This window comes from Phalacrocorax carbo, unplaced genomic scaffold (genome assembly GCF_963921805.1).
Source record: "Phalacrocorax carbo unplaced genomic scaffold, bPhaCar2.1 SCAFFOLD_54, whole genome shotgun sequence".
Classification (NCBI taxonomy): Eukaryota; Metazoa; Chordata; class Aves; order Suliformes; family Phalacrocoracidae; genus Phalacrocorax; species Phalacrocorax carbo.
In genome coordinates, this window is record NW_026990395.1 from 57,729 (window position 1) to 127,396 (window position 69,668).

General features: G+C 49.5%; 3 protein-coding genes, 1 long non-coding RNA gene and 1 pseudogene across 4 annotated transcripts; 3 read left to right on the top strand and 2 right to left on the bottom strand.

Annotated features, from left to right (window-relative positions):
• Positions 1–6,924: 6,924 nt before the first annotated feature.
• LOC135311140 (protein ELYS-like) lies at positions 6,925–16,571 on the top strand. The gene is made up of 11 exons (XM_064440281.1): positions 6,925–7,059; positions 9,518–9,650; positions 9,738–9,919; positions 10,394–10,455; positions 13,116–13,206; positions 13,294–13,383; positions 13,546–13,656; positions 14,413–14,508; positions 15,277–15,370; positions 15,931–16,054; positions 16,557–16,571. The coding sequence occupies exons 2-11, from the start codon at positions 9,634–9,636 to the stop codon at positions 16,569–16,571; spliced, it is 882 nt and encodes a 293-aa protein (XP_064296351.1). The 5' UTR covers positions 6,925–7,059; positions 9,518–9,633.
• Positions 16,572–28,849: 12,278 nt separating this feature from the next.
• On the top strand, positions 28,850–29,815 carry LOC135311141 (olfactory receptor 14J1-like). The gene has a single exon (XM_064440282.1). The coding sequence runs from the start codon at positions 28,850–28,852 to the stop codon at positions 29,813–29,815; it is 966 nt and encodes a 321-aa protein (XP_064296352.1).
• Positions 29,816–34,248: 4,433 nt separating this feature from the next.
• On the bottom strand, positions 34,249–36,311 carry LOC135311168 (uncharacterized). Its single transcript, XR_010370984.1, has 4 exons — positions 36,199–36,311; positions 35,296–35,443; positions 35,101–35,210; positions 34,249–34,319 (listed from the first exon to the last, which is right to left on the bottom strand). It is a non-coding gene; the product is annotated as an uncharacterized LOC135311168 (long non-coding RNA).
• Positions 36,312–36,484: 173 nt separating this feature from the next.
• LOC135311142 (protein ELYS-like) lies at positions 36,485–39,838 on the bottom strand. Its single transcript, XM_064440283.1, has 6 exons — positions 39,749–39,838; positions 39,065–39,188; positions 38,881–38,937; positions 37,663–37,809; positions 36,724–36,911; positions 36,485–36,551 (listed from the first exon to the last, which is right to left on the bottom strand). The coding sequence occupies exons 1-6, from the start codon at positions 39,832–39,834 to the stop codon at positions 36,485–36,487; spliced, it is 669 nt and encodes a 222-aa protein (XP_064296353.1). The 5' UTR covers positions 39,835–39,838.
• An 18,747-nt stretch (positions 39,839–58,585) lies between these two features.
• LOC135311143 (ubiquitin carboxyl-terminal hydrolase 42-like) lies at positions 58,586–61,262 on the top strand (annotated as a pseudogene).
• The last annotated feature ends 8,406 nt before the right edge of the window (positions 61,263–69,668 follow it).

A 69,668-nucleotide genomic window follows, 5' to 3' on the forward strand; every position in this document is an offset into this window, starting at 1 on the left:
TCCATTTCTTTCTCCCATTGCAGAATACTTGAGGAACGAGATGGCCTTTCTGGAAGAGCTGGTGTTTGGGAGTGGAGATACCGTTGACCTTTCCTGTGACAGCCACGGCTCTTCTGTGTCTGTTTTCTGGTTTAAAGGTGGTATCGGGATTGCACCTCCCAACAGAGCTCGTGCTGGGCAGAAGCTGTTGAAGACAATCAGTATGTCATACGATGGCTCGGGGCTGTACAGCTGCAAGCCAAGGCATTCCGACGATGTCCTGGGAATCTTTACAGCCAGAGTTAGAGGTGCGTACAGAAATACAGCTGTCTCGGGGATCTTTTCTTTATTGTATTTTTACATTTTTGCCCCTTCACATGTTCAGTACCGCCAGTGCTTTGCGGTGTTCATCGGTACTGGGCAGGCCTCTGCCTCCCTGGTGACTCCTGGCAGTGATGAGACTGACAGCACAAACCGGTCGAAGCTTGCTTGCGTGTCCATACCCAATGTTAAAGCTTGACGGTAATGCTGAGAGAGGCTTAGTCACGGTGCTGGTCAGATTAAACCCCAAATCCCCCTTAAACCTCAACCAGATGCAGTGCGACATGTGCCTTTGGAGTCTTTTGTGAGTGAGTGAACTGTGGCTCAGGGAGGTTGAGTGAGTGACTTTGTCTACTTCATGTGACAAATCAGTGGCAAAATTGCATGTAAAAGCTGGAGGTTCCTGAAAACTGTTTCGCTGTTGTGGCCGATAAATGTCTTCCCTCCATCCTGGTTATCACAAACTACTAGTTTGTTTTGGCAGCAGCTACTCTGTAAGCTGTGTATATCTCAAATATGCGCTTCACCAAAGGTGCTTACTGAGATTCACACGTAGCAAAGAAGCGCTGTGTCAGCAAAGCACGTGCTGTCATTTGCTTGGCCACATTGTCCATGACGAGGCCAGTGGGAGAGAGCAGCTCCGAGCTGTCCAAGCCCGGATCAGTAACCAGGGAGTGTCAGAAGGGTCTGTTGTCCCCAGGTAGCTGAGCACTGCCACTGAGCTCATCTCCCTGATTTCAGGCTGCGGCATGGGTAGAAGGGTACTCATGGCTGTGAGCAGATAGAAAGCCTCCTGATCACACAGATGAAAAGCCTGATTTTTCAGAAGAATTAAGCCACTGTGCATCCAAACTTTTGAAAACTTTCCTTGCCCTTGCGCTGTTGGAGATTTTTCAGGCATCCCGGAACAGCAGGTCCTTGTCTCCACAAGTTGAGTTCCCTGGAAGATTAAGGGGCTCTGTCTGAAAACCTAACACAGAGATGTTTGGGATTGTAAATCCCATCCACTCCATAAAGGGCTTTCCCTTTTGTGCCAGAAATTTTGTGTAAGGGAGAGACTCAAACCATTGTGAGAATAAAAGCTTGTTTCAGCAAGAATTTTGGAGAGAGAGAGTTTTGGAGACAGAATGGTGAGAAGCCTCTGCTGGTGGGGTGTTGTTTTACTGGTGTGGAGGAGAGAAGACTTGAGTTGGTGGGAGCGAGTCCCCAAAAGCCTGGGCCTGTCGCGTGGGCTGCCAACGTTTCCGCAGCTCCCCTCGTCGGGCGGCTGTTTGCAAGGGGTGTGTTTGAGCACTGGGGGTTCAGCAGCCGCCGGGCCCTGGCCCTGGGCAGCCTGCTCTGGGGGACCCTGCCTGCGCAGGGGCTGGACCAGCTGCCCCCAGGGATTCCGGAAGGCCTTTCTCTCCCTTGTGACTCCGTGACTCTGGAACTGGTGCTGCGAGGGGCCGGCGCTGTGGGAGCGCTGGGAACGTTGTCTTCCCTGGGCTCTGCCTCTGTCGGGACGGCTGCGTGTGCGCTCTGCCCTGAGACACTCGGCGCCTGCGCCCGCCTGTCCAGGTACGCCAAGCAGTGTGCAACAGAGCACACTTTCAGGAGTGACCTGAGGAGCTTTTGCTAGCTTGGCCGCGTTGGAGAGGGACTGCAGCTCCTGCATGCAGGAATAGTCGTGTTGGAGAATAACTCGGTTTTTCTCCATTTCTTCTTCTTTGGCTTCTTCCCTCTCTTTGTCCTGTTTCCTTAGACAATGTGACCCGAGCAGTGTCAGGCAATGCTGTCCGTTCTCTGGTCACCAAGTAACGCTCCCCTGAGATCACTTTAGCTTCCACATCTGGCTGAGTGAAAGAATGGCACGCGTCAGCCTCAGCCTTTCTCAGGGAGAGAGTGAGCCCCTACGAGCAGGAGGGAGTTCAAAGGTGACTGAGTGTGCCTTGGGTGCTGCCCTTTCTAAAAGCGAAGGGGTTTCTTGCAGCTCTCCTTGCAAAGCGAGTGTGTGGTTTCACACGTGCATGAGCTAGCAGGACGGCTTACGGCCACAGAATGGAGATGGGCAAATCCCCTCTCCTGCTCCCCGGTGCAGTGTCCTGCCTCCTTCCTTGTGCCCGCTTTTATGCTTGCTGGCTCTCTCTGCAACCCCGTTTCACTCCCTAACCTGGTGGGAAACTCCCTGCTCTTGTGGGAGCGTTCCCTGTCTGCCTGGGCAGTTAATGTGGCTCCTGAGGAGCTCTAACACGTGTGCAGGTCAGGGCAAGGGAAGGCACAGGAATGCAGGAGTAGAAGTAAGGAGCAGAAGGAGAGATGGGGCGGCAGCAAGGCCTCTCTTTTGGTGGCACTGAAGTCAGCCTGGTTTGTGACATCACATCTTCAGCTGGGACTGACCGTATCTTTAGCTTTTTCTTCAGTACGCCTGTAACATTGTTGGCCTTTGATCTGACTTTCACGTACTGCACGTCAGTCAAAAGTGACATCCCAGAACTGTGACGTGGCTGTATGTGATTCTGCTCAAACATGTAATTTCTCAAGTTATTTTTTTAAATTTTCTGGAGATTTTTAGTCCAAAAATCAGTCTGTGACTCGTGCCGCGTTGCTTTCTTTGGAAATAGTTCATGAAGTTTGGAAGTCCTTAGTACCCAGGGTGGAGAAGAATGGTAATTTTGGCCGCTTGTGCCCAGCCCACGTTGGTACAGGATCCATCTGGGAGGCTGGATTCTGGTTTACTCCTGACCATGGAGTAAGCCTGTGGCGATTTACGCTAAGCTGATTTCTGACAGAAATAGGGATGTGGTTGTAGTCAGTGTTTCAAAAGAGAGCAGAAATGCAGTTCCTGTTGGACATGTCTCTGAAAGGAGAGGCTTCATGCCTTTAACTGATCTCTGTCTCACTATTTTCCCGCTGCTTTGATTTCCCGGTCATCCTTGGTTTAACTTAGCAGGATGATGCAAGTACCACACCCTCATAACCAGGTCAGTATATATAGTGTTCAAAATTCATTATAGATTCTATCTCCCTGCTTCCATACTGCCAAGCACATGCCTAGAATAAAATGTTTACAATGCCCGTGGGCTCACTCGGGGGAACCTGGGCACGCCTGATGCGCCAGCAGTTTCACCTGCTTTTATACGCAGTTAATGATGTCAGCATGATGTACTGCTGTACTGCAGTACTTGATGTGCTGCAACGGGAACTGGTTGTGGAGCACCTCCAGAAGTGTGGGGAGTGTCTGACAGGCCTAGAAATGGCTGTGAAATATGGCAGAGGTGTGGTAAGGACAGGCAATGGGAAGGAAAGGACTGGAATAGGGATTATGAGGCTTTAAGTGTAGAAAAAATGCAGTGTTTCAAAGTGCTCTGTTATGTTTCCATCATAAGTGTTTGGACAACTACTATGTGATTCATGAGCTATGAAAGTCTGTATTGCTTGTAAGGCGAAAATATCAAGAGCACATTTTGTGGAAGAGTTTGAGAATGAAGGTCGTTAAGAACATCATATTCCTTCATGCTCAAAATAAACATGCCAAAAGTGAACAAGGCATAAACAATGTGTGAAATCTACTAGAAGACAAGGGACCATAAGGAATAAAGTATGAGATCAAGGGAAGGGGCAAATGGAAAGTTCTCCCTATCACTGAGAAGCTTTTGAAAAGATGATTTTTCTCAGATCGCATCGTACTAACCTGCGTGAGTAGACTTGACCTCAGCGTCTTGGGCTTTTTTCCCTGTTATTTCTCTTGTCAATACCTCTGCGTCACTTTTTGTTGGTGATCTCGTAGGCATCAGAAAAGCCAAGGATTCTCCTTTTGCTCTGCTGTGAGATGCAAACCTGTCCCAGGTGCCATTTTGTTAAGAGGAAGAGCTACAGGAGGTGGATCGGAGATTATTCATGGCAAACTGATGAAAGTTCTGTCAATCCCAAAAATGTTTATGGCTGTCAGGAGTCTCTTTCTGCATTTTTGTCTTTATTTGCAGTGAAGAATGCGAGACCTCGCGGCTCAGGTAACGAGCAGCCTGCTGCAGTTTCCCGAGGTGGCTGTTCAGGCTCTTGGGGAAGATGAGACCACCCGAGGGTCTGTGCTGCGCGGGCAGTTCTGCAGAGGTGAGCATTTCCCTTGAAATTGGGCCTTGCTGTGAAGTTGCTGTTGCCTGGAGGTGGCCTGAAGCACAGGGTCACAGTATCAGCTGTGTCAGGTCGGTGCTGCTCAGATGCGTCAGGTTTTGAGAGAACAGAAAGGATGAACTATGACAAAACTATGAAAAAAATGCTAATATTAAAATATTTGTGTAGTTAAACTTGGAAATGGCAACAGCCTGCACCGATCTTGAGCTATTAAAATAACGCGCGCAAGTCAGTGAGCCCTCCTCAATTTCTAGTTGAATGAAAGGCAGTTTTCAAAAAAGTGCTGGCGTGGTTTTGGGCCGTATTTATTTGTACCATCATAACATCCCATGCAGAAATAGTTCTCCCACAGTGGTAAAGAGGCAACCCCGCCCCGCTTTTTCTTTTCTAGCCTGAATAAAAACAGGAGGAAGAGGAAAGCCCTGTTGGGCGCTGCAGCCAGGTTTGCCAAGTATTTAATGGGATGCGGAGGAGTGTCCCGTGAGAGGTGCTGAGAGCGGCTGAGCAGATGAGGTAGCTGACTTTGTAGGTGATCTGAAGGCAGCGCTGGGTGCCCGTCTGGGTGTCCGGGCTTCTGTGAAGACCGTGTAGAATCTCTCTACGCGACTGTAAGTGCAGTAATTGAGTTAATGCTTCCTTTGGGTTGGAAGTAGTTCAGTGAAACTAAATGTGCTAAATTCTCTCTGAGATCACCATGTGTAAAAGTTGAAACTGACTCCCGCAGTGCCCAATTTAAGGTAATTTCTTGCTGAAGTCCAAATCCCTGCCCAAAGCAGGCTTGTGTCAAGTACAGTTAGTAAACTAGAAAAGCTCCGGCTTAGATTTGCTCTATTTGAAGTATGCTTTAGGAGTTGTATTGCGGTATGTGTTTAGATGATTTCTAGCAAAACCAAGCTGAATATGGTATAAAGTCTATAGATCAAGATATTGTAATCTTTATGCCAAACAACCAGAATTCTTCAGTGTAGGAATGACAAGTCCAAATGCAAAATAATAAGGTGGTTCATTTGGAGATGTATTGGAGGTCATGGACGCTGTGACGGGAGAGGGGCTCTCTGCACACCGTTTCAGCGGAGCCCATGAGCAGCCTCCCACCATCCGCGTGGTGAAGGAGGTTTCCTGGCAGACGGGAGCGGGACTGCTGGTTGCCTTGAGAGAAGCAGAGGGAAGTGTTCTCTGCCTGTACGACCCCGGAACATCGAGCGTGGTTACAGCAGTTGTTCTGCCAGGAAGGGTAGGTCCTTTTTAATGGGGGGAACGCTGTCAGGTGCTGCATAACGCTGTTTCAGGAGCAGCTTTGGAGCGTCTCTTTGTTAGGAAGTCTATTTTCTGTATGGCTTCACCATACTGTCACTGCAGAGGATCCAGTCGAGAGCACCTTGATGTGAAATCGTGGGGTTAACGGTACCGTTACCCTCTGAGTTTGCTGAGAGTAAAACAAGATTTCTAGTTTCACGGTAGAGCATGTAGTTACCTAATTCTCCACTTTGACAAAAAGGCCTGGAAAACTACCTTTTGTTGGCCAGCTCATGCCAGGTCCTTTTAGAGCTCTGAAACTTTAGGAAACTTGGGCAGAACGAGGTACGATCGATTTTTTTTTTTTTTTTTTTGTGGTGGTGTATTTGGGGAATTTTACTTGCTTAGTGGTTTGGTTGGTTGGTTGGTTTTGTTTAGTTGGTTTTTAATCATAGAGCTGCTATTTGTCCACAATCCACACATCCAACTGCTGCGTTTGGAAAGACAGGATTTCGGTTAATCTTTGCTTTGAAAATGGGGGTCTCAGAGGTTCAACGCAATCCTGCTGGAGTTTCTGTAGATCTCAAAGTAGTTGGCTGACTCTGCAGGAATCTGTGATGCTAAACGCCTTGCCCACGTGCATGCCATGTCCGCCGTGTGGTTTTGCTGTTGGCTGCACTTGGTGAAGGAATGGAGGGATGTTTCACCCATTAGACTCTGACGAGGCGAGAGGAGGAGCTGGCAGGAGCTGACGTGGTTTGAGAGAAGATTGTGACTCAGTAAGAAGTTCTCATGGCTACTCCCGAGGGATGTGCTTTCACTCTAGTGGTGTGTGCCTATAGATAACACCTCTCAAGAGAGCTTTAGCTGCTGCAATGCCATGACTTCTCTAACTTCATTGGTTCTGTAATCAAGCCATGGAGCACAGAGCTTTGCATGCCTATGTATCGCATTATTTCAGATCTCTCTTTGTAGACAACTGTGTAGGTTTGTGAAGAAACCTTGATGTTGCAAGGAATTATGCAAAACACAGAACCAATAATGTGAGGGAAATGCTCAATTTTGAGAATGTGCAAAGCTTTTAAGGCCAAACTTACCTACTATGGTTTGACACTTAGTTCTCTTTGCCATCAGATTAAGCGCCTGGGAGAGATAGAGTACAATATGCATGTTCTAGTAGACATATACTTCTTTCATCGTTAGATATAATGTCTGCTTCTATCTCAAAATTACCTTTCTCTCTCCTGTTATTTTTTCTGCAGCGTTTGGCATCCTGTGTTGAAAAGTACAGTTTAGACCTCACGGGCAGAGCCTTTCCCTTGAGAGGGCAGAGCAGCAAGACCAAACTACTCAGCTGCCAGGCTGTAGAAATCTTTCCCAACCACGTTGGCAGAGAAGATAGTGTTGATGAAGGTTTGTTCCTGATGTCCGTGTTTGGTGATTCTAAACGAAATGGTTGTGTAATCTAAGCAATGAATGCTGTTCTATACCCACAGTCTGAAAGTCTTCAATATCTGTGTAGACTAACTTGTTGGGCTTATTTCAAAGGAAAAATTGGGTGCTTATGTTCTGTGGGACTTGTTAAAATAAACCCTCTTTTTTCCTTCAATGCTTGCTGACATGCTGTAGCGATGTATGGTGGGGTCACCTCTGTAATGCTTGTCAGTCATTTTATTCCTCCAGCTCTCATCTTTGAACAGTAAGACCATCCCCTCCATTGCTTAGGAATGTTCCCTGAACTTTCTTTTTTCCCCTCTTCAAACCTATGCCTGCACCTGCATCCAGCTGGCGGCCGGTCACGAGTGCTGTTCCCCAGGGCTTGGTGTTGGGGCCAGATCTGTTTGATACCTTCCCCAAGCACCTGGATGAGCCAGCAGTGTGCCCGCGTGGCCAGGAAGGGCACCAGCATCCTGGCTTGTATGAGAAGGAGAGTGGCCAGTAGGAGTAGGGCAGTCATCGTCCCCCCCTACTCGGCGGTGGTGAGGCTGCACCTCGAATCCTGTGTTCAGTTTTGGGCCCCTCACTACGAGAAAGACACTGAGGTGCTGAGTGTGTCCAAAGCAGGGCAGCGAAGCTGGTGAAGGGTCTAGAGCACAAGGTTTAGTAGGGATCTTAGGAAAAATTTATTCACGGAAAGGGTTATGAAGCATTGGAACAGGCTGCCCAGGGAAGTGGTGGCGTCACCATCCCTGGAGGTATTTAAAAGGTGTGCAGACGTGGCGCTTTGGGACATGGTTTAGTTGTGGGGTTGGCAGTATCAGGTTTACAGTTGGGCTCGATGATCTTAAGGGTCTTTTCCAACCTAAATGATTCCATGAGTCTGTGATCTGCCTGTGCACTTTGCCCTCTCTATGTCTAATAGGTTCCTACACCTACAAGTTCTTACAGCAATAGCTTTTGGCTTCCCTTGTCCGTATAGACAGATGAACCTCCTCTGGTGTCTTTCATTACCTTGCAATAATGAGATGTGCATCTCTGGGTTTGCACATCCAGTGATGCTCTGAGCACATCTTTGAGCCGGCTGCAGTGATAACTTTCACAGCCTTTTGTTTGCGTGTGTGAATCCCCTTCCCTCTCTTCTTACTGGCCTTAACTTATGCCTGATGGGACAAAGAAGACACTGGCATGACTTTCGAGGCTATTTGTGTTTATTAGCTTTGACTTAGTCCTGAAGAGGCACCTTCCACCTCTTTTGTGGTGCCACCCTCTAACAACAGCGTGTTTAAATCTAATGAAAACCCTTTTGGATTTTCTCCACTTGTGTCATGATTCTGAGGAGAGTGCCTTCTAAAAACTTGTCAAAAACAAAAAACACACGTACACTGAAAAGGAAAAAAAAGAAAATAAAACAAAACCAAAATGGCCAAAACAAAAACAAAAAGGCCCTTTCAGTCTCCTTTTTATGACGTGTGAGGCATGGAGAAATACTTGTAATTTTTCTGATGGCTCCTAATGAGCTTTTATCCAGAAACTATTCAAGTTGTAGGCACACAGGAGCTTCTGTTGGATGTGGACTGAAGTTAGAAATGAAGCTGGCTTCTGATTTATGAAACTACTTGATACCTTCAAGGGCAGTTTCAGCAGCTCACACAAGTGAAAGGGCCCAGGAGTTCATGATGAAACCCAGTAAAGCGTGGGAGGCTCCCTAAGCAGCACTGATGAATTCAACCGAGAACAGAGACCCATTTTGCCAAATGACCTGTCTCCTGGTTCCCTGCTCTGTCAGGGTAAAGGATGCACCACCTGCTTTGCTCACATCTAGAGCATGCCTTCCCCAGAGGGGACAGACCAGCCCACTTCTTGAGAGAACCCGAGTGTAACATGGTCAATGTTTGATGTTCAACTCTTTGTTCCAATGTCCTGTTTGTTGGGTTTGGGCTTTGGTGTTTGTTTTGTCTGATAATTGTGTTCTTTCATTCTGACTATGCCGGAAAGGAGCTATTTGAAAAACTTGTAATTGAGTCAAATCTGGAAATCAATAATGCCAGCTGCGTGATCAAGTGTATACGACAATTATTTGTATACTTTCTAAAAGAAGCAATGTATGTTTTCCTAAGGGTTTTTTGTTGTTTTGTGTTTCTTGCGGGTTTTTTTGCTAAATGTCTTGATCCACTCTTCCTGTATGGAAAACCTGATTAGCTGATAATTGTGTATTTTGTTTGGCTTAGGACGGATACAATTTGAACTTGAAAAGGGGGCCAGTATGACTGAAACCTCTCACAGAGGTGTAAATTTTCTATATTATTCTTAGTCAAGTGTTGCGTTTCACGAGTGATGTAACAGAATGAAGCCAAAATAGAAAGTGATGTTTTGAAAATATCAGAGATATTGTATTTTCTCCCAATAAGAAACAATGTCTTGTCTTTCACAGTCATATCTCCTGTCACCAGTGTATCAGTCTTCAGCCGGCAAGTGAATACACGCGGTCAGGGAAAGCCATCTACTTATGTGGGTGTATTTGACTTTGACTGCTGGTATCATGCTCAAATGCCAGGCTCACTAAGGTAGATTTTGACAAAGTTGTTTTCAATATCCCTACCCATAATTCATTGGAGAGTCGGCGTTTAGCTTCTGCACTTGTTTTCTTTCAGGCCAGAAGAATCCCTTCAGGACTGCCCCTATTTTGCACTGTGGTCACTGGACACCGTCACAAGCATGACTTCTCCCAACCACATTTTGGATATTGTGGTGCAGGAGCGCAGCCTAAATTGGACAGTTCCTCCTTCTTATCCACTACCTGAGCAGTGTTTTCATCCAAGCACCTATAAATTTGGTAGGTATTTCACTGCTTTGAATAGCGATAAGCTTAAACCGAGCTCAAATGCCATTTATTGGTTCTCTTGTTCATTGGTTGTCACGCAAAAACCCAGTGAAACCAAAAACCCCCAACCCCCCACCAACCCACCTCTGATGACATTGTGGTGACAAAGCGTGTGCTGTTGTGACACCTGTCTGACAGTCGGCTGAGCCTGGGGGTTGGGTGCTTCTGTAACGCAGCCCGTGAAGTGATGCTGGCTATCAAATGAAACGACTCTGGGCTGAAGCTCAAAGCACAGCACCTCGATAGCCCCCGAGATAAAATTTCTACACTCAGCCATTATTTTTCTGAAAAAGGCTGTAAGTGATGTGATGAGGAGAACGGGTACTCAGTTGTACCTTTCCAGATGTTGCTGTGACAAAGCTGTAAACTGGTGCTACCATCACTGTGAGAGTGTGGAATGTTGTCCAACGTTCGTTGTCTCTGCAGATGGCACGTGCTTGCTGAGCTCTGGAGTTGTTCATATGACTTGCAGCGGGTTCCGGAAGGAGGTGAGCTTTTACTCTCTCTTTATTGAGAATGTCAAGAGATGGACCTTTCCTAAGCTTTCCCTGGCGCTGCTTTCAGTGTCAGAGACCATTTCATGCTCCTCCTGCCCATCCACACGCGTAACTGCAATTGTACCCTGCCAGTTGTAGGCAAATGGTGATGTTTGCGGTCCCCTCTTGGGAGTGTAAACCCACCGTTGTCTCCTGTTGCAGCACGATCAGGGCCTGAATGTCTAGAAAGGAGCTCAGCGCTGCTCTAGGAGCAGGAAGAGAAAGTCGGGGAAAGCTGTTCCTTCTCTCTCATCAATGAGTGCAACTGCCTGCGTGGTCCTGAGTTCGGGTTCTGATCCCTGATTGACTTGGCAAAGGAGGGCAGACTGGAGAAAAGGAAGCATCGTTCCCTCAGAACAACCTTCCCCCCGTCAGTTTCTCAGAGCATTAGGTTCAGTGCAGGAGCTGACAATGGGGTGTCTCACTCGGATGCGAGTGGCTGCAAACATCCGCTTGCGGCGCTGTACACGATCGTTTGCTTCCAAGGCAGTGAGCTGCGGCAAGCACTTTCTGTTGGCAGCTCTACCTGATGACTTCCCTTCATCTTCCCTTCATCGGTCAGCTTTTCTGCAGCCTCCCAAAGCAGATCTTCACCTCTGTAGCCTTTGCCTTGTGCTACAGGCGCCCAAGTTACTCCTCTTGGACTGCCCTCTTGTTGCTGCAACACCTCAAGCACCTTTAGTTCCTGACACCCACCACCTTCTCTCTGCTTTCTCCCACCGTAGTGACTTCACCCTCCTCCTTCAGAGGTTTCCCATTTGCAGGGCACCAACCTTTCTCTCTCCTCTGAAGGACTTTCATGAGAGATGGAGCCTTTGTGATGAAGAACCCATCGTCACCCAGGCAGGCTCTAAGCGAAATGCTCAGCGAGCGAGTCATCAGGCAGTGGAGCACTTAGTAGGAAGGGGAGAGCGGTCTTTCCCTGCCCTCATCGTCCTGTCTACTGGATTCTCCACCAGACTGGTGGGGATGCGTTGGGGCAAAGAGCACTTGTGCACAGTGCGGTGGCTAACATGGATTTCTTGGCAAGTGGACCTGGCCCATAGGCTGTTTGTTTTGCAAGCCTGATGTAGGCTCTTCCATTCAGATTGGGTGATCTGATGTCAGCTCCACTTTGGAAATAATTGGGAAATGAAGACATTTTTGAATACCCTTTGCTGAATTGTGACTCTATCATTCAGAGACTTGTTAGGCATTTGAGCAGGGATTGCTTGTGACTGTTAGTAAGGCAAATTTCAGAATTTGGGACAAGAAGCTTGGTTTGGAGTTTTGTTTGCCACCATAAGTTGTACTCGGTGTGTTTCCTTGTCTGACACCGGTTTTCTGAAAAAGATGGAAATCTTTCGTGTGTATCCTCGTGTGTAGAAATGGCTTTGAATGTGATGATTTTACCTAGAAGGGAAAGATACTTTTGAATGTGCTTGAAAAAGCATAGAAAGAAACAAACAAAGAAAAACCCCAGAGAAGGAAAATTTGATGAGGGATCAGTTTTGGGCCCCTCAGGACAAGAAGGGCATTGAGTTGCCGGAGTGTGTCCAAAGAAGGGCAGCGAAGCTGGGGAAGGGTCTGGAGAGCAGGTCTTATGAGGAGAGGTTGAGGCAACTGGGGTTGTTTGGCGTGGAGAAGGGGAGGCTGAGGGGAGACCTTATCGCTCTCTACAACTACCTGAAAGGAGGTTGTAGTGAGGTGGGGGTTGGTCTCTTCTCCCAGTCACTAGTGATAGAACAAGAGGAAACGGCTTCAAGCTGCATCGGGGGAGGTTTAGATTGGATACTAGGAAAAATGTCTTCACTGCAAGAGTGGTCAGGCATTGGAAGAGGCTGCCCAGAGAGGGGGTGGAGTCACCATCCCTGGAGGTATTTCAAAGACGTGTAGACGTGGCACTTGAGGGCATGATTTAGGAGACATGGTATTGTTGGGTTGACGGTTGCACTTGCTGATCCTAGAGAGTGTTTCCAACCTTAATGATCCTATGTTTCTATGTTTCTGTGACCATTTCACATGAAAGACATATCAGAACAGCAGCTGCAATAAGCTACTCCTTAACAGTGCACGTCTGTGCCTGCCTGTGCATTGCCCGTCTGAAGGATGGCCACGGCATTAACACACAGTGTTTGAAGCGCCTGAAATTGATACCTATTAGACCGTCAATGTTTCGCTTCTTTTCTGTCATTTTAGGAAATGACAACTTAATGTTTGGGGTGTCATAACTCCTTCTTGTCTTCATAGTCTGGGAAGCTGCTTGATCTTGGCTTCACTGCTTCCATGCAAACGTTGCAGAGCTCTGTTTGTTCTGTCCCCTTCATGCACCCCTGATGGCAAACTTCTCTGCACCCCGTGTGCCGTGGGCATAAGCAGGGCACGTTGCTGAGAACAGTTAATTGGAACGCAGTAAATGGAGACTATCATGCAGAGGCATGCAAGTAAAGATTAGAGTTGGCCTTTGCTAAGTTGGCATGTCAGAGGGAAGATTTCATGTGCTCCTCACAGCAACAAGCAGCCCAGCCTGTGATGCCTGAGTGAGTGTAGAGTCAGGAACAAGCATTTACTGTTGATGGTGTCGATGTTGAAAGCAGGTAGGATTCTCCTTTTATTGCGTCTGTTACTTTCAGGAGGAGCAGTTAGACGCGGTCTTGTCAGCTGCTGCTCAGACAGGTTCTGTAGGACTTCTGACTGGCTGCATTAAGCTTTGGACATGTAAAGGTAATACTTCTTATGTGGTTTTTACGTTGCATATTTTCTTAGTTTGGAATTCTTGATTCATTTCTTTTTTGTTGTCTTTTTTTAAAGAGCTGCCAAGTTCTGCTGCTAATTTACAGTTTGCTCTTGACTGGACGTGGAGCAAAGTGATCTATACACAACACGAACTTGACGACATCTGTGAGTACTAGTGCAGTCACTCTGCAAACATGGAATCGTTCTTTCCAGCTGAGCTTATTCAGGAATCTGCTGGTAGATGGTCTTGCCCGCAGATCTTGAAGTGCACTTGGAAACTCTGACCTTGCTCTGTAGGCTAACGATTTCATACTTGCTCTTGAAAAGGTGTTGCGCTGTTTGACGGCTCCTGCAGCTCCACTGACCCGCAGAGATTACAGGCTCTGCAGCACCGCCAGTTGCTTTTGAGCTCCCTAGGAAAGGTTTGTCATAGTTTTTGTAACTCTCTGGTATGTTTTATTAAGATTTGGAATGATGCTGGGGCTGTAATTGTGGAAAGAGGAGCTGTTGTTGGTTTTGCTGGTTGGCAGAAAGTCAGCTGCAGCTGGGAGAAGGGGCTTAACTGGGAGAAGTTGGGGCTGCCACTTCCCAGGCGTTGGGTTCCGGGACAGAGTTTGTTGGGGAGCCCGTGCGAGTGGGTGGGGAGGCTGCGTTCAGCAAGGAGCTGTGTAAGCAACTGGCTTGAAATTACAGCAAGGGAATGTGGCACTGTGAAAAATGCTCCCTTTGACTGTTAGCTAGCAGTGCGTAATTGCATGCAAATATTGGATTGCAAATTACTAAAACCAGAAAGGAGGCCTAAATGAGTAACATGTAAAGTGAGTTGCGTGAGTTTCTGTAGCTGTTTCTATTACAAATTGTTCTTGGCCTATTGAGGAGAAAAGAGAATGTCCCTTTGCTAGAGTAAACATCTCTGCTGCGTGAAGAACTGATGTCTTACCCATGAGTGGATTTAACAGTTCAGGCTTTACTTTTTTTTATTTAACCTTTAGAATCTTCTTCATTGTAGGGGTTGCTTGTGATTGTGGGCTTTTCCTTCAGATAAGGACGTGATACGGAGTGAAAAATGCAAAGGCAAAGATTTCTACCGTGTTATTTTTCTACTTTCTCTCTAGTGCGATGAGGGGAGTTTTATAAAAAAACAATAGAAATTGCATACCAACAGTCCTCTCAGGCTTTTTTCATGTTTTGCAGACTTGACAAATAAGCTGGCGGTGACCAGCCTCACAGCTTTGTATGCACGAGTGGTCCTCTGGTTCTGCTGGTCCCGCCTCCTGCCCGAGGGCTCAGGTAAGCCTAAACTGTCCTGCATCTGTAGCAGGAGGTGCTTCCTATGAACACGTGCTTAGCCATGGTTTTGTCAATGTTTCATCAATACCAAGTCGTGCTGGTTCAGTGACAGCAGATGCTGAAGTTCTGCTGCTGAAATTGAGATTGTCCTGGTTTTTTCAACTACGTAGCATAGAATAATGCCAGCAGTTTCTGCCTGGGATGTTTGTCAGAAATAGCAATAAGCCTCTGACTGAAGGAGTTGCTCATGTCCACAGCTTGAAATACCTGGGATTTTAAACAAGTAACTCTTACAGCACCAACACTGGAATGCTTGATTTTACAGTAAAAGCATGACCTGCCTGTTTCGAAATTTTCATTGATTGCTTAGAGAAAAAACTTCAGCTTGGAAATAGTTCACCATTTGGATGGGTGATAAATTCTATTGTCAGCCTGAATTGTCTAATGCATGTTCACCAGACATGTATAAAAACCCATTCCCTTTGAGAATTGGGGGTTTTTTAAATAACGAACTTTGGCTGACACTCTGTGTTCTGGATGTTACATCAACTGTAAGCTTGAACTGGCACTTGAGACAAGCAGGACTTGAGCCTTGTGCCTTAGGTCTCTTTTAGCAAAGGCAGAAAGAGGGTTGGCTTCATTCAAAGTCGGAGGCTTGCCTGTGCTTTTGATGCTGAGCTTGTATGTTCTTCTGTCTGTTTAGTCCAAAAGTGTAGGTTGAAAATGTGATATGACTTCTTTAACTCCCTTCTTATTTATTGCCTGTAGGTGATGAGATGCGTTTCTGTAGACCTTTCTACAATTCTCCTCTGATTCAGAGCTACTACGTGGCTCATCGACAGAAACTTGAGTGTTTATCAAGGTAAGACCTACAGGAAAGCTCTGGAACAGTTCCGCTGCAAATTCAGAAGTGGCAGCGAGTGGCTTTTCCATCAACAGTTGTATTTGCTACTGGAATGGAATGCCAATGGAACAATGCCATTGGAGGCGTTAGATTTGGGTTAGAGAATAGTCCTGGCATTCTGGTACTGTTACGTTTCCTCTGTTAGTCAGCAGGAGAGTGGCTGGTTTGGGCACTTAAAAAGCTTTGTTTACACTTCCTTTGTATTACAAGTAATGCAACAAAAAAGAAAACCCAAAATCTAAAAGGTCATTGCAACTTTTCCCTTAATAAGGGAGCTTTTAGGATGTCTATTTGGGACTCCTTTAACAATTCACTATGATCTAATGAACACCCTTTATCGGACTCAGAAATGTCTTTCCAGTCGATTTCAAGTCACGATCATGCCTGTGTGTGTTTGTTCCTTTCTTGGACTCGTGGGAGCTTTAGCTGGTTTTGTTTTGGCTGGAGGAAATCCGTGACACTGAGAGGCTGGAATTAGTGATTTCCTCTGTGCAAATCCTCGCTACGTTTTGTTCCAGAGGCAAATGGGACTCTGACTGCCTGATGGTCGATGGGATGGTTTCCCAGTTGGGAGAGCAAGTTGAGGAGCTGTGGCGGGGGGATGAAGGCGGAACTGGGAAATACCCACCTCCTAGTTTACGGGTGAGTGTTGTGTTCCCTGAAAACAGCCACCACCACCACAAACCCCAGCCCCAGCCCAGCCCTCCCCCAAAGCCAATGATTTCTCAGAGAGAGGAGTTTGTAAAAGCCTTTTCCCTTTTCATTCCAGGCACTGCTGGAGCTCTATTTGCTAGAAGGCGTTGAAGAAAGCCACAAACATGCAATCGTATCCCTTGGAGGTATTTCTATGACACCTTCAGTATACGCGCATCGGTGTTCTGAAATGTCTGTCACCTACGCGTTCGATGCATTTTCTAATTTATGCTTCAACCACAATGCAAGTGAAAACACCTCCTTTAGAATGACGTCATAGAAGGAAGCATTGTTTTATTTCTTTGTATTCTGAGTTTTTTTAGGAATTTATAAAATGTTTTGTTGCAAAGTCTTTTCTGATATGAGAAAACAGTTTTACTAAGCAATGTTAAATGTAGAAAGCTCCCTGAGCTCTTCTCGAATTTTAGACCCAGTTTTTTCATTTTTGCAGCACCCGCACCTGTAGCAAACGGCTGCTTCCTCGAGCGATGCACTAAAAGAGAGAGAAGAGAAAAGTCATTGGGCAGAAACTGAATTTTTAAGCTGCCGAAATACACTGTGTTGCTTCTGTTGTTTGTTGCCTGACCCGAGAGGGGAGCCTAGAGAGCAAGGGCTTTAAAAACTCTTGCACCCCGCAGCTCTCTGATGAGAATACATCCCTAAAAACAGCTGTCAGAAAGAGAAAGTGACACTGCCGATGAGTGACCCACGTGCTGGTTTAAACCCAGTTTTAATCATTCAGGGCTAAGCTGTGTTGTAGGGACACCGTAATTTCAACTGTTTTATATTCCCTGGAAAGGAGGGAAAAAGCCAACTGTAGAATTTGTTTGCTTTAATAATCAAGCATCGGCTGTTCGCATGTTTTGAATGTCCAGCTGTTGGCTCCAGTGACTAAAGAGGGAGCCTGAGTTTCCAACAGAACTGTTTAAATATCGAAAGGCAACCTTTCTGAATGCCTGAGAGAAATCAAAGAGTCTGTCTTTCTGGCTATTTATTCAGACTGCAATTTTGTTGTTAGGGCCTGACTATCTTCAGGTTACAACAGCATAAAATGGCAAGATTAAGACATGAGTATTTTCTGTGTCCTACCATGATTATATTCTTATTTCATTTTATGATTTATTAATATTCTATCAAGAATATTAATACTATTATTTCATATGATAAATTGTTGGTCTTGCAAATTTATTACCCTTAATTAGATACCTGATATCAGACAATTTACTTGCTGCTAGACATCACGCGTTCCTCTCCCAATAAAACAGAAACAGTCGACTCCTTCGCAGCCGCCTTTGCCATCCCTTTGGGCCTTGTTAAGCTTATTCAAGGTTTTTGGTTTCTAGACCACAAGGATTATGATGTAAGTATGTGACAGTTGAGTTGGGCACACATTGCAATACAAATCTAGGATCTATCCAATGATGCAAAAACCCCTGGTGCTTAGCTAATAACAGGTGATAAAGCATCGGAAGCGTTTTTTGTAATATGCTTCAGCAGCACCTTCAGCAATACGTGATGATTTGCAATTGGGTTTTAATTGCGTTGACAGGAAATGGATTAAGACAATGAAGAAGTCAAGGTTAATAGCGCTTGCCATGTGAATTGCCAAATCCGTCTGTTTGGGTTGTTTTCAGCAGAGCAGTCGAGCACTTTCTCAAAAGCAGGGGTTTAGGTACTTGAACTATTCAAACTGCCATCCTGGCAGCATGATTTGAGGTGGAAGACTGCAAAAGTGACTTTTCAATCTACTTCCTGTTCCTTCTGATGCTGGAGGCTGTTCTTTGCCTGTCACGATGTTTGTATGACCTGTTTGCCTGGGAGAATAACTTGTCTTTATGAAAGGTGATGTTTGCATACGGAGATTTGGTGATCCTAGAAAAGTGAGAATCGCTCCTTTCAAAAGACTCCCTTTGTTCTGGACGGCTCACTGCATTGTTTTTCCTGCAGATACTTCAGGATTTCTATTTCCCTGTCCCGTATCAAGTCCTTCATTAGTCATCCTCTGAGTTTATTCCACAGAGATTCACCCTTACGGAAGAAACTTTTGAATAGATTTGTTGTGTGCGTGTGTGTCTCTATATCTTAATCAACCTGATCTGTAACGTCTGCAGAATTCCCTGGCCCTGCTCTTTGAACCAGCTGCAGTCAAACCTGTGTCGTGGCAAGACGTGAGAATTCTTCAGTCCCTCATGTGCCAAGGAGAGCATGGGCGAGCCCTCACCTACCTGCAGATGATGAAGCCACCATTCGCAAGCAGTCGTGAAGCGCGGCTTTTCCTCACTGTGCTGTTGTCCAATAGGTAAAGAAATATATGCCACCGTTTTGGCATTCAGATACTGTGAAAGGTGGAGAACAAATACTAGAAATTCAGATCCCCTAAACTTCCTTTAAACTTGGAATATCAATAATTGTGGGGCATCTTTTTGGGGATTCCATTAATATTCCTTTACATGTGAAAAAATTAATTCTAGGTGCATGGCGGAGGCTTGGGGTCTGCTGCAGCAACGCACCACTAAGATAAACGTGGAAGAGCTATGAAGAGACATGTATGACATCTGTCGGGAGATGGGACTAGTGGGAGACTTCCTGAAGCTGCCTTTCACAGACTCTGAACAAGGAAGCGTGGGCAAGAAAGAAACCTGAATCCCCTCTTTGCCAAGAGACGAGGCAGGATCATCATGTAGGTTTTAAAATGTGTTATTTCTCATAGAAGGGTTTGGAGAAATTCTTACGGAATCATGAAATTGTTTTAATCCGGCATCTGCAGCGTGCCAACTGTATGCCAGCACTACAGCTGAGCCAGGCGAGGAACGTTCATCTCATGGTAAGCGTAAAAGTCCTGCCAAGTGTGCCAGCTTCTCTCAGGGGTTACTAACTGGTTTAACAGCACTCAGTAAGAATCCTGCTTTCTTTATCACACCCTTCTTTGAACTACTTGGAATAAGCCTCTGCACCTTACGTTACAGCTGAACCTAAAAGTTGAACAAAATGTGTCACTACTCCAAAGCTTCCCCGTGCAGTTGGAAATTCAGTGTTACAGGCTGTTGTTGACTCCACTTCAAAGAGTTTGTTTGTGTCTGAGGATGAAATAAGTATCTTTCCTGTCAGCCACTCTTACCATTCAGTTATTCAGCGACATACATTATGTAGGGTTCGGATTATTGGAAGTTGTTTGGGTCACTGTGGAATGAAGAGTGTGTTGTATGTCATCTCTTGTACCTTGCACGCAACTCTGGGTGCCAATCCACAGGCAAAATGTACACTATGGGTTGTTCTTTATATTATTTGCTCAAGTTATAGCATGAGCTCTGCAATTCCACAACTTTCATTTTACCACTTTTAGGACCAAAAATCTTACCTAACTTCTGTATCTCAAAATAGCCAGGTCAAATTTTGATTTATGGGAACTTCTGTTGTGGTTCTGTGATCCATTGGGTGGTTTGTGGAACCAGAGTTTTCCAGGGAAGCAAAGTTATGGGGTGGGTTTGGAAGGTTTAGGGCCTGCATTTGAAAGCCTCCATCCAGGGGGAAGGGGGGTGTAGGGGGCTTTCTCTTCCCTGTTTTAATCCTCACTTCCTTTTGTCCAACGTAACCCGCCGTTGCCCTGGAGATTCAGTCACCTGGGGCAGTGGCGTTTCAGGAAAAACAAGGGAAAGGCTGCTGTTTTGTCAGCCATGTGAAACTTGTGGGTGCTGACAGGTGGGTCAGGATCAGGTTCTGCAGAGTGCCGGCATGGTTTTAACTTAAAGTTGTAGCTTCTGTTATTATTCTAGTCTTCCTTCCACTTGGCTCAAAATACCGGGTGGAGCTGGTGTGCGCGGATGGGCAGAACTGGCTGCCGCTCTGTGCCGTGGGTGTATTTTACTGCACCTGTAGAGGAAACGTATTCACTAATTGGAAACAGCACCGACAGTTCCGTGCAATGAACTGCTTGTAATTATTTACCTTCTTGCTTTACGCTTCTCGTTCATCAGACCGATTGTGCTCCTCGCTGGGGACAGGGGGCAGCTGCCAGAAATTCTCTGTCAGCAAAACATGGCAAGATCCTTCCTCGAGGTCAGAGGCAGCTGGCTGCAGGGAGAGCCAAGCCTTACCATCTGCCTTCATCCGGACCAAGAGGAGGTAAATTTTCAGGGGGGGAATATAACGCACAACTCCCCATCACTTTGATTACACAAGGCTGATCGTTTTTCCCTCTTGCTTGACAGCCGCAAGACCAAAGCCATTCTCAACAGTAACAGGACAAGCTAATGCAGGAGATGTGCCTCCCAGAGCACCTTTCAGCAGTCGTGTACTGGCCAAAGTTAGAGAGTTATGGGTAGGAAATGAGCAGAAACCCACCTGAGAGAGATATTTTCTGTTATGTGGTGTTTGTTATGCAAAACACATATGTTTATATTATGGTAAATGTGTTTAGAGAATTTAAGAGAGCTGAAACTAAAACAAGGATTACCATCAAGCTATTGGTGTATGGATCTGGATAGACTTGATTGTGTGATCAAATAGTAACCTTTTCCCACTTGCTGAACATGTTTCTGCTTTGTTTCTGCCTCTTTTAATTAAAAACAGGCAGAATGATAAAGAGCAGAAAGAGGCCAGTAGTTGTCAGATGAGTTTCCTACAGGTGGTATGGCCAAATCACCCTCAATTCTGGTATATTTGGACTTGAGGGCAATGAAGGTCACTTACTGTCCTTCTCTGCTCTCCTTTTGTCACGACAAAAGACCAAGGCCTTGGACAGGTCGTACTACAAGGACATGCCCAGCGTGCAAATCAGGCCACAGATAACTAAGCAGTTTAATCCCCCATCAGAACTTCTTCTCATGGAAGATGACTCTCAGGGTTGTCAGCGCAATCAGTTTATTTGCTGCAATTTCATCCCTTCCCATGTAGACAACCATAAATAGCTTCTGGTGAGGAAGAAACAAGCTCCAGGCAGGAGCCAATCCATAGTTTCTTGTGAGTTGTTGGGCACTGCCTGTAACCTCTTGGTCTAGGCCAATCGGAAAATACAATGAAAGAATAGAATTTCACGTAGTAAGATTGCCTTTGTTTCTTATGTTGTTGGTACTTTTGTCTTCTGTGCAAAACTTGCAGGTTTCCATTGCAGGAATGCTGTTTTCACCAAAGCAGTCAAGAGAATGAGTGCCTCTGCGATGCTTGGAGAGAAATGTTCTGTGGTTCCTTCTGAATTACATCTGTTCCTCAAATAAAAAGCATTTTCCAATGCACTGTGCTGTGTGGGTGACCCATACGTGAGGTAGAGGGAAAAATGCAAGTGGCGGTTCCTGATGTGCCTGTTGGTTCAGGTCACCCACTCCTGGGCTGTGTATCACCCGGCGTGGCTCAAGAGCAGGCTTATCCCACAGCAGCCATGGGTGTGGTGTGCCTTGCTGTTGAACTTGGTTTAAACCCAGACTAAAGCACAAATTATTAGTGAAAGCCCGACTGCTGGTAGTTTGATACTACAATTGTAATGTTAATGCACAGAGAGAGAGGGATGCAGGAAGTAGGTGTGTGATTTCTGTGAACACTGACAGCACAAGCTTAGATGACCCTAGGAATCCAGGGCACAGGAAAAGCTTTGCTTCTGATCCAGCCTATTGGTCTCATAGCAGCTTCCTGAAGGACGAGAACAGCATGTTCATCTCCGCAGGATCCAACAGTGACGTGGGCCAGGTAAGATTGGAGTCAAAGAACCAACTGGAAGCAGCTGTCAGTAATACACAGTTGTGGGTCAGTCAGTTAGTTTACCTCCCATTATTAACATTCATGTAAATGTAACGCAAATGACCGGCATTTACCACTTTCCTGGTCTGAAGCATTGGCTAGATTTTATCTACATTTGTGGCATCCTGGAACTGAGTGCTACTTCCAAGTGGGCTTGCACTTCTTGCAAGGCTGGCTGCCCGCTGTGTGCCAAGAGCTCCTCAAAGCCACCCACACTCGGGAGAACAACAAGCAGTGCCAGGTGGGATTAGCACAAAGTGACGCTAATGGAGTAAATGGGTCGCACTGATCACCCAGCGGGCTCGAGTAGGAAACCCCAGTTGCCCAGGAGTCTTGGAAGTGACCATGGACTGGCCAGAAGGCAAAGACTTTGGAATATCACCAGAGGAGGGGGTGCCACGTGCTGAAGAGGCCCCACTGTATAACAAACTGCCAGAAAATGAGAAGCAATATGCCCTGTTCACTGATGGGTCCTGTCACCTTGTGGGGAAGCACCGGAGATGGAAGGCTGCTGTATGGAGTCCTATAAGGCAAGTCACAGAAAGTGCTGAAGGAGCAGGTGAATGGAGCCAGTGTGCAGAGGTAAAGGCCATCCAGCTGGCCTTAGACATCGCCGAACGGGAAAAGTGGCCCGTGCTCTCTCTCTGTACTGACTCCTGGATGGTGGCAAATGCCCTGTGGGGGTGGCTGCAGCAGTGGAAGCAGAACAACTGGCAGGGCAGAGGCAAACCCATCTGGGCTGCCGCGCTGTGGCAAGATATTGCTGCCCGGGTAGAGAACCTGGTTGTAAAGGTACGTCATGTGGATGCTCATGTCCCCAAGAGTTGGGCCACTGAAGAACATCGAAACAACCAGCAGGTGGATCGGGCTGCCAAGGTTGAAGTGGCTGAGGTGGATCGGGACTGGCAGCATAAGGGTGAACTCTTTCGAGCTCGGTGGCCCAAGTCACCATGGCAGGTGGCGAAGCCCTGCTTTCCTGGCAATGGCTAAACACCTGCCTGCTGGTGGGAAGCAGTGAATGAACTCCTTGCTTTGCGCTGCTTGCATGCGCACCTTTTGCTTGAACTATTGAACTGTCTTTATCTCCACTCACAAGTTTTCTCACTTCTACCCTTCTGATTGCCTTCCCCATCCCACTGTGAGGATGGGAGTGAGCGCCTGTGTGGTGCTCAGCTGCCTACTGGGGTTCTACCACAGCAGTGACTCCGTTAGACTCGCTCCATCCCAGCACGCTCAGGTTGTGGCGCTCTGTTTCTTCTGGTGCCCTGTCCTTGCTGCCACCTTCTGCACATTTCCACTCTGTGCTCCATGAGCAAGTCCCTGCTCCTCCAGGCTGCCTGGCACAGCCCTTGCTTGACTTTCTGCCCACTGCAACGGGACATTCTTGTGACATGAGGAGGGGATCCCTGACAATCAGGCAGCTGCTTGGGGCATCCTTGTCCCTCCAGGATGGCTCCAAGGACATTCTTTAAGGAAGATCCCTGCACAAGCCCAGATCTGGTCTTCTCAAGTCCAGGATGGACTGCCACAGTTTGTTTTGCTCACTTGTATCAGAGTTTTCATCTCCATCGCCCTTTCTCTGCCCAATTCTGGCATGTCACGGCCCCTTAAGGGCCACAGTTGCCTTCACAAGGGTCTTGGGAAGGGTTGCCTGGGTCCCATGTTCTTCACTTGCAGAACAGCCTCTTTCTTCCATGAGGGCTGAGTCAGAGGCCCGAGAGGGGTAAGTTCCCTCCAAATCCACTGCTACAAGCATCAGCCCCAGAGGGCAGTGAGCAGCAGGAAGGAGAAGCAATGCAGTGGAGAATCACCTGGTGAAAGGAAGAGCTCTGGGGGTCCAGTTCTTGGGGTAGGGTCTCCAGGAATGAGATACAAAAGGAGTCCCAGCCATGACTCCTTCCCAGCCTGTTCCTGCTGGCTCCCTGGTGTCCTCTTTCACCAAGGGCAACCTCACACCTTTTCTGGAAAATCATCTCGGATTTGCACAGGAGCCTGCAGACCTGCCAAACCGCAGCTTCTCACATCCAGATAAAAATTCTTTTCCAGTTCTGAGCACAAACAGTTTTATAAACAGTTGGGAAAGGCCTCAACCACCGCCTTGTTTCTCATTGCCTTCCCTGAACGCTCTCTGCCAGCCAGACATAGTGCCCGGTGCTGCCTCCCAGCTGGGAGCCAGTCACCCTTCAGAAGAGGCCTGGGGCTTCCTGAATTGTCCGTGTGTGTCCTCCCACCTCCCTGGCTCCCTCCGGAGCTCTTAGGGAGCATTATTGTTCACAATAGGAGCCTTAGGACCATCTCTTCTGAAACGTTTCTCTCTTTATCTCTTCTGCGCAGGAACAATAAGCACAGAAGAGCCCCAGATACATCAGAAGAGAGAGTGACGTGCCAGTGAAAATCAGGGGAGCTTCCCTCAGGCTGGAGGCTTCCTGACAAGAAGTGTCTCTTGAGAAGGGATCCAGCTGCTACCACTCTCTGCAGAGGGAAACCAGCAGTGTCCGTGCCACCCGAGGGCTCAGGGTATGAGTCCTGCAAGACCACCCTCCAGCTGACCCTTGCTAGAGAAGTACTTGAGGATGGGGTATCGTGCCTTCTCTTACAAACACTGATTGAGGTGGCACTGCCTGCAGTGCATTCCCAGAGTGGCTGCCAGAGATGTGTGGCCCCTGCCCTGCACCTCAAAGCAGGAATGCATTGGAATCAGTGCTGCTGCCACTAATAACAGTCACCGTGCCATGTGCTTACAGATTTGGTTTTCTTCCTGATGGTGATGGTGATGGTGATGGTGAGCTCCAGCTCTCTCATTTTCTTCCTGTCACTCACTCTTACTTGACAAGGCAGAGGTAGTCTGTTGCAGGCCTAAGCAGGCCGGCCTCTGGGACAGAGTGAAAATTGAGTTGTTCTCTGAAGTTTCCACTTTCTCAAACGGCTTCAATAAGACTTTGTCGACGTCCTCACCTGATTCCAGGCACTTACCTCCTACCACGATGTCGCCCCAGCTGGCCTCTCCTCTGACCCTCACGCACAAGGGCTCACGCAGCCGGTCCCCCATCCCACAGAGGCTCTCCCTTCATCCAGGCAGCGCCTTCACACTGCGGGAACCCCCTCCTGGGCTTTCCTGCCTGTCTCTTCTGAAAAGGCTGTACCCCCATTGCAGCACCCCAAGCTGCGTGACCTGTCCCACCAAACCTCAGCAGGTATCGCATCAATGCCATGGACCTGTGAGAGCACGAGGGGCTCCAGCCCCTCCTCCCCGTGCCCCACGCTGAGAACGTTGGTGCACACGTGGGCTCTGTGCCAGCAAGGCCAAGCTCAGCCTTGTCAAAGCTTGAAGGCCCGAGACCCTGTGTGAGCAAAGGCTTTCCCTCAGAGCAGAGACGTGCTGCAGCGAGTGGCAGGCGGCAAGGTCAGGGTGAAAGGGGGGGCTCACAAGGACAGCAAAGACGGGTTCCCCCAATGGCTGAGAGAAACCCAGCTGGGCTCTGCAGCTCTGGCAGGAGGGGGCTTTGCTGTCTGTGGTGCCTCTTGCAGCCCCTGGGGCCTGTGGCAGATGCAAAGCTGATCTCCAGGAGGGCCAAGGGGCTGCTGAAACTGTGCTTGGCGATGGGCATCCTGTGATGCAGGCACCTTGTGGAAATGCTTGGCCTGTTCCTTGAGTGTACCATCAGGGGTGTGAGCAAAGGATGGGGTGAGAAGCAGCAGCAGAGGCTAAGAGAGCTGGCACACGAGTGGAAACCCTGATGTGACGTGGCTCGTATTCCTGCGTTGCCGGCACCGACTGCACAGGCACGGGACAGACGCTGCCTCGCTGCAGTGGTGGGAACGCGTCACTTGCTGACAAGGGAGGTCTGTCACGTACCGACCGTGAACAGGGACAGCTGCCCGGTAGGGCCCGCACTGCCCTACCAGCTGCACGCTCCGGTTGTTCTGGGCAGCTTTGGTATCGAGGGAACACTACAGGCCTGTGTTTGGCCATGACATGCAGCAGCTGCACTGGGTGGGTGTAGGCACTTCAGGGAAGCCCATGAGAAACCTTCAGGTTCAGTCAGTGGAGACGGACAGCTGACAGACAAGAGGAAGGGAAAGCCTGAGCTGTCCCGGTGGCACAGGACTCCATTTGCTCCGATGAATACCTCTGTCAGCTGCCCTAAACATACTGAGGAGGGACAGGTCTCCCTGTCCTTAACACGGGCCTCTGCGGTCATTCCATTTGGGCCAAAGAATTGCCCACCAGCCCCCAAGGCGACGCCCCCAGAAGCTAACTTGTCCCTAAGAATTGCTTCCTTGCAGTCTGCAGTCACCTGCACGTGTCTTGCACCACCTCTGGCACCTCCGATGTCACCAGGGATCTGCACCTGAGCAAACCACTCCTGGCCTCCATCCCCATTAACCAGCATGGATGCTTAGAGAAGGAGTTCACAGGTGACTTGAGGCAAGAAGAATCCCACATGCTGTGGGTCCGTGGGTGTGTGTTGGAGGAGCTGAAGCCACCTCCTGCCTGAGGGCTGCTACGGAGAGCTGAGACGCCTGCATGAGCTCAGCTGGATCCCTGCCCCACACAGGGGAGGCATGACCCCCTTCCCGTCACTGCCATCATGTCCTGTCGGACAGTGGGGCAGGAACAGGGGCTTCCAAAGGGCAACATCGACACCTCCCACAGACCTGCACACCCTGGTTGGGCAACTCCTGCTGCCGGACACAGTTTGTCCAGTGCTGAGAGAGGAACAGTCGGTGCTGACATCAGTCTGCTTCCAAGTATATTCACAGCAGAGCCCCTCCTGCCCCTCAGGAGCTGTCAGCCCTGGAGCCCCAGGGACACCTGGAGGGAGCCGCGAGGGGCAGAGAAAGGGCTGCCTGGGGCTGGGCCTCTGCTGCTGAGCTGGGCTGGGCTCCTGGGACAAAGGCAGCTGCTGGCAATGAGGCAGCGCTGCCGAGAGACAGCTCTGCCCAGGAGCAGCTCCTCTGCCAAGCGCAGCAGGGCTGAGGGCACTGCCTGCAGGCACCGAGGGCAGAGGAGCCGGGCAGGGAGAGGGGAAAGGCAGCCTGGGCTGGGGGGATGCTGGGAGCTGACTGCAGGGAAGGATCTTCACAGCCCTCTGCGTGGTAAGTCTCTGGGTGGAGGAGAGTGTAGCTGGTGTTCTGGGAGGGATATCCAAAAGCTGCTGCATCCCACAGCACAGGTGACCCTTGAGGAGGACTCTCACAGCTGCCCTTGCACAGGGGAGGAGGACGTGCTGAGGAGCAGCACTTCCCTGCGGCACTGTCAGAAGGACAGGGCACGGCGGCTGCCTTCGCCCGGGGATGCTGCAGGGCTTTGCAGGCACGTGTGCAGGCAGGGGTGCCCAGGGCTGTCCTTGCGAGCAGGGTCCCTGCGCCCCAGGGGTCTGTGTGCTGGGGCAGGGACTCTGCCGCCTGCCAGGCTCAGCACTCAGCCTGCCCGGGGAGCTCCCCACAGCGCTGTGGGGACAAGCTGTGGGTGGAAGGAGTGACCCTGGCAGGGCAGGGTCCTTCTGCTGTCCGGAGGGTGCTGCGTGGGTCAGGGCTGCTCAGGCTTCTCCATCAGCCTGAGGACATTTGCAGAGGGTCATTTGAAAGATGGAAGTCAAGGTCGGGGGTTTCCTGAAAGGGAAGAAGTCTGTGCTTTGTGTCTTCTCTTCCTGGTTGTCTGGGTGGGCAGTGGGAGATGGGAAGTTGTTTCTCTGCTCTGGCATAGCCACTGAGACCCCTGTTCACGTTAGGACCTGTCTGAGCTGCTCCTTAGCCCCCGCACGCACAGAGCTGTCCCTGGGCAGTGCCCTGCTGCCAGGAGGTGTCTGCAGGGCAATACTGTAGGAGGGGGACTCACGCATCTCCCTGCCATCCCCTGCAGTGCAGATGCTGTCCCTGGAGCAACCCCTTGTCTCCCCCACACCCACAGAGCAGAGCCTGTGCTCTTAATACACTGGGGCCGTGACCAGGAGTTGCCCTTCCAGTAGCCTGAGCACCAAAGATTTGTATTTTGTGAGGCTGGCAGTGATCTCAGCCTCTCTTCAGGACGTAACAAATGTAGGCGATGGGAGTCTTGCCTTGGGAGGTGCTGCTGGGCTGCAGGCTGCCCCCCAGCAGGGCAAAGCTCTCCATGGCATCTCTGTGCTGTGCAGGAGCCCCATGGAGATGACGCCTCACTGCTGAGGCCATGGAAATGCTGCTGGGTGGCTGTATGTGGGCAGGTGTAATGAGCCCCCTGTGCCCCTGGCTGGGAGGGCAGAGCTGAGATCCTCCTCTCGTATGATGAGGTTTGGAGGGGTTTGGAGATCTGCACTCCGAAACTGGATTCCTCTGCTCCCAGCAGCATCCTGTTTCTTTTGGAGGGAACACCCGAGTGCAACAGTCCCACAGCTGCAAGAGCTGCCAGCACAGGGCAGCTGAGATCAGGGCCGATGGACAGACCAGTGTCCTCCACTTGGCGCGAAGGGACAGTCCCTTTGCCCCTCAGCACCCACATGATTTCACCTGCAGTGCAGCAGAAATGCCACGGATTTCTGCATTCAAAGCACTCCTCAGCTGTGGTGGGTAACTAGAAGGGAACGCAGAAAACACAACCCCCACAGCTCTGCTCTGCGCTCAGGTGAGTTGGGAGCAACAATGCTGAAAAGCTCTTTGATAACACCAGTGGATGTAGTCTGAGCTCACCCCGTGTTCCTACTTGCCTGTTGCGTTAGGGCAGGACTGACTCCTGCAGGGCCCACAGCAGAGCCACCTTCCCTCCACCAGCACCAACCAGAGCTCAACAAAAGTGTTCCTGGAAAGTGAAAGGCAGTTTCAGGGTTTCTGGAAGAAACAGATTAGTTTCTCTCTAAAGACGTCTGCCCTAACCTCCCACTTCCTTTACCTTCTTCAACAGATCCCCACACCCCAATGCATAAAATGTGAGTGTGTGTAGTATGAGAAATGGCTTGGATTTCACCCAGAGTACTCTCCCCTAACATCTCACTGTCCTTTTCGCCTTGTTCACAGCTCCTCACCCAGAGGCAGCAGATGTCCAACAGCAGCTCCATCACACGGTTCCTCCTCCTGGCGTTCACAGACACGCGGGAGCTGCAGCTCCTGCACTTCTGGCTCTCCCTGGCCATCTACCTGGCTGCCCTCCTGGGCAACGGGCTCATCGTCACCGCCATCACCTGCGACCACCGCCTCCACACCCCCATGTACTTCTTCCTCCTCAACCTCTCCCTCCTCGACCTGGGCTGCATCTCCACCACTCTCCCCAAATCCATGGCCAATTCCCTCGGGGACACCAGGGACATCTCCTACGCAGGATGTGCTGCACAAGCCTTTCTGTTTCTCTTTTTGATATCAGCAGAGTTTTATCTCCTGACGGTCATGGCCTACGACCGCTACATGGCCATCTGCAAACCCCTGCACTACGGGACCCTGCTGGGCAGCAGAGCTTGTGCCCACATGGCAGCAGCTGCCTGGGCCGGTGGGTTTCTCAATGCTCTGCTGCACACGGCCAGTACATTTTCACTGCCCCTCTGCCATGGCAATGCCCTGGAGCAGTTCTTCTGTGAAATCCCCCAGATCCTCAAGCTCTCCTGCTCAGACACCTACCTCAGGGAGGTCGGGCTTCTTGGGGTCAGTGCCTGTGTTGTATTTGGGTGTTTTGTTTTCATTGTGCTGTCCTATGTGCAGATCTTCAGGGCTGTGCTGAGGATCCCCTCTGAGCAGGGACGGCACAAAGCCTTTTCCACGTGCCTCCCGCACCTGGCCGTGGTCTCCCTGTTTATCAGCACTGCCATGTTTGCCTACCTAAAGCCTCCTTCCATCTCCTCCCCACCCCTGGACCTGGTGGTGGCAGTGCTGTACTCGGTGGTGCCCCCAGCAGTGAACCCCCTCATCTACGGCATGAGGAACCAGGAGCTCAAGGATGCCGTGTGCAAACTGATTGCTGGTTGTTCTTCAGAAGCAAGAAACTGCCTGTTTTCTTCCGCACAGCATTCATAATGTAACTCATTACAGGCCTAGCCTGCCTTGTAAGGGTTTTGGCTGGTTGTGGTGTGGTGTCTTTGTTTTTCTTGTGATAATCTTGTGCACAGCAAGATTTTATTATTCATCCCACTTCTAATTCACTCTCTACCTGTTGAATTTCACCCAGAAATTGTATAAATGAGGCATCGTGCTCTCTGTGCCTTTATACAAAGCAACGGTCCCTGCAGCAACTTGCTAGTCCAAGACTTTGGACTCTCTGAAACCTCTGGGGAGCTGCAGGGGCCGTGCCTGTGGGCAGAGGTGGGGGGAAGAAGAGTCCTGGCACAGCAGCACTGCCAGGGAGCAGCAGCGCTTGGACTTTTCAGAGCTGCTCTCTTTTTCACTTCCTCAGTCTCCTTCTGAGCCGCTCTGTTGGTGCGAGGCCTGAGTGCTCTCGGAGTTTGGTCACAGTCCTGCTGTGTTTTAGTCCTGGTGTTGTAAGAGGCCTCAGGGAAGGATGCAGTCAAGGATATAACCGGCGCAAGTGTGATTGGAACAGCCTGGAGAGGTGCAAACCACCCAGGAGCAGATGCGAACTGAGACCAAGATAAAAGGAACTAAGGCCATCTGCACCTAGATAAGGGTCAGAACGGCAACACGCTGTGAATGAATATGTGGAATTATTCTGGGAAATCTGATGCGTATCTGTATAACTGAGCAACATAAGCTTTGTCTGTCGTGACTAGCGGCATGCATGCTAGGAGGAATTATCCCCCGTGCGCCCGGCGCCGTAATAAAGAATGCCTACTTCTTAATACTGCCTTGCTGTTTTTATTCCTGATTTTATTCCTGATTTCAGTGACTGCTTTGGTGACCCAGCTGGGTCTCTGCTCCTGAACCTTGACAGGTCCGCAGGATCGCAGGACCTCCAGCCGTCACCGAGGGGTTCTCGGGTAGAACCTCCAACCCCAGGACTGAAGTGCCCTGAGCAAGGCCCCTGAGAAGGTCAAGTCAGCAATTAAGGGGACTGACGGGGTGATAACAGAATTTGAGGAAAGAGGCATCATCAAAAGGACTGATTCACCTTAGAGCTCACCAGCGTGGCCAGTAAAGCCGCCAACTGGGCAAAGGCGTTTCACAGTGGATTACCGATGGTTAAATGCTAATACTGCACCTTGAACTGCCGCAGTTCCAGACGTTGCTGAGATTGTGACACTGATGCAGGGAGCTGCCCAGCCTGGGAGACGGCTGCCCCAAAATGAACACCTCTTGTGTATCTGCTAATACCATCACCCCAAAGGTTCCTACAGAGCCAAGAGAATACCCTGCAGGATTTTACACTGGAAAACAAGGTAGTAATAACCCTGTCTGTTGTATACTCGCTGAACATGCTTCCTTTCTTTTTATATTTACAGGAATCACCCTTGGTTATGGCATAACCTGTCTGGGAAAGGCTCCACCAGGACCAGTTTCCTTCTAATCAAAATTAGTATATTCCTTCTCGTCCAGACACACCATCTTTGGAGCCATGCACTTCTCACCAAATTTTGTCCCTGCAGACCACACCAGGAGAAGAAATACAGACAGGGTTTTGAACAATCAACGTCTCTACCCATGGCAAAGCCGCTGAACTTTGCATTCTGTCTCTGAGGCAAATGTGGTGTAAGAATTATTATTTGACTTTATGATTACTGAATGTAATATGTGGAATCCATGTGTGACGGGGTGGCCACGGGCTGAAGCATTGTGGCGATTCACGACACAGACTCCATATTCATCCACAAGCAAAGCCAAAATCGTTTATTAACAAAAGAGCAGCCTTAATACAGTCTGCCTCCTGAGCCGGTATTCTTCCCTCCTCTCCGCCTCTGAATGTGTTCTATCACACTAGCTCCACATATGGTATGAACATAGATCAGGGCGCTCTCCTGCTTCGGTGCTCCAGCTGTGCCCCTGACCTTCTGTCCCGCATATCAAGGCCTCAGTTCTGTGTTTCTGTGGGTTGTTTCTCTGTCCCACAGCTTGCATCCAACAAGGGCGATGAGATCTCCGGTGCTGTCACGGGAGACCACGTTCACTTACTCCACAATTCCCCCTTCTTTTTCAAGTATCAATATGGTTTTCAGAGATTTATCTATTAAATGTTGTAAGCATTATAATAAGCATGGGATACAGATAACAATCCACAAAAACATTCCAATGCAAAAGGTTACGTACTCCACAAGGGTTTTTACCCATCTGCCCAGGCCTAGCCTACTAACGAGCTGATCAAGCCAACTGCAATCATTACCTATTTGCAGTTTCTGCACGTGTTTTTTTCTCTAGCTGCTGAATACTTCTGTGACTAGATTCAGCATGAGAGAGTCTTGGTTTATGGCTTTCGCCCATGTTACCCAAACATTGTTAGACGATGGCAGCTTGGGTAACCCTGCCCAAGAACATACCCCGTTACATGAACAGATTATAAATACAATCAACAAACAGAGCGTCTTCATTTTCCTTCAGTAGGGTTTGGTTCTTCTGATGCGGGATTTTCTGTTAAGGGTTGATACCGATACGGCCGAAGACAACAGGCCTGGATCCAGTGAGGTCCTGACCCTGTGGAGATGCAAGCATAACCTCTCCCCCCTGTTATTAGGGGGAAGGGACCCTCCATTATCCCGGATTCTAAAGTCCGTACGAGGACATGTGCCTTTCCTTCAATGCTCTGCCGGTCTGTTCGCAGAGAGAGATAGTGTCGGCTAAAGGGGGTACCTGTATCGGAAAAATTCAAAAAGTTAAGGACATACAGTGCTTTTGCTAAATGCTTTTGTGGAGTTAAGGTTCCAGCTCCCCCGCTTTGTTGTAACAACATGCGTTTTATGCTGTTACATGCTCGTTCAATGATGGCTTGCCCTGTGGGGGAGTGAGGAATACCTGTGATGTGCTTCGCCCCCTCCAGTCTTGAAAAATAGGTGTCGTGGTTCAGCCTCAGTCAGCTAAAAATAGTTCACCCTTATGCTGCCAGTCCCGATCCACCTCCGCCACTTCAATCTTGGCAGCCCGATCCACCTGCTGGTTGTTTCGACGTTCTTCAGTGGCCCGACTCTTGGGGACGTGAGCATCCACATGACGTACCTTTACAACCAGGTTCTCTACCCGGGCAGCAATATCTTGCCACAGCGCGGCAGCCCAGATGGGTTTGCCTCTGCCCTGCCAGTTGTTCTGCTTCCACTGCTGTAGCCACCCCCACAGGGCATTTGCCACCATCCAGGAGTCAGTACAGAGAGAGAGCACGGGCCACTTTTCCCGTTCGGCGATGTCTAAGGCCAGCTGGATGGCCTTTACCTCTGCACACTGGCTCCATTCACCTGCTCCTTCAGCACTTTCTGTGACTTGCCTTATAGGACTCCATACAGCAGCCTTCCATCTCCGGTGCTTCCCCACAAGGCGACAGGACCCATCAGTGAACAGGGCGTATTTCTTCTCATTTTCTGGCAGTTTGTTATACAGTGGGGCCTCTTCAGCACGTGGCACCCCCTAGTCCGGTGATATTCCAAAGTCTTTGCCTTCTGGCCAGTCCATGGTCACTTCCAAGACTCCTGGGCAACTGGGGTTTCCTACTCGAGCCCGCTGGGTGATCAGTGCGACCCATTTACTCCATTAGCGTCGCTTTGTGCTAATCCCACCTGGCACTGCTTGTTGTTCTCCCGAGTGTGGGTGGCTTTGAGGAGCTCTTGGCACACAGCGGGCACCCAGCCTTGCAAGAAGTGCAAGCCCACTTGGAAGTAGCACTCAGTTCCACAATGCCACAAATGTAGATAAAATATAGCCAATGCTTCAGACCAGGAAAGTGGTAAATGCCGGTCATTTGCGTTACATTTACGTGAATGTTAATAATGGGAGATAAACGAACTGACTGACCCACAACTGTGTATTACTGACAGCTGCTTCCAGCTGGGTCTTTGACTCCAATCTTACCTGGCCCACGTCACTGTTGGATCCTGCGGAGATGAACATGCCGTTCTCGTCCTTCAGGAAGCTGCTATGAGACCAATAGGCTGGATCAGAAGCAAAGCTTTTCCTGTGCCCTGGATTCCTAGGGTCATCTATGCTTGTGCTGTCGGTGTTCACAGAAATCACACACCTACTTCCTGCATCCCTCTCTCTGTGCATTAAAATTACAATTGTAGTATCAAACTACCAGCAATCAGGCTTTCACTAATAAGTCGTGGTTTCGTCTGGGTTTAAACCAAGTTCAACAGCAAGGCACACCACACCCATGGCTGCTGTGGGATAAGCCTGCACTTGAGCCATGCCGGGTGATGCACAGCCCAGGAGTGAGTGACCTGAACCAACAGGCACATCAGGAACCGTCACTTGCATTTTTCCCTCTACCTCACGTATGGGTCACCCACACAGCTCAGTGCATTGGAAAACGCTTTTTATTTGAGGAACAGATGTAATTCAGAAGGAACCACAGAACATTTCTCTCCAAGCATCGCAGAGGCACTCATTCTCTTGACTGCTTTGGTGAGAACAGCATTCCTGCGATGGAAACCTGCAAGTTTTGCACAGAAGACAAAAGTACCAACAACATAAGAAACAAAGGCAATCTTACTACGTGAAATTCTATTATTTCATCGTATTTTCCGATGGGCCTAGACCAAGAGGTTACAGGCAGTGCCCAACAACTCACAAGAAACTATGGATTGGCTCCTGCCTGGGGCTTGTTTCTTCCCCACCAGAAGCTATTTATGGTTGTCTACATGGGAAGGGATGAAATTGCAGCAAATAAACTGATTGCGCTGACAACCCTGAGAGTCATCTTCCATGAGAAGAAGTTCTGATGGGGGATTAAACGGCTTAGTTATCTGCGGCCTGATTTGCACACTGGGCATGTTCTTGTAGTACGACCTGTCCAAGGTCTTGGTCTTTTGTCGTGACAAAAGGAGAGCAGAGAAGGACAGTAAGTGACCTTCATTGCCCTCAAGTCCAAACATACCAGAATTGAGGGTGATTTGGCCATACAACCTGTAGGAAAATCATCTGACAACTACTGGCCTCTTTTCTGCTCTTTATCATTCTGCCTGTGGTTACGTAAAAGAGGCAGAAACAAAGCAGAAACATGTTCAGCAAGTGGGAAAAAGTTACTATTTGATCACACAATCAAGTCTATCCAGATCCATACACCAATAGCTTGATGGTAATCCTTGTTTTAGTTTCAGCTCTCTTAAATTCTCTAAACACATTTAACATAATATAAACGTATGTATTTTGCATATACAAACACCACATAACAGAAAATATCTCTCTCAGGTGGGTTTCTGCTCATTTCCTACCCATAACTCTCTAACTTTGGCCAGTACACGACTGCTGAAAGGTGCTCTGGGAGGCACATCTCCTGCATTAGCTTGTCCTGTTACTGTTGAGAATGGCTTTGGTCTTGCAGCTGTCAAGCAAGAGGGAAAAACGATCAGCCTTGTGTAATCAGAGTGATGGGGAGTTGTGCGTTATATTCCCCCCCGAAAATTTACCTCCTCTTGGTCCGGATGAAGGCAGATGGTAAGGCTTGGCTCTCTCTACAGCCAGCTGCCTCTGACCTCGAGGAAGGATCTTGCCATGTTTTGCTGACAGAGAATTTCTGGCAGCTGCCCCCTGTCCCCAGCGAGGATCACAATCGATCTGATGAACGAGAAGCGTAAAGCAAGAAGGTAAATAATTACAAGCAGTTCATTGCACGGAACTCTCGGTGCTGTTTCCAATTAGTGAATACGTTTCCTCTACAGGTGCAGTAAAATACACCCACGGCACAGAGCGGCAGCCAGTTCTGCCCATCAGCGCACACCAGCTCCACCCGGTATTTTGAGCCAAGTGGAAGGAAGACTAGAATAATAACAGAAGCTACAACTTTAAGTTAAAACCATGCTGGCACTCTGCAGAACCTGAGCCTGACCCACCTGTCAGCACCCACAAGTTTCACATGGCTGACAAAACAGCAGCCTTTCCCTTGTTTTTCCCAAAACGCCACTGCCCCAGGTAACTGAATCTCCAGGGCAACGGCGGGTTACGTTGGACAAAAGGAAGTGAGGGTTAAAACAGGGAAGAGAAAGCCCCCTACACCCCCCTTCCCCCTGGATGGAAGCTTTCAATTGCAGGCCTTAAACCTTCCAAACCCACCCCATAACTTTGCTTCCCTGGAAAACTCTGGTTCCACAAACCACCCAATGGATCACAGAACCACAACAGAAGTTCCCATAAATCAAAATTTGACCTGGCTATTTTGAGATACAGAAGTTTCAGGTTCAGCTGTAATGTAAGGTATAGAGGTATTTTGACGAATGGTGTGATAAAGAAAGCAGGATTCTTATTGAGTGCTCTTAAACCAGTTAGTAACCCCTGAGAGAAGCTGGCACACTTGGCAGGACTTTTACGCTTACCATGAGATGAACGTTCCTCGCCTGGCTCAGCTGTAGTGCTGGCATACAGTTGGCACGCTGCAGATGCCGGATTAAAACAATTTCATGATTCCGTAAGAATTTCTCCAAACACTTCTATGAGAAATAACACATTTTAAAACATACATGATGATCCTGCCTCGTCTCTTGGCAAAGAGGGGATTCAGGTTTCTTTCTTGCCCACGCTTCCTTGTTCAGAGTCTGTGAAAGGCAGCTTCAGGAAGTCTCCCACTAGTCCCATCTCCCGACAGATGTCATACATGTCTCTTCATAGCTCTTCCACGTTTATCTCAGTGGTGTGTTGCTGCAGCAGACCCCAAGCCTCCGCCATGCACCTAGAATTAATTTTTTCACATGTAAAGGAATATTAATGGAATCCCCAAAAAGATGCCCCACAATTATTGATATTCCAAGTTTAAAGGAAATTTAGGGGATCTGAATTTCTAGTATTTGTTCTCCACCTTTCACAGTATCTGAATGCCAAAACGGTGGCATATATTTCTTTACCTATTGGACAACAGCACAGTGAGGAAAAGCCGCGCTTCACGACTGCTTGCGAATGGTGGCTTCATCATCTGCAGGTAGGTGAGGGCTCGCCCATGCTCTCCTTGGCACATGAGGGACTGAAGAATTCTCACGTCTTGCCACGACACAGGTTTGATTGCAGCTGGTTCAAAGAGCAGGGCCAGGGAATTCTGCAGACGTTACAGATCAGGTTGATTAAGATATATAGACACACACGCACACAACAAATCTATTCAAAAGTTTCTTCCGTAAGGGTGAATCTCTGTGGAATAAACTCAGAGGATGACTAATGAAGGACTTGATACGGGACAGGGAAATAGAAATCCTGAAGTATCTGCAGGAAAAACAATGCAGTGAGCCGTCCAGAACAAAGGGAGTCTTTTGAAAGGAGCGATTCTCACTTTTCTAGGATCACCAAATCTCCGTAGGCAAACATCACCTTTCATAAAGACAAGTTATTCTCCCAGGCAAACAGGTCATACAAACATCGTGACAGGCAAAGAACAGCCTCCAGCATCAGAAGGAACAGGAAGTAGCTTGAAAAGTCACTTTTGCAGCCTTCCACCTCAAATCATGCTGCCAGGATGGCAGTTTGAATAGTTCAAGTACCTAAACCACTGCTTTTGAGAAAGTGCTCGACTGCTCTGCTGAAAACAACCCAAACAGACGGATTTGGCAATTCACATGGCAAGCGCTATTAACCTTGACTTCTTCATTGTCTTAATCCATTTCCTGTCAATGCAATTAAAACCAAATTGCAAATCATCACGTATTGCTGAAGGTGCTGCTGAAGCATATTTCAAAAAACGCTTCCGATGCTTTATCACCTGTTATTAGCTAAGCACCAGGGTTTTTTGCATCATTGGATAGATCCTAGCTTTGTATTGCAATGTGTGCCCAACTCAATCGTCACATACTTACATCATAATCCTTGTGGTCTAGAAACCAAAAACCTTGAATAAGCTTAACAAGGCCCAAAGGGATGGCAAAGGCGGCTGCGAAGGAGTCGACTGAAGTTTCTGTTTTAGTTGGAGAGGAATGCGTGATGTCTAGCAGCAAGTAAATTGTCTGATATCAGGTATCTAATTAAGGGTAATAAATTTGCAAGACCAACAATTTATCATATATAATAATAGTATTAATATTCTTGATAGAATATTAATAAATCATAAAATGAAATAAGAATATAATCATGGTAGGACACAGAAAATACTCATGTCTTAGTCTTGCCATTTTATGCTGTTGTAACCTGAAGATAGTCAGGTCCTGACAACAAAATTGCAGTCTGAATAAATACCCAGAAAGACAGACTCTTTGATTTCTATCAGGCATTCAGAAAGGTTGCCTTTCCATATTTAAACAGTTCCATTTGAAACTCAGGCTCCCTCTTTAGTCACTGGAGCCACCAGCTGGACATTCAAAACATGCGAACAGCCAACGCTTGATTATTAAAGCAAACAAATTCTACAGTTGGCTTTTTCCCTCCTTTCCAGGGAATATAAAACAGTTGAAATTACGGTGTCCTTACAACACAGCTTAGCCCTGAATGATTAAAACTGGGTTTAAACCAGCACGTGGGTCACTCATCGGCAGTGTCACTTTCTCTTTCTGACAGCTGTTTTTAGGGATGTATTCTCATCAGAGAGCTGCGGGGTGCAAGAGTTTTTAAAGCCCTTGCTCTCTAGGCTCCCCTCTCGGGTCAGGCAACAAACAACAGAAGCAACACAGTGTATTTCAGCAGCTTAAAAATTCAGTTTCTGCCCAATGACTTTTCTCTTCTCTCTCTTTTAGTGCATCGCTCGAGGAAGCAGCCGTTTGCTACAGGTGCGGGTGCTGCAAAAATGAAAATCTGGGTCTAAATTTCGAGAAGATCTCAGGGAGCTTTCTACATTTAACATTGCTTAGTAAACCTGTTTTCTCATATCAGAAAAGGCTTTGCAACAAAACATTTTATAAATTCGACAGTACAAAGAAATAAAACAATGCTTCCATCTATGACGTCATTCTAAAGGAGGTGTTTTCACTTGCATTGTGGTTGAAGCATAAATTAGAAAATGCATCGAACGCGTAGGTGACAGACATTTCAGACCCCTGATGCGCGTATACTGAAGGTGTCATAGAAATACCTCCAAGGGATACGATTGCATGTTTGTGGCTTTCTTCAACGCCTTCTAGCAAATAGAGCTCCAGCAGTGCCTGAAATGAAAAGGGAAAAGGCTTTTACAAACTCCTCTCTCTGAGAAATCATTGGCTTTGGGGGAGGGCTGGGCTGGGGCTGGGGTTTGTGGTGGTGGTGGCTGTTTTCAGGGAACACAACACTCACCCGTAAACTAGGAGGTGGGTATTTCCCAGTTCCGCCTTCATCCCCCCGCCACAGCTCCTCAACTTGCTCTCCGAACTGGGAAACCATCCCATCGACCATCAGGCAGTCAGAGTCCCATTTGCCTCTGGAACAAAACGTAGCGAGGATTTGCACAGAGGAAAACACTAATTCCAGCCTCTCAGTGTCACGGATTTCCTCCAGCCAAAACAAAACCAGCTAAAGCTCCCACGAGTCCAAGAACGGAACAAACACACACAGGCATGATCGTGACTTGAAATCGACTGGAAAGACATTTCTGAGTCCGATAAAGGGTGTTCATTAGATCATAGTGAATTGTTAAAGGAGTCCCAAATAGACATCCTAAAAGCTCCCTTATTAAGGGAAAAGTTGCAATGACCTTTTAGATTTTGGGGTTTCTTTTTTGTCGCATTACTTGTAATACAAAGGAAGTGAAAACAAAGCTTTTTAAGTGCCAGAAACAGCCACTCTCCTGCTGACTAACAGAGGAAACGTGACAGTACCAGAATGCCAGGACTATTCTCTAACCCAAATCTAACGCCTCCAATGGCATTGTTCCATTGGCATTCCATTCCAGTAGCAAATACAACTGTTGATGGAAAAGCCACTCGCTGCCACTTCTGAATTTGCAGCGGAACTGTTCCAGAGCTTTCCTGTAGGTCTTACCTTGATAAACACTCAAGTTCCTGTCGATGAGCCACGTAGTAGCTCTGAATCAGAGGAGAATTGTAGAAAGGTCTACAGAAACGCATCTCATCACCTACAGGCAATAAATAAGAAGGGAGTTAAAGAAGTCATATCACATTTTCAACCTACACTTTTGGACTAAACAGACAGAAGAACATACAAGCTCAGCATCAAAAGCACAGGCAAGCCTCCGACTTTGAATGAAGCCAATCCTCTTTCTGCCTTTGCTAAAAGAGACCTAAGGCACAAGGCTCAAGTCCTTCTTGTCCCAAGTGCCAGTTCAAGCTTACAGTTGATGTAACATCCAGAACACAGAGTGTCAGCCAAAGTTCGTTATTTAAAAAACCCCCAATTCTCAAAGGGTTTTTATATATGTCATGTGAACATGCATTAGACAATTCAGGCTGACAATAGAATTTATCACCCATCCAAATGGTGAACTATTTCCAAGGTGAAGTTTTTCCTCTAAGCAATCAATGAAAATTTTGAAACAGGCAGGTCATGCTTTTACTGTAAAATCAAGCATTCCAGTGTTGGTGCTGTAAGAGTTACTTGTTTAAAATCCCAGGTATTTCAAGCTGTGGACATGAGCAACTCCTTCAGTCAGAGGCTTATTGCTATTTCTGACAAACATCCCAGACAGAAACTGCTGGCATTATTCTATGCTACGTAGTTGAAAAACCAGGGCAATCTCAATTTCAGCAGCAGAACTTCAGCATCTGCTGTCACTGAACCAGAACGACTTGGTATTGATGAAACATTGACAAAACCATGGCTAAGCATTACCATTTCCCTACAACTGGCAGGGTACAATTGCAGTTATGTGTGTGGATGGGCAGGAGGAGCATGAAATGATCTCTGACACTGAAAGCAGCGCCAGAGAAAGCTTAGGAAAGGTCCATCTCTTGACATTCTCAATAAAGAGAGAGTAAAAGCTCACCTCATTCCGGAACCTGCTGCAAGTCATATGAACAACTCCAGAGCTCAGCAAGCACGTGCCATCTGCAGAGACAACGAACGTTGGACAACATTCCACACTCTCACAGTGATGGTAGCACCAGTTTACAGCTTTGTCACGGCAACATCTGGAAAGGTACAACTGAGTACCCGTTCTCCTCATCACATCACTTACAGCCTTTTTCAGAAAAATAATGGCTGAGTGTAGAAATTTTATCTCGGGGGCTACCGAGGTGCTGTGCTTTGAGCTTCAGCCCAGAGTCGTTTCATTTGATAGCCAGCACCACTTCACGGGCTGCGTTACAGAAGCACCCAACCCCCAGCCTCAGCCGACTGTCAGACAGGTGTCACAACAGCACACGCTTTGTCAGCACAATGTCATCAGAGGTGGGTTAGTGGGGGGTTGGGGGTTTTTGGTTTCGTTGGGTTTTTGCATGACAACCAATGAACAAGAGAACCAATAAATGGCATTTGAGCTCGGTTTAAGCTTATCGCTATTCAAAGCAGTGAAATACCTACCAAATTTATAGGTGCTTGGATGAAAACACTGTTGTCGCCTGCTTCAATATTCCACTTAAAACGCAGCGCCTCTTCTGCACAAGCTGAAAACAGCGCCAAACACAACTAGCATCCTGTTTCTTTACTTGGGCTATGTAAAGCACTTCTCCTCCAGACTTCTGAACCTTCTGTGCACCTTCACAATCTATTCTCGCCACCTCACTGTCCCTCCACTCTCTATTTATGCCTCCAATAGTTCCTGCCGAGTCACTGCAGATTTCCTTAAGTGAATCCCTGTCTGAAGTGGGTCAAATATTCCAAGGGAGATTGCTCTTTGGCAGATTTGAAATCATCTCTCCAATTCCTCTGTTGCTTATCACTTGACATGACCCTTATTCTCATCTCCAAGTCTTCCAAGCAGACTTTCATTCCCATGCATCGTTGCCTTGGCATGGGTCAAGCCCCTCTTTTGGTCAAGGCTGAAATGTGGGAAAGAATGTCTTTTCAGCCACAGATCAGCTCTTGATCCTTCATGTCTCACTAGCTTCTACCTGGACACTTTAAAGAATATTATCACCACAATCCCATCACTAACACGCTTCAGCCTTTCCATGCCTGCCCTCATTGCAGGAACTGGTTCTGAGAAATAATGTCTAAAACCTCTTTCACTGAAACACATACATTTCCTTCTTTCACTGAATACTACTGACAGAACAAGCTGTCTCACAGAAAGGAGCTCCATCACATCCTAACTGCTTGACAGAACCCAAAGAAGGAGCTTTCCCCAATTCCTCAATCCACAGGCACAATAAGGAGAACAATCCGAGTCCAGTGGGGACAAGGCGGCCCACTTAATCCACGTATGACTTAATGGTTGCTTCAGAAGGGGATTCCTAAACATTCCAGGGTTACACTCCACATTTCTGTCCCTGAAAAAGTGCTCTTCAAATTAACACACTTCCTCCTCAAGCAAAACCTTGAGAGCCCGGCACCTCCAGGCATGACCAAGTGCAAAGGCCGACTTACTCCTGCTTCAGAGTTTTCACATCCCACAGTGACAGGCAGCCATCGGAAGAACCCACAGCGAGCTGGTTGCTTCTGCTGATGTAGCACAGGGTCGATATTGCTGTTCCTGAAGGGCTTTGCAGTTGAAAGCAGAGATGTCCCCCTTCTCTGGTCACAGTTTCTTTTAATTGTGGAACTCCAGTAGCAATTCTGGTGGCAACTGTTAGACCTGCACACACAAAACCACACAATAAATGAATGTGTGATGCCATTTAGGTTGCATTTCAAACACTGACGTGACAACATGTATAATCTAATTCTACCGTCCCAGGCAAAATACCCATTGATGCAACACTTGGTTTGCTCTTTCCATTTTGTGTCTGGACTGGACAGGTATCCTCACTCGTACTTCAAAAGCAGGTAAAAGCGTAACCTCCATAGACAAATTCTTCCTGGGCTCTGCACATCAGGAGTTTGGGCCTCATGATGAAGCTACTCCAAGTGACACCAGCTCCTGAGGCCACTGTTGTAAGAGCCAAAGCGGCGAATGCGATCCAAATACACCAATTACAGGTCTCGTTTGTCCAAATGTAGGGATTTTGATAAGGCATTTTTACTTTAAAGAACAAACCTAAACTTTGCCCCAAGTCAATGAACAGAAGCAGAAGGACATTCCCAAGAAACAGGGCACGTCCGACACACCTTCCTGTCAGGCAGCTGCACCGACTCGGAGGGTCAAATTCCTGCTCCTCACTGGCAAGAATCACAGTGACAGAGGGACCCTGGTGGGAGGGGGTATTTGTGACCTTAGAAGGAGTATGAAGCCGCTCCCATTTTTAACCCGTTCAGGACTAGATGATGTCAAACCGCCATCTGTAACCAGCAGTCACAAATGTCTGCACAGCAGTATCTTCAAAGTGGGATGCGTGTTGTTGATTTAAAAGGCACAGGTTTTCTTACTTTTCATTTCAGGTTTAAAAACAGCAAGCTTACCCGACGGTTCATTTTCGCTCTGGCTGCAAGAGAGGTCATCCAAACACAGGTCCACCAGAAGGAGATGACCATCATCTGTTGCCACCGCTGCCACTCCAAAGAGCCCTTGCAGAGCCCGGTGTAGGTGCTGAGGGCTCACGCTGGCTCCTCTGGGACTAGTTATGGGCTCTATAGCAGTTACCTACAGGAAAAATACAATTCAATATTGAAGCTGTTTGACAAGCTAAATAGAAAGCACTCAAAAGTGAAGCCAGAATTAGCCCATCAGGAACAAGAAAGTAAGTACAGGATGGTAAGACTTAAAAACACAGCATTGATTCCAATTCTATCAAGAAAAAAGAAAAGCCTGCACAAAACTCCGTTACTGCCTTCCATTTCCTAGATTTCCTACACTTATTTAACTGAGTTCATTTCAACTGCAATGGTTACACCTTACCAATTTCCATTTCATACTTAGAAACCATCAACTCCAAGAAAACACAGAGAAGCAGTTAAATGCAAGAAAATTTATCGTATTTAAGGGACTTAAGTAAGAAAGGCCAATCTCACCCTCGCTCTCCCGCTGCTCACAGCCCGTCAGCCCTGGGAGACAGCCTACGCCTTCTTTGCCAAACAGGTACTGGGGCAAATCATGGCTCTACGTCAGACGAGGCCGCGGTCAAGTTGCAGGGGAGACACACCGTTGCCATGGGAAGGGAGTATTTTTAGAAAGTGCGGAAGGGAGATACCAGCTCAGTAAAAGTTACACCAGTCCTCACTTCGAGTCAAGAGAGCAACCAGGGCAAGCAGAAAAGTTTCACAGGCACACCAGCACTTCCATGCACGTGAACACAGATTTAAAAAGCCGGCCTAAACAACGGCAAAAAGCCCAGCAGCTGGTTCGCCAAAAGCCAACCCCAGCTGAGGAGAAGCGCACGCTGCTCTGTAACACGCGGAGCCGCCTGCCAGCAGCTTTAGTACAGGGTCGTGATGAAGACAGACCTTTCCGCACCTGCAACCCCTCCCAGGGCAGCCCTGACTGCTCCAGCAGAGACACCAGCACGTGAGGGCTCCTGCACTAAGGCTCCACAACAAAAGAACACGGGCTGCCCTTTGGCCTCCTTGCAAAATGCAGCACAATGACATCAGGGAGCTTTACACCAACAGCAAAGTGTTACACGACAATAGAACAGAGGAGTGAGCATCACAAGGTATCCTTTTCTTTATACATTGGTTTATTTCCCCCCCACAGGTGGGGAAAAATGACCAAACCCCTAAGCCCAAGGTTTCCTCTCCCATATCGAGCACTTGCTGTGACTGCGCTGCCTGGCAATCTGCTGCAGAATTTACCTTTCCTCTTGGCTACAAGAATTCTAATCTTAGAAGTGCCCATGGGAATCTCGACAACGTTATTTTCTTTCAGGTTTCCTGGAAATCAAATTAAATTTCCAACCTTCTCTGCTACTCAAAGCACTACCAAAAGCGTTTTGAATATTCAAATTCTTGCTGCTCCAAGTCTTGATGACTCTTAGGAGGAAAGCCGAAATACTGCACATAATGTGCTGCAGAATTAGCCAACGTTCCAGTGTGGTGGTTAGCTTCTTCTTTGAAGATCTCTTTTTGTTGTTGTACAACTGGCTCCAAATCAATCTTTTCCACTTTTGCATACAGGTTCCCAGTTTTAACTCTTCAATTTTCCATGTAGAAGCTCCAGAAACTGCCTATTTTCCCACGGCGCTCGGCACTGGCTTTGCATATTCTCCTAGGCTGCTGCCAACTCATTCTGGGAATGAACACAGGAAACCTGTCTCAGCTCCCTGACTCTGAATGCTGCCCTTCTGCCTCGTACAAACCAGGAAGAGTGGTGAAAATACCATTCCATAGCTCTGAAACATGCAACCCTTATAAACCAATTTTAGTATCAGTAATTTTTTCAATTCAGATTTGCTTTTAAAAGAATCCAAGTCAAATAATACTCCATTAACAGTTTCAGATTCCTGCTGCATGTCACATGCATATCCAGGGGGTAATTGGAGATGCTCCAACAAAAAAAAAACCAAAACCAAAAAACAAAGCAAACCAAAACCAAAAAGGCAAACAAACCCAAAACTAAATGCCCCCTGCCAATTCTTTCTAAGATTGTGAGTTTGTTTTTTTAATCTCATTCCTTTACTCTCTGAAGGACTACATATCTACTCGTACACTAAAAGGCAGTCAGACAGCCACTGTAAATACCCTGGATTAATCCACCAATGGCTTGACACCTTGCACCAGAGTTACTCTCAGTCAGCATTAACCTGTACAACTTAGTTGCGCACAGAAGATACACCCACATGGAAAAATGTCCCAAATTTAAGCTGCTCATTGAAGCTTTATCACAGAGTGATATGAAGACTAGATCCGCATCTTACTTTTAAAACAGCCCAACGAGCAATACCTGTGCCCTGTCCATGCTGGTCTAACTGGTCTCAGAGTAGCAAAAAGATAGGGAGCAAAATGAAAGCAACAGAGGAAGCATGCTTGAACTCAAGCGCATTCATCAGGGCAGGAGAGCCAAAATGCAGAGAAGCCTAGGCCTTATTCCAACATTCATAACCTTTATGACACAACAGCCATCTTCCCCAACCCCCACGACTTCATCCTATCGTTCACGTTCAAAAGTGAACCAATTGTTGTGGTATTAAAAACCTCCCTGAGACAATGGAGGGTTACAACTACATTCGATTTCAAATCACTTCTGTAGGCACAGATTCAAGATGTCACAAGCTCCTTCTCTACCTTTCCTTTTCCTATTCCCAGCTTACTTAGATTCCAGAAATGAGACTTAGAAAGCTAGGTCACTGTTCACAAACATAATTACTCAAGGATTATACTCTCGTGCCAGCACACAGCTTGCCTTTCCATCTCAAACTCTGAGATTCATCAGGATGATCGGCAAACTAACACAGTGGAGCACCAACCCAGCTCAGCTCGGTCGAAATCACCACCACACAAACGCTTACGGCCAGGAATCGCACTGTAGCACTACAGACAAACAAAACCCCGCCTGGATTCCAGCAAGTCAAACCAAATCACGTTCTGGGAAGCTGAGTAATAAGGACGTATTTCTTTGTCGCAGATTCTAAGGTGATCAAAATAGAGTGAATCTTGATGTTCCGTTAACTTAAGGTGACTCTTGTCTACATGCAGATAATGAGCCGAGGGGAGAGGACAGCATTTGAGTTTATGGGTTAGAGAAGACAGGGACAGTTAGCAACATCACACCAGAGTATCCCATCTGCACAAGCACCACATGCAATAAGCAGAGGTTCAAGGGCTTCAGGCTGAAAGTCAGTCTGTAACCACCTGCCAGAGAACTCAGTGAAGGCTGTTTTTTCCCATCCTAAGTCAACAGAAAAATGTGTTTTGCTCTGAAGTCACCTGCTTGCTGGTCCCAGACTCATGGGAATGTGCCTAAGTCATTTACAGCACAACCGTGGAAGTCTGAGACACTTTAAAGACAGTATTTCTGACAGAAATTGACTATTCAGGTCATGTATGTTACAGAGACTTTAAAGGGGGGTTGGGGAGGGGCTCTTTTTCACTCTGGCCAACAAAAGGTAGTTTTCCAGGCCTTTTGGTCAAAGTGGAGAATTGGGTAACTACGTGCTCTACCATGAAACCAGAAAACTCGTTTTTCTCTCAGCAAACTCAGAGGGTAACGGTACCGTTAACCCAACGATTTCACATCAAGGTGCTCTCGACTGGATCCTCTGCAGTGACAGTATGGTGAAGCCATACAGAAAATAGACTTCCTAACAAAGAGACGCTCCAAAGCTGTTCCTGAAACAGCGTTATGCAGCACCTGACAGCGTTCCCCCCATTAAAAAGGACCTACCCTTCCTGGCAGAACAACTGCTTTAACCACTCTCGATGTTCCGGGGTCGTACAGGCAGAGAACACTTCCCTCTGCTTCTCTCAAGGCAACCAGCAGTCCCGCTCCCGTCTGCCAGGAAACCTCCTTCACCACGCGGATGGTGGGAGGCTGCTCATGGGCTCCGCTGAAACGGTGTGCAGAGAGCCGCTCTCCCGTCACAGCGTCCGTGACCTCCAATACATCTCCAAATGAACCACCTTATTATTTTGCATTTGGACTTGTCATTCCTACACTGAAGAATTCTGGTTGTTTGGCATAAAGATTACAATATCTTGATCTATAGACTTTATACCATATTCAGCTTGGTTTTGCTAGAAATCATCTAAACACATACCGCAATACAACTCCTAAAGCATACTTCAAATAGAGCAAATCTAAGCCAGCGCTTCTCTAGTTTACTAACTGTGCTTGACACAAGCCTGCTCTGGGCAGGGATTTGGACTTCAGCAAGAAATTACCTTAAATTGGGCACTGCGGGAGTCCGTTTCAACTTTTACACATGCTGATCTCAGAGAGAATTTAGCACATTTAGTTTCACTGAACTACTTCCAACCCAAAGGAAGCATTAACTCAGTTACTGCACTTACAGTCGCGTAGAGAGATTCTACACGGTCTTCACAGAAGCCCGGACACCCAGACGGGCACCCAGCGCTGCCTTCAGATCACCGACAAAGTCAGCTACCTCATCTGCTCAGCCGCTCTCAGCAGCTCTCCCGGGACACTCCTCCGCATCCCATTAAATACTTGGCAAACCTGGCTGCAGCGCCCAGCAGGGCTTTCCTCTTCCTCCTGTTTTTATTCAGGCTAGAAAAGAAAAAGCGGGGCGGGGTTGCCTCTTTACCACTGTGGGAGAACTATTTCTGCATGGGATGTTATGATGGTACAAATAAATACGGCCCAAAACCACGCCAGCACTTTTTTGAAAACTGCCTTTCATTCAACTACAAATTGAGGAGGGCTCACTGACTTGCGCGCGTTATTTTAATAGCTCAAGATTGGTGCAGGCTGTTGCAAATTCCAAGTTTAACTACACAAATATTTTAATATTAGTATTTTTTCATAGTTTTGTCATAGTCCATCCTTTCTGTTCTCTCAAAACCTGATGCATCTGAGCAGCACCGACCTGACACAGCTGATACTGTGACCCTGTGCTTCAGGCCACCTCCAGGCAACAGCAACTTTACAGCAAGGCCCAATTTCAAGGGAAATGCTCACCTCTGCAGAACTGCCCACGCAGCACAGAACCTCGGGTGGTCTCATCTTCCCCAAGAGCCTGAACAGCCACCTTGGGAAACTGCAGCCTAAACATCTGTGTGTTATCTCAACAGGTTTTTTCCATGCTAATTTCAAAGCACAGCACAGAGTGAAGAAAATTAACTCTATCGCAGCTGAAACCATGACAGTTAGGTTTTCAGACAGAGCCCCTTAATCTTTCAGGGAACTCAACTTGTGGAGACAAGGACCTGCTGTTCGGGGATGCCTGAAAAATCTCCAACAGCGCAAGGGCAAGGAAAGTTTTCAAAAGCTTGGATCCACAGTGGCTTAATTCTTCTGAAATATCAGGCTTTTCATCGGTGTGATCAGGAGGCTTTCTATCTGCTCACAGCCATGAGTACCCTTCTACCCATGCCGCAGCCTGAAATCAGGGAGATGAGCTCAGTGGCAGTGCTCAGCTACCTGGGGACAACAGACCCTTCTGACACTCCCTGGTTACTGATCCGGGCTTGGACAGCTCGGAGCTGCTCTCTCCCACTGGCCTCGTCATGGACAATGTGGCCAAGCAAATGACAGCACGTGCTTTGCTGACACAGCGCTTCTTTGCTACGTGTGAATCTCAGTAAGCACCTTTGGTGAAGCGCATATTTGAGATATACACAGCTTACAGAGTAGCTGCTGCCAAAACAAACTAGTAGTTTGTGATAACCAGGATGGAGGGAAGACATTTATCGGCCACAACAGCGAAACAGTTTTCAGGAACCTCCAGCTTTTACATGCAATTTTGCCACTGATTTGTCACATGAAGTAGACAAAGTCACTCACTCAACCTCCCTGAGCCACAGTTCACTCACTCACAAAAGACTCCAAAGGCACATGTCGCACTGCATCTGGTTGAGGTTTAAGGGGGATTTGGGGTTTAATCTGACCAGCACCGTGACTAAGCCTCTCTCAGCATTACCGTCAAGCTTTAACATTGGGTATGGACACGCAAGCAAGCTTCGACCGGTTTGTGCTGTCAGTCTCATCACTGCCAGGAGTCACCAGGGAGGCAGAGGCCTGCCCAGTACCGATGAACACCGCAAAGCACCGGCGGTACTGAACATGTGAAGGGGCAAAAATGTAAAAATACAATAAAGAAAAGATCCCCGAGACAGCTGTATTTCTGTACGCACCTCTAACTCTGGCTGTAAAGATTCCCAGGACATCGTCGGAATGCCTTGGCTTGCAGCTGTACAGCCCCGAGCCATCGTATGACACACTGATTGTCTTCAACAGCTTCTGCCCAGCACGAGCTCTGTTGGGAGGTGCAATCCCGATACCACCTTTAAACCAGAAAACAGACACAGAAGAGCCGTGGCTGTCACAGGAAAGGTCAACGGTATCTCCACTCCCAAACACCAGCTCTCCCAGAAAGGCCATCTCGTTCCTCAAGTATTCTGCAATGGGAGAAAGAAATGGAAATGAGCAAATAAGAGCAGGTCTCAGAGAATGAAAGGGCATTTCAAAAAGGAACGTATCCTATATTTGCCCTGCTGACGCTTCCAGGTGCCCAGAGCTCCTCCTTGCCCGGGGGAAGCCTTGCCTGCAGCCAGGCAGGCCGTACTGCAGACAGGCAGCCGGGCACACTACAGTCAGGGCTCTGGCTGACCTACCAGGGTGGCTTTGAACCTGTAGCGACCAAAGCATGGCCACCCCTCCAGGTGCGTCACAACAACCAGCACAGGCCTCTGGGGGGGGTCACCACAACACCCCGTGTTGCCCGGGGGGCTGATCTGGCAGAGATGCGCGTGTGCTGAAAAGTGCACAGTTCAGCCTCTGGGTCTCCATTTCTTTATTTCTGTGAGTCTGTCCACCACCCCTGGGAGACCCAGCAAGGAGGGGAGACAGGGAGCAGAAATGGGGATAAACCCGATTGCCCAAGTGACCCTGGGTGGCCCAAAGGCAGCCTCCGTGGGCTGAAGGAAAGAGGGGGGAAGGCCGCACCGAAGGCGCAGGCTGCAATAGCTGAAATAAATGAACACCTCTGGGCAGCAAAGACGGGCAGCCCCAAAGACTGAGCATGAAAGCGGAAATCCCTCTTTCTTCACTTTATCTACCAGCTGCGGCAGTTTGTTCCACGAGTGACGACAGGGAACCCTGCCACGGGCTGGAGGATTTTGTTTTCCCATAGGCTAATGATGCAAAGAAAGGTTCAAGCTCACAAGTCTCCCCATGGAGGGACGTGGGGCATGTTGGAAGTGTCGTTCTTGGGCCTGATGGCCTTCAGGCTCACTTTAGTGACATAAACTCACTCCTGACATAGGATGGTTTATTCATCCTCTAGACCCGTTTCCTAAAGAAGAATTAGCCCTCGACACCTGCCCTCAGCCCAGCTGGGTCAGCAGCCATAAGCCTGCTTATGCCCCTAAGGCAGAACCATCCTCTTGGTTGGTGCAAGATGGATCACGGAGGATCCCATTCCATGACCAAGGCACTTTGATGCCAAGGTTACATAATTAGCAAGCAAAAAGTCATTCAAAGCAGATTGGTCTGACCCTAATCCTATGATCCAAACCTAGGTGGCCCGAGCTCATCCCTGACAGCAATCAGATACGGAAAGGTGATCCTAATTTTTCAGCTTCAACATATTCATAGATTGAAATTTGACTGTGAAACAAACACAGTTACAGCAGCTCTGAATACCTGAGCACGTGGCTTTGGCTTCAAGCTGCTCTTGGGCCATTAAGTAAAACAGTTGGAGAAAGTTAGGACAGAAAAATGTATTGCTTCTGTCTTCTCCTCATGCCAATTTTTATTCTCATGGAAATGTAGAAATCAAAATTAGAAAAATGTTTCAGTCAATAGCCTTGCAGGGTAGCAATAAAGAATTCTGGGGACCTGAAAATGTGGTATTTCATGGGAGGTATCGCCTTGCAGAAGGAGTCACATTTTAACTACTAAGTTTACCAAAGGTTTTACTCAGCTGAATCTCACAGGGCTTTTTTTGCTTTTATTATTAGAGAAACTTCCTGGTCCTTCAAGCCAAGGGGCAGATACTTTTGGGGTAAGCACACCAGGAATACCCCATTCACCACGGGAATAAACGTCCTTCTTCACACATCCAGGGATCTAAATCATATCCACGGCACTTGGCAGCCTGAGCTGTGAGCATGCTGGAAAGGGGCACCTGGACACTCAGCTCGGCTGCAGAGAAAAAGTACTCAGTTTTTTTTTTTAACAGGATCACCAGGGTCTTCCAGGGTCTCTAACTGAAATAGCAGACGTATGCAGAAAGTCATTAGTTAATACTTAATGCAATAGATAATGTGTTTCTGTCAGAACCCCTCCTTACAGGGTCAAAGCCTAATTTTTAGGTCCCAAACCCTCACTCTTAGTGCTTACGTTTTGAATTCTATTTTAAAGATTAAATTAAAGCCTCACTTTTAGGTAGCAATGATTCAGGGTATAAATGGTTGGGAGTTACTAATACAATCTAGTGTAGATCAACTAACACTGGCACCCGGAGCCAAAACTTAGCCAAGATAATGAGGTAGCCGAAACAAGAACAGCCTGCACGGTGACAAAACCTTGTTGCTTTAGGGAGTCAGAGAGGCCTCAAGATGCGAAGGACCTAAACAAAGTCACGATGACATTTGGCCTGAAGAAAAGCAGACGTACAGAGCCATAAAGATAAGGAACTGCAGAGCAGACACAAAACCAGAACAGAGCAGCCCTCACGGGCAGCACGTGCGTAATCTCAGAACTGAGTTTGCGCAAACACAAGGGTTAACAAGCGGACACAGGGAGGAAGAGTATGTCCTTCATCCAGAGACCCCTGACGACCACCCGGAGACACCAACAGGCATGCGCTAATGATAGGCCTGCGCAAATGATGTCTGCATATAATGAATATGTGTATCTTTTATCAGAAAGTGAATGAATATGTACATGAAGCATGTACTTAACTGGCACAATTAAACCCGGCGCCGCAAATAAAGAATGCCTGCCTTTTAACACCACATTGGTGTTAGGAGGCTCATTCCCGATTTCGGTGACAGTACCTCGAGTTCCCATTTATCACAGAGCCTGGCCGCAATGCCTCCACACGGCTCCACCCTCCGGACAACTCCTCTTAGAGTCAGGGCACCAAGGTCTCCTGGCATTGCCGACATCTATGGCTACTGGGGACCTTCCGTGGAATGGGTTCCTCACATAGCAGCTGCACTTCACCCGGACAGCTTCTTCCATGCTGTACCTTTTCTAAAAACATAAGTCTCATTTATAAATCACCTCCAGCGATTACTCCACAGGGACACTTCCCTCAGCGCCACCTCCGCGTACGCCACCTGTTAGGATGCAAACAGCATCCCCAAGCCTTCACGTGCAAAGGTGTCTCAGAGCACGGGAAGGGTTTAGCGCCACTCGAACACAGCATCAACCCCAAGCTCTGGGCTGAAGCGGCAGGTGAAACCCAGGGGACTGCCGAGGCAGGCGCCAAGGGTGCTCCCCACCCGCCGGGGGTTCAACTGTGCCCCAAGTGACAGCGTCAGTACGTACTTCAGCCTAAAACGGGGAGAACTGGGGACACTTTGGTTCTGCCGCTTCCCAACCCCGGGGCCAGCACAGGCTGCTCGCTCCCTCCTGCTCACCGACCGCATTCGCTCCGACCAACTTGCTGAGATGGTGACCCAGAAATCAGTGCTTTTGGCTGTGGAAAATGAGCCAAACGAGTTACACTAAGAATGTGGTGTTTTACTGGGACTTCCTTGCAAACAAAAACAACACCCGCTGTGATTCACAGGTTTACCCTAAAGGGCTATGGAAGTAATGCCCTCACCCCCAGCCCCCACCACGACCATTCATTCCCCTGGCACGTTTGTGCAAACAGGCTTCAAACCCTTCCCTGAGCAGTGGGAACTTTCTGCCGGGTACACGCAGTCCCGAAGATGGGGGGGCTGGGAGGGGGCTCCCTGCCACTAAAGAGCTTTGGAAAATAAACAGCGACTCTGGTACCAGCTGAGGCGCGTCAGAGAGACACGGCAGTTAAAAAAAAAAAAATAAACCCAAACCAACGCGCTTTTGCCCGACGTTTTGCCGCACGGCAAACGGGATGATTCCTCCGAGCGTGCACACCTGCCATAGTTCCTTTCTGACATTCACACATGGAAGTTAACACACCGCACCTCTCTAATACATAATCATTGACCTGGCCGGGCACCCCCTTCTTCCATGGGTCTCTATCTCCGCCGCTTAAGTTTAAAGGTACAGTGTGATTTTAATTCACTGCGCATGCTCAAGAGGAGTGGGGTGGGGGTCAGCCCTTTCATCCCTCAGTTGAGTCGGGGGTCGCAATCTCCCGCTGCCGGAATTACCTCTCCCCCAGTGACTCTGCGTGGGCAAATGTCCGGTTGTTCAGGGCCTTCTGGGGCCAGAAGTTCCCTTTGATCACTGCTGACTGAGTTGGGGCCTTCCCTTCACACCCTTCTTTGTAGCAGGATGTTCCCACTCTCAGTCCTTGAAGTTCTACTGATTTGTGTTCTTTTAGGAGGTTCTTGTCAATGGGGCAGTCACTGCTAATAGCCTCCTCTCTGGCCCAAGCATTGTTTATTATCTTGTTCAAATTCTCAGGTGTTACCTTCTACTCCTGACTATGATTCTTCCTTAACTACAAATAACTCCTGCGCTATTCTATTTCATCCAAGAATAATATACATATACGGACACGTCTGAGGTGACAATAGCCTCTTCTCTGGCCTAAGCATTAGATACTACCTTGTTAAAATTCTCAGGTGTTAGTTTCCACTCCTAACTGTGATCCTTTCTTAACTTCTACTCTTATCCCAATGAGCGGGTTCCCTCACCCAGTGTGCAAAATGCCAAACTACACACAGTTCGGAGGTATTTTATTTAATTCATTCTGGCAAAAAGCATGGCAGAAGCAAACAAACAAACCCGCTTTTCAGGATAACACTACTAACTCCTGCCCTATTCCATTTCACCCAAGCAGAATATACACCTTTGAGGTAAAATTACAATGGTATATTCAGGCTTTACCTGTTGCTCCTCTGATCTGGAAGACTGACTCAGCAACCAACACAACCATCCAGGACATCAGTATATGCAGCGCCTGGTCCCTCCTGCCTCTCTTTCTGCAAAAAACAGTCACAGGAGAAAGTGCTGGAAAGCAGGCTCACATTCAACCTGTGCAGCAGCAAATCCCCCACGGGCTAGAGGGGAACTTCTTCCTCGACGTACCCGTTTTCTTTTGGCTAAGTCTGAAAAGCAAGTCTCTTGTGACTGGCCAGACTAAGCCTTTCCTGCTGCCTTAGCACGCCCTCATCTCCAAACACAGTAACAACGGATAATAAAAGCTTGCCTTTTCTCCTTACTGCCGGTTGGGAACATCCACTGCCTGCTTGGAAATCAGGGGTGCACGTGTGCTACTGCTTCCATTATAGGGTAGGAGGATGCTTGTTTGTGTTTCAGAGCCTTCCAAGTATTCATTTAGGGAGTTACCACCATGATCATGGCTAAGCTGGCTGCTTGGCTTACAGCTGTACGGGGCACAGACAAAAACTGCTCTCAGGCTCGTCCTCTTGCTCAGGCATCTAACGAGGCAAAGTCACCGCAGCATGACTGCTTCTAGGGCAGCAGTCTTCTGCCTTGCTTTTGCCTCAGAAACTGGCTGCAGATAGGGGTGGGGTTGTTTTGCCACAGGGTTTGTGAGCCCAGCTTTGCCTCATCCCCCTCCTTCTTCAGCTTGCCTGGCTGTGCCTCCTCCTCCCCCTGCCAGGCTGGAGAGCAAAGAGGGTGGTAACATCTGAAATGCGGGCACTTGTTCTCAATTGTACCTGTCTCCTACGGGAGAGCTGAGAGACCTTGCTCACAGAAGACGGGCTAGGGAGAACACAAGGCGATCTGAGACCAAAATTTCCACCGCAGACCACCTCCTTCTGGGTGAAATGCTATTGCCAGTGGTGAAAAGCCTTGGGTTTCTTTAGAAGCAAAACCAACAAGCAAACCAGCAAAAACCAGCTGGGTGATTTTTCTTCCCCTCAGCTGGGCTTGTTTTCCCCAGTCCTGGCCCCTCTGCAAGGCGATGCTTGTCCCTCATTTTAGGGTGTAGGAGAGGGCCCAGGGCAGGGCTTCTGCAAGCAGCATATTTCTTGAGGTTCCTGGTAAGGCAGTCGCTAGAGATTGATCAAGAACTGGGGCAGCTGCCCAGAACTGCTCTTTTTGCTCTCCCCATCACTCTCTATCTAGTTCCCTGTCCCTGTTATTTATTTCCTCCCTCTCTGTCTTTAGCCCATCACTGTTTTTTTCCCTTCCTCTTTCTTCTCTGCCTGACTCCCCGCCTGTATTTCCTGACTCCTCCCTGTCTGTCCTGCAGCCTGTTGCTATGTTTTCCTTTCCCCACACCTCTCTCCCCCGCTCCCTGGCCTTCTCCTTCCTCTGTCGCCGCGTCCTGGCCGCCTGTTTCCCCTCTGTGCTGCCGCCTGTCCCCTCTCTCCCGCCTGTATCCCCCGCTCAGCCGGCCCTGCTTCCCTCGGGGCCTGCGGGGGGGCGGCTGGCTCGGGCTGGGGGCGCGGTGCCCGCGCAGGGTCAGGGGGCGGGAAGGCGCGCCCCGGGGCATGCTGGGAGCTGCAGGCCTGGGGCAGGGGCTGCCGGGCGGCCATGTTGCCCCGGCCCCAGCCCCTGCCCCGAGGCCTGTCCCGCAGCCCCAGGCCGCCCCCGGGCCTGTCCTGGCAGCAGCCAGCTGGGCCTGGGCCCCGCTCCGGCCCCCCTGAGCTGTGCCTCTGGGCGGCCTCGTGGGGTGCGAGCTGTGAGGCACCCGTGGGTGCCCTGAGGTGGAAGGCAGTCGGGTGAGCGGGGCTGCAGCACAGGGAGGGAGGGAGGGATGGACAGACAGACCGAGAGAGACAGAAGTGCCTGAGCTGTGCCATGTGCGTGGCAGTGCAGAGAGCAGGAACTGCGGTGAGTCCTGGGCCCTGGGGTCATGTCACCCCTCTCCCGCATCCCAGTCCCTCCCTGACACCCCCTTCCATTTCCCTCTGTGGATTCTGTGGTGGGATATGTAGGTACATATGTATTTATGTATGAATATATATGTAATTTATATTATAGATAGACATCTACATAATACAAATATTTTTATATAAATCTAATACTGAAATAGTATTATTTTATACAAAAAAATTACATTTTTCTGTATATAAGCCACCCCCAGCCCAGCTCAGCCACCCGTGGTGTGGGCAGGGGTCATTAATTCCCCCGCACTCCCTCCCGCTGAGCAAATGCCCGTAGGCAGAGAGAGGTGCTGCAAAGCCAACACCCAACTCCTTTACTGAATTCAGCAAGAAACATAGATGTGGCAGAGGGCTGGGGTCGGAGCAGCTGGGTGCAGCCTCTGCCTTCGCACCTCCTCTCGGCACAGAATACGAAAGGAAAAGTCTTTTTCTATTCCCTGCCCTTGCTGGATTACATGAGGTCTTCTGAGCTTATTCTTCAGGTAGGAGCACTAAGAAACTGAGAAACAAAGGTTTTTGGGAGGAGGAACCAAGCACACTGCTGAGCATTGCCTTTACCCTTCCCTTTGCTCCTTGAAGCTTTCATTTCCTGCCTTCTTGCATGGACCTGCTCGCCTCCTGTGTCTCCCTGCTGAGTATTTCCTCCCCCGGAGTGCCCCAGGTCCTCTGCACAAGCTTCTAACAGGGTCACTTGGTCCTGCAGTCTGTGTCTTCCCAGTCAGTGTGAAAACTGTCAGCGTGGCACGGAAGGAGAATGGAAAAGGTGCCTGCAGAGGTCTAGGGCGTGAGGTCGCGGGGGCCCTTAGGGAGCACAAGTGGGTGCTGCGAGCCTGCCCTGCTGGAGGGCCCCACGCTGTGTTTGCAAGCTGTCCTGGCACTGCCCCTGAGCTGCCTGCACAAGTTGAAGAGTTGGCTGGTGCCAGTGGGAGGAGGTGGGACTGGATGAGGGGGAGCAATGGCTTCCCCTTACAGGAAAGGCTCGTCCAGGTGGGCCCTGAGTTGCCACCTGCTCTGGGAAGGTGCCTTTCAGCCACACCATCCCTTTCTTGTTCTTGACGAGTTGCTCCGCACTGGGAGAGGCCAGAGAGCTTCTACAAGTAGCGCACCCAGGTCCCTGCCATCCAAGTGCTTCTCGCTCAAGGGCGCTTGTGACGCATGAATTCCCATGGCTGCTTCTCTGTTCCGTAATTGCAGGGTCCGACTAAAGGTACTGGCTGCGGTTCAGAGCAGAGCTGGTTGGCCAAATCAGTTCTTAATCCTCTGATGCTGATAGCAGCAATGAGAGCCAGGCCACCCTTCTCCATGTGAATGTAGTTTCTTCTCCTTCCAGCCTGAAAACCATCTGGGAAACTGCTGGCCCTTGCCGGGAAGCCAGGGACAAGTCTTCATCAAGCTGCCTGTGCCAATCCTTCACAGAGCAGTCAGCATGGACCATGTTTCATGGACAGCGTTCCCTGGAGACAGTGTCTCCAGAGCTCCAAAGGACTTTGGTGCCTACGTAAATTGTTTCTCTAGAGTGGGGGGCAGGGCGTTGCACAGCATTTCTAAGCTGGGGCTGAGTATGGGTCAAAGAGTCCGGCAGCCTGTGGCCTCCTCCTGGCTCACAGAATCAGCAAGCTCCTTGGAGTTGTATTCCTCCAATGTACCGTTTGAAAGGAAGTGTATGGGGCAAGATGGAACTCCAGGAGCCACAGGGAAGAGGAGCTGGTGCAGTGCACCCTCCTAGACCTTCTTGGCTTCCAATCGCCGTGGACATTTGTTACCCTCAGGTTACCCCCCACTCCTGGGAACATCTGCTCCTTTTCCAAGTGGCAGCTTAGACTCATTGAGTAGGCAACTGTGGCATGCCACCAAGGTGCAGCTTCTTGTCTGCTCCTTGTGCTCATCTTCCTTGGACTACGTAGCTGAAATAAACCCGTGCTTCGCCGACTGAAGTTAAGTCTTCCCACGGTGTACGAGGCACTCTTGTTTTCCCCAATCGAGGGCCTGAAGGGAGAACCTGAGGAGCAGGGCAGGCTCCTGGGACAGTTCACTTTCCAGGCGTTGAAAGTGCTATAATCACTGCATTATTCTGAATTGCAGTCAGATCTTCCAGCTGAAGGTCCGGGGACAGAGAGGGAGGAGAACTGTAGGAGAGGAGGAGAAATGCACTTGGCTGGGGAGAAGCTTCCCTGCCAAAGGGCTATAGGCAGCCCTCTCCTTGAGCGTGTGCCACGCTGGCCTTTCTTCTGCTTTAACTTCCTCATGGCGTGTGTCTGGACAGCTCTTGTTCTTCTCTACTGGAATTACCTTTCACCTGGTTTCCACACTTCGTTGCCTTCTGGGCCAACATGTTCCCTGCTATGACTGCTGACAATTTATGGCCTTCCCTTATCTTCACACCCTTCTTTGTAGCAGGATGTTCCCACTGTCAGTCCTTGAAGTTCTACTGATTTGTATTCTTTTAGGAGGTCCTTGTCAATGGGGCAGTCATTGCTAATAGCCTCCTCTCTGGCCCAAGGATTGTTTATTATCTTGTTCAAATTCTCAGCTGTTAGTCTCTACTCCTATGAGCCTTTCTTAACTACAAATAACTGCTGCGTTATTCTATTTCATCCAAGAATAATATACATATATGTATACCCATGTGAAGTAACAACATAACAAACACCGGCACAATCAAGGGCCTTCTTGAGCCCCAGCACCTACTCAGACTCCTGGGACATCACAGAAAGGTGCAGAAGCCAGGGTCCAGCTTCTGCCTTCAAAGCGACTCAGCTACATGTGACATCGACTGGCACAAGAGAGAAGCAAAAGTATCTATTTTATTAATATATTACAAGGAGTTAACAAGATTTGTTAGCAAATGCAACAGTGGTTCAACAAGATTTGATGGCCATGTTCACTTGATTATTTCCTGCACAGGGACACGGTCAGACAAACTGTCAGGGAGACCCTCCTGTTGAGTCACGAGGGTCAGAAAGGACCCCCTTGCTTTCTGAACTCCTTCTCAGAGAGGAGTCTGGGGGCAGCTGGATCCAGTCCTAGTCCCAGACTTGTTCAACAGTTTGTATCTAAAGGATTTTGTGCACACAGCCAATTCTTTATGGCACTTAGCTACGATTTCAAAGCTCATCATGCTCTGAGCCACTTACCGAGCAGAGCCAGGGGCAAAAGATCAGGTGAGGGGGAGCACACCCCCACACCCTTTTTCCCTTGTTATCCATCCTAGGATGTGTGAATGTGAATTCCCACCATCTGTTCTCCTGTTTGGGAGAGAGAGGGAAATCCATGCGTTTACTTGTTTCTAGCTGGGGGTTTTGGCTATTGATGTGATTCGGAGCAGTGAGTGGAGGCAGACAGATGTGTGGGGTGTGGGGTTTTAATGCAATACTGCCGAATTAAGGAAGAAAACACGGCCTCTGTGAGCAGAGGAAGGTGTAATAATAGGTTGCTAAAGGGAATGCCTTTCAGAGTTTTCCAGTAGCCACCAATTTTTTTACTGAAGGGGATTTTACTCCTACCATCCATCTTTTAGATGGACTTTTTCAAGTGAAAAATACGTTTTTATTTTGGGCAGTGCTCCCAGGTCTCAGAAATCTTCTGAGGATGATGCTCGTATGGAAACTGTGGCGATGGAAGCGCTGTTTGCCTACGGAGAATCCAGGAAGGTTTCTTCCAACTTCAGCTCTGAGGTGGAGAAACTTTTTACTCAATCAGATTCTGGAATGATCTCTACCAAAGAAGAAGTTGCTGAAAGTATTATCAGAAAAGCTGAGAATGCGCATCCCAAAATCAATGGTCAGCACAAGGTCAGGAAAAACTCCTCAGACACTGCAGATTGATTCCTTGGGCAGTGTGAGTCTGAAGACAGTAGAGACAAAGACAAACCGAGAACATCAAAAGAATCTGAACTCCTTTCAAATGAAAACCCTTTGTACATCGAAGGGGCTCCTGAGAACAGAAAGAAATCAGGGCAAACTTCATCTCTGAAGTCTGACATTGAATGTATTTCCAAAAACTTGCATCTCTAGATATTAGAGATAAATGCCAAGATCCAAAGCACATTTCTAATATCTATGTAGAGGTACCACCTGTTAATGACTCTTCTATTACAAAGCTGGATAAAGTTTGGAGAGTCAATTTGCTGGAGAAAACGAGGGACTGAGTAATAAAGAATGTGAAGGAGAGAAACATAGGAAAAAATATAAGAAAGAAATACATGACTCTGAGTGAAACTGACAGAGAGCACTACGGAAAGAAGAGAGAAAACTCGGACACTGAAGAGAGGGAGAAGGAGAAAGAAGCCAGAAGCAAACCAGATGATCATTCCCACAAGAGGAGGTGCTCTAGCAGTGTGGAAACCAACCAGCAAAATCATCACAAGCAGGAGTACTGCAACGAAAGCAAGTGCAGATCCTCCCATAATGAAGGAAACAGTCCAAACCATGTCAGCAGCTCAAGAAAAGATTCTCGTCATAGATCCTGAAGCAGAGAAAGAGCAGAACAAGACAGGAATAAGTATTATCATTCCAAAGGAGAGGGAACTTGGAGCAGAGAAAGATACAAGGTGAACCACAGAGATGGGAGAAAATGCAGATACTGCCGTGAATTATTATTGCTGTCATGGAACAAGAGATGGCAGAGGGAGAAAGTCCTCTCATTGTGACAAAGACTTTGACAAATGGAGTCAAGCTTATGACAACAGGTCACACAAGGACTATCACTGCAAAAGCAGATGGCCCCACACAGCCTCTCTAGAGAGGAAGATGTACATCACTTCAGCAGCCACAGAGCAAACTTACATCACTGATCAGTGCCTCCGCAGCAGTCTGGAAAACATTCTCGTGAAAGGCACGCACTTCCACCTGTGTCAGCTCATTCACATTCTGAGGAGTCTTCCCAGGAAAATGAAAAACTCAGAAATGGCAAAAGAAAATAAACCCTCACAGAAGGAAGCAAAAGTGAAAGAGAAGAGAAATGCTGAAAGAGAGGTGACCAGAGAATGAAAAACTACAAGATGGTCCAGAAGAAAAAGAAGCCCAAAGATAAACCTGCTGCGCGTCCCTGCCCACCCTGGCACCCCGCCATGGTGCCAGCCCGCGGCTCAGCCGTGGGTCCAGGAGCCCCCTGTGCTCCACACCCTGCCCAGCAGCACCCAGAAGCTGTCAGAGGCCATTAAGAAGGATGTGGTGGCCGTCGAGGCCAGCGTCCCTGCTGCCAGCCCCCACCAGACCGCCCTGGCTCCGCTGACTGGCAGAAATAGGATGAAGGCCAAAGGTGAGCTTTAGTGGGTGGCAGAGCCTGCAGGTGGGTGCCCTGTGCCAAGGAAAGCTTGCATCGCCCCATGGTTGGGTTGGATCTGTTTGCTTTTTCAGCAGCAGAGATCACCCCAGCAGCGCCGGAGAAGCCTGTGGACCTGCCCGAGCAGGGCCCAGATGCCTTTGCTGAGGCCTGTCCTGAGCTGGCAGGGGACACCACCGCCAGCCAGGTGCTCTCCTGGCTTGACACCTTGGAGAGCGAGGACACCGCCCCCGATGGGCCTGACAGCCCCAGCCTCGCCGCCTTCCTCCACGAGCTCCCCGACCTTTCCAAGTACGTGGCAGAGGGCAGCTACCCCAAGGAGAGAGCAGCGGTGGCGTGGCTGGGGGACAGCAAGGTCTCCGTTGACGATGTCACCAACTCTACCGACTTCCTCAACCATTTCCCTGACCGCTCCAAGTATGTGGCAGAGGGCAGCTGCTCTGATAATTGAGTGGTGGCAGCAGGGCTGGGGGACAGCGAGGACATGGTCACTAATATCCTTGCTTTTCCCAACAGCCTCGCCAACACCAGGTTCCTCGATGATCTCCACAACTTCTCCATGTACGTGGCAATTGGTGGCCGTCCCCAGAACCAAGCGGTGGTGGCACGGCTAGGGGACAGTGAGGATACCACCCTGACCACCGGTGTCCCCCGTGTGACTGCCGAGGCCATAGATGAGCACCCTGACCTCTGTGAGTATGTGGCAGAGGGCAGCTGCCCCAAGGAGCCAGTGGTATCGGTGGGTCTAGGGGATGGCGGGGACACCATCCCCAGTGTCACTGACTTGACAACCTCCCTCCACAAGCTCCCCTACCTCTTGGAGTACAGGGCACATGCCCCCACCTGGCAACCCTCACTCGCTTCGGTCCCACAGACCCTGTGCTGAAAAATCCATCTCCCCGCTGCCTGGGGGCTGCGATATGTTCCATGAAACACACAGCACTGCTTGATGCCGGCACAACCAGTGTCAGGGCCCGCCTGGGCCCTGTAGCTGCCGGCAGCACCGGGCCGCACGCCACTGCAGTGCCCTGGGGCAGCCCCCGGGAGGCCCCAGCCCGGCAGGAAGGCGCAGAGCAGTGGGCGCAGGGCAAGGCGGGGCAGACGCGCTCACCGCTCCAGTGAGACATGGGAGCCCCCTCTCCCTGCCATGATGGTGCGGGCCCGATCCCGCCAACCACCATGTCCACTCCCACCACCTTGACCCTGCGCCGCCGCTGGCATCCCCACCGTAGGCTGGAACAGGCGTTCTCAGGAGCAGCATCCCCACCCGGGGCTGAGGATGCCCCGCGCTGACCTGAGGCCGTGCTTGCTCAACTCCATCCAGAGTTTCCACCCGCTGGGACACAGAGTGAAGGTGGTTGGGCTGGTGCACCAACCACCTGACTGGGAGCCCCAAGCCAGCCCCAGCATGCCTGCCAGGGTCCCCAGGTCCCTGACAGTTTCCACGAGACCCAACACAGCACTGGCTGCCTCAAGCCCTGGCTGATGGCAGAAGGATGTGGCACCGGCGTCGACATCAAGCAGCAAGGTGCGCACCAGGGCTGCCACCAAAACCCAGCAGACAAGCTGGCTGTGCCTGTCGTCCATGGGGGGCCAAACTCAACAGGGGGTGATCCAGCAGCAGCTGCAAATGCTGCCACACCCTTCCTCTGACACGCTGTTATCCCTTGGGACCTGAGGGGGTCTCATGGCTGCGCCCACCACACTAGAGGAGCAGGAGCAGTCGGTGCCCATCACACATGAGCAGCGGCCCCAGTGGGAGCGCGTGAAGAAGCTGGCCCAGGAGGAGTGGGAGTGGGAGGCCCTGCAGGGGTCACTGGGCAGCTGCAGGTTTTTGTGCAGAGGGAGGCCAACATGGACATAGCCAACGACTACGGCTGCCCATAACCCACCGGTCCAGCACCGTCCCCTGCTCTTTTGAGCTGCCTTTTCCTCTCTAGCATTTGACTACTGACATAGTGCCACAGGAACGGTCTCGTTCAACAGCTTCCATCCAGCTGCCTTGCAAGGCCTTTTGACCTGTTGTGATCAAGACAGTCTTATCCTGCTCTACTTCATTTGCCCATAAGAATAGGAAAGGAAGAATCAGCTACCAGAAGCTTCAGCAAAGAGTTTGGCAAGGACTTCTGGCCTGCTTCCACAGTCACAAGACCCAGTGCTGTTAGCAGAATGTCTCGCTGCCTTCTCTAGAAAGCCACTGAAACAGAACAGCTTCCCTGTCACTACTCGCAACAACAGAGTCCTCAGAAAGCCCAGGATTTCGAGTCTTTCACCAGCAGGCCAGTCAGTGGTAGTGCCTACTACAGGATGTGGCCACTTGTATGCACTTGCAGTCCAGACAGTCAAGCTGATTTCAGCTTCAGCTGCGGTGGTTGTAGGCGCTGAAGCTTAAACCCAAAAGGAAAGACAAGTCCAACAGCTGTCCAGACAGCTGCAGTTCGGAAGTTAAAGCAGAAGAAAGGCCGGCGTGGCACGCGCTCAAGGACAGGGCTGCCTACAGCCCTTTGGCAGGGAAGCTTCTCCCCAGCCAAGCGCATCTCTCCTCTCCTACAGTTCTCCTCCCTCTCTGTCCCCATACTTTCAGCTGGGTCCTGGGACCCAGGGGAATGCTGACTAGATATCAGAGGTGGATTTTATTGGGTGTAAGACATGCAGTGACAAAAGCAATAAATTGGTCACAAATTTATGAACTGAGACAAGAATTAAATGAGTCCCCTTCAGCCATTATGGAGAGGCTGAAGGTGACTGCCAGAAAATATACTAATTTGGACCCAGAAAAACCAGAAGAGGCAGTACAATTGGCCTCTATATTCCTGGGACAATCGGCCCCAGATATTAGAAAGAAACTTCAGAAATTGGAAGGACCTGGATCTAGCGATTTGGGTAAAATGCTTGAAGTAGCTTGGCAGGAAGGAGACCGGGGGAATCAACCCTAGCTGAACCCCTGGTTACTTTGAAGCTAGGGAATGAAGCTTGCATGGCTATTTTTCTCTGTGTTTACTGGCATGCCTATAAACAGCAATCACATGTTCATCAATCAAGTTAACATTCTTTTAGCCTCCTGTGTTCCCTGGCACGTCTGTGTTACATTTTTAAGTAGCATCTTACCATGAGCTAACATGGATGTCTCCAAAAAAATTTTTTTAAAAAAGGAAAAACCCTGGAGTGGGAGGGAAGACTTAGTGTTAGTTGGAACTAGTTAAAGTAAATGAAAGGCAAAGCGAACCCATCCCCTTCTTGCTCGCTCTGACTGTACCTGCTTTGGGCTGTGCGTAGGCACAGGGAGGGTGGAAGCCTTGCCTCTCTCTTGACAAGCCCCCCCACACCCCCCACACCCCCCGTAAAAGCGCTGCAGCCTCAGACGCTTCTTGTGCTGGAGACACAATTAGCTTTCTTCTGAAAGCTAACTCAGGTCTTGGTCTAAAGGGTGGGGTTTTAGTCTGGGGTTTGTTTTGTCTTCTAAGACACATATTTCTGTATGTATTTCAAAGCAGAACCTGGATCTTAGCGTGGGAGGAATAAATCACGGGAAAGCTTGCCAAGTATTGTTGAACAGTAAAGCAGCAAAATTAAAAGGTGTGAGGGTTTTGTTAAAAAGGATGCACAAAAGCTTAGCCTTTGAATATCCCTTCACTGCCTTGCTCTTTTGTCAGCTGTCCTTGTACGGTTGCAAAGTGTGCTGCTGTTATAGAGCCAAAGCGAGAAAGTGGCTCCTTTCTGCTTTAGTATTACTCTCTCAGGAACTGCAAGGACCTCTAGTTGGTATTTGTCCTCAGAGGCTGCAGCAATGCCGAGAGTCGTGCCCATTGTCTCAGCACCATCAAACCCAACGGGGATCCTTCCTGGCTGAGTGCTTAGTTTAGCCAAGCTATCGGGTTTTAGGAAAGTACTGCAATCTAAATGTAGCACTGCAGCAGTGAGAGCAGCCTTTCCCTCCTGTTCTCTGTCCCCTTTCCCACTTGCTTTCTGTTAGTTTCTGTTCAGTCTTCTGTTTGAAATGGGAGTTCATACATTGGCTGTCGATTCTGGTGTGTTGGATTTGAGTTTCTTGGGTTGTCAGGGTACTTTAAAATGTGTATATATTTTGACCTTATCCTGTAAAGCGTAGTTGCCAGTTTGGGAAGATACAAGGGGATTACGGTCCCAGGGCCCTTTCTGACCCACCATGACATGGGAACTGCCCATTGGATGGCACATGGCAGCGTGTCACAGGGCCCATTGTCACCCACCCTGATATAAGCGCTGGCGGTGACGTGGCTGCCCCACAGCGCCTGGGGGACACCGACAGGACAGAACAGGACAGAGTGGGGCTGCGGGGAGCCCCTGTGCAGCCACCTCGTTCCCTGCTGACCCGCACCTGTGGCGCTTTTCTGAGGCGTCTCCCACCCCTGCGACAGGAGCCCTCGAGGCCAGGCCTCAGTGGGATGGCGGAGAGAACCCCCAGCATGCCCAGGCTGGTGGGGGAGGAGGAGGAGGAGGACAAAGGCGCTGGGGCTGCCCCAGCTTGGCAGCCCGATGAGGAGAAGGAGGAGGTCCAGCCCCTGCAGGCCTGTGAGTGGCTGAGCTGGGCCACAGAGCTAGTGGCTGCAGCTGCCTTGGCCCCATCCCATCCCCCGTGGGCATCCCCAGGGAAAGAGGGGATGGGGCTGCCTCCCACGGCCAGGCCTCGGCCATGCTCCATGCACTGGGTACCCCCAGCCCCAACCTGAGGCCAGGGAGACAGGGGGCAGTGTCCCCACCAGCCCTTGTCCTGGGGCTGGCCCTGCCTGCTGACCGCGGGGCTCGGCTGTGTTTGACAGCCTCTCCCGCAGTCCTTCAGCTCTGCCTGTGCTTGGTCTTTTGCCAGATCCAGGCACGGACCTGCCAGAAGAGGAGCAGGACTATGAGCAGGAGCCTGAGCAGGAGCAGGAGCCAGAGCAGGAGCAGAAGCGCACCCATGCCCTCTCCCACAGCAGAGCACAGGTACCCACAGCCATCCCTGCCTGGGCTGGGCCTGCTCTCACTGCTTAGCCGAGCACCACTGTCGGTGTGACATCCCTCTCTTCCCTACCCTTCTTTCTCCTGCTGATGTTTTGGGAAACCCTCAAGCCCACTGAGCCTGAAGACACCACCACCGCAGCCATCGAGGGCATGGCACGCTCAGACTCCTGTGACGTGGAGGCTTGTGCTGCCATTCTGGCTCTGCTGGAGAAAAGTGACATCTCCAATTTGGAGCATATAAGTAGCCTGTGGCCAGGGCTTAACCCCCCAGGATCGTGTGCCGGGTCTGCTGGGCGCCCAACAGCCTTTTAGGCCAGCACAGTGTGGTGGGAGGGGAAGCACTACTCGGGGGAAGCTGAGGAAATGGCTGGCTCCTCCAGGACTCCAACTCCCAGCCGTGTTTCCTCCAGGTGCCGGGCATCGTGAGGCGCATCTACCAGTGGCTCGCGTCCAACACGGATGTGTCTGCCGAGCACAGGCTGGACAACGGCCTTCTGGAGCTGACCCACATGCACACCCATGATGTTGTAGTGACCCTCCTGCACTGTGCCCCATCGTGCGACAGGTACGGGGCCCACCTGCCTTGAGGGCTCGGAGCTCAGCAGCCTTTAGGGCTCAGCAGCCTTTAGAGCTCACCAGCCTGTAGAGCCCATCCCATGAGGGCTGCCAGACAGATGGAGGTTTTCTGGCCCCTCTGGCCCTTCCATTTCCCAGCCCTGGCATGTCAGCCCCAGAGCCCGCTGCCATGCTCCCTCCCTGCCCCTCAAGGCACCATTGCTCAGCCACCTGCTGCCTGCAGGGGCAGGCCCACTGGGTGCTTCCAGCAAGGGGCAGTGGGCAGAGGCAGGGCTGGCAGTCATTCCGGGACCCCAGGGGTGCCCAGGCCATGGCACTGTGGCTGAGACCCCGCTGACACAGAGCTCTGGGCCTGCAGAGCTGCTGCGGCCATGTGGAGGGTGATGGTCTCCACAAGCACGACTGCAGAGAAGGTGCTACAGGAGCTGCTCCCTGTGCTGAGGGACTGGCCGCTGCACAGCACGTTCACCCTTGATGGGGACAAGAAGGACGTCTTTGCCCTGGCCGTGAGTTTCTGGAGCAGGCCTTTGCTCACCCCCAGGGCTGCCTCTCCGGGTGGCTCGCCATCCTCCCCCGACACTGCATCTGCCTGCCTCACACACTGGGCTGGAAACCTAACTTAGGGGCAGGCCCAGGAGCAGCCAGACTGGGTGCTTCCCCTGCGTCTCCCGTGGCCCAGGGCAGCGCGTGAGCCTCGCCCTCCAGTGCTCGCGCCCTGCCACGGGGACATCTCGGCACTGAGCACTGTCTCTGGGTGTTTGGTTTTCTGCAGGCAACCAGGGCGCTGTGGGAGATCCTCCAGCTGCCCAGGTACCCACAGAGATTGGAGGTGCTTTTCCCCCGCCTCTTCCTGGCTCTCCTCGCCCAGATTTTCTTCAGCACTGTGCAGATGCCGGAGGAGGTCAATAACTTCTGGAGGGGGTGCCAGCAGGAAGGCTGCCTTCCCACCTACCCCAACAGGTGCTCCATCCCAGTCCTCCTGTCCCTACCATGGCCCTGGAGCCGAGGCCAGGGCTCCCGGCATGACCTGGGCTTTGCTCTGCACACAGCTTTGCAGTGCTGACCGTGAAAGCACTGCTCTGCCGTCTTGACTACGAGGCTGTGGTGTTGGCGGTCGAACGTAAGCGTGGCTGGGACACACTTCTCAATGCTGAGACCCACCACTACGCAATAGGCCTGCTGGCCAGGTGAGGTCCCCCTTCTCCCCGCTCCCCCTGCCATTGGTGCCCTGCAGGCAGGGCACCCCACACCATGCCCTCGGTCGTGGCTGAGAGGCCCTTGTCACCAAGGGGTGGCCCAGCAGCCTGGAAGAGCCTGCGAGAGGTGGGTGTGCAGGAGCAGCCACCTCCCAAAGCACCAGCGTCCCCTCCCGTGGGGCCTGGGCTGACGGCACAGAGCGGGAGGTCTGTCTGCAGGCAGCTCCAGCCAGGGCAGCCCGCCGGGGCAGGCCAGGATGCACTGAAGGCCAGTGGCAGAGCCTGGGGGACACGAGTCCCCCGCAGGCAGGAAAGGGGTCTCCTCAGAAGGGAAGGCTTCAGGGCAGGAAGGGTATTTTTCCAGTCTCCTCCACAAAAGGAGCCTGCTGGTGTCGCCCACTCACTACCTTTCCCCTGGCGAGGGGTGCTAGGAAAAGAGCAGGCCTGTGTGAGTCAGTCCTGAGAGAGCTTTGCCCACCCTGCTCAGGGAAACGGTGCCTTCTTCCCCCTTGACAGAGAGATGCTTGGTGTCTCAAGGCAATTATGTCACTGCATCGCGCGCTACCTGGCCAAGCAGCTCTACAGGAAGGAGCTGCGCTGGGGGCTCCCTGCCATGGCGTTCCTTGTCGAGGTGAGCGTGATGGCAAGCGCTGGCTCTCTGAGCTGCCTCCCACCACTCTGCCCTCTTGTAGCCGCAGCTGCGGAGGAGCCCAGTCAGTGGAGCTGGGGCAGAGGGTGCGCTCTGCTGCATGTCTTTGGCCCCTTGCTGCTGGGGTGACACTTTGTGTTTCATGCCCCCCTTGTGCCAGCTCTAGCTCTTCTTCCATCACGGCTCCGTGTGTTTCAGGTCCTGACCACCAGCCATGTCAGAAGGGGATGGGCTGAGCCCATCCTGTGTCTCAGCCCAGAGTACCTGCAGAGTGAGTGCAGAGAGAAGCATCGCCTGGTGCTCAGAGGCCTCATCCTGCTCTGCAAGGAACCCTCGATGGTGAGAAGGGGGCAGCCGGCCAAAGCCGTGCTGGCAGCGTGGGGCTGGGTAAGGGGTGCTGGGTAGCACAGTAGCTTGGGCTTGGCTGGGCTTTGGGAGCTGTGGCAGCTGCCCCCAGCTCTCCTGCCTCCCCGTTCACCTGCCCGAGTCCTTTGGGGCAAGCTTTTGGCTTCCGGGCCCCAAGGCAGCAGCGTGGGCTTGAACTGCTGGAGCGGTTTTGGCACTGCAGCCTTTGATGGCTTCACAACTGCCTTGTGTTCCACACAGGCCAGCAGAATGCACTTCCTGCTGCCAAGTCTCCTAC

Excerpts from the sequence above, each read along its gene's own strand:
- LOC135311140 (XM_064440281.1), top strand. Across the intron at positions 10,456-13,115 it reads GCAGCGGGTTCCGGAAGGAG|GAGGAGCAGTTAGACGCGGT; the intron begins GTGAGCTTTTAC and ends TGTTACTTTCAG. Across the intron at positions 13,207-13,293 it reads TAAGCTTTGGACATGTAAAG|AGCTGCCAAGTTCTGCTGCT; the intron begins GTAATACTTCTT and ends CTTTTTTTAAAG.
- LOC135311141 (XM_064440282.1), top strand. The coding sequence starts at position 28,850 with ATGTCCAACAGCAGCTCCATCACACGGTTCCTCCTCCTGGCGTTCACA.
- LOC135311142 (XM_064440283.1), bottom strand. The coding sequence starts at position 39,834 with ATGCGTTTCTGTAGACCTTTCTACAATTCTCCTCTGATTCAGAGCTAC. Across the intron at positions 39,189-39,748 it reads GAACTTGAGTGTTTATCAAG|AGGCAAATGGGACTCTGACT; the intron begins GTAAGACCTACA and ends GTTTTGTTCCAG. Across the intron at positions 36,552-36,723 it reads ACTGTGCTGTTGTCCAATAG|GTGCATGGCGGAGGCTTGGG; the intron begins GTAAAGAAATAT and ends AATTAATTCTAG.